General features: G+C 44.9%; 1 protein-coding gene across 1 annotated transcript; it reads left to right on the plus strand.

The window, feature by feature from the left end:
- Positions 1-20,079: 20,079 nt before the first annotated feature.
- On the plus strand, positions 20,080-56,534 carry snphb (syntaphilin b; the record flags this gene model as incomplete). Its single annotated transcript, XM_084436065.1, has 11 exons — positions 20,080-20,293; positions 20,853-21,118; positions 21,304-21,459; positions 24,533-24,794; positions 39,504-39,561; positions 39,882-40,034; positions 44,902-45,018; positions 46,626-46,730; positions 53,900-54,049; positions 54,842-55,852; positions 56,072-56,534. 11 exons carry the CDS (start codon positions 20,080-20,082, stop codon positions 56,532-56,534), a joined length of 2,955 nt encoding a protein of 984 aa, XP_084292191.1.
- Positions 56,535-72,089: the final 15,555 nt, after the last annotated feature.

Genomic DNA, 72,089 nt, shown 5'->3' on the forward strand with positions numbered 1-72,089 from the left:
CTCACACACATACACCCTCTGACTGTCTCTCTCCCTCTCTCACACACACCCTCTGTCTTTCTCCCTTTCTTTCTCACAAACTCTCTCTCTCTCTCTGTCTTCCCACACAATGTGGTTGTCTCTCCTGCAGCCATGAGTCAAATGAGCACGTTTACATGACCGCAATAATCCAATAACTGGGAATAATCAGGTAATGGTAATAATCTGATTTGACGTGTTTACATGCACTTCACTTATGCCATAATCGGAAAAATCTGGTTTATATGATTCAGTTAATTAGTTGGATTTCTCTCCAAGTGCATGATGTAAAACTCAAACTTCCTGTTATTTTTACTTCCTGTCTTGTTTTCAGCATGACCTTCTTAAGAATGCATCCATTCCTATAATTTCTCCCATCTAGGAGATGAAGGATGTTCATGTCCTTCATTTCTGTGAGCATGAAGTTGGTGTCATCAAATGAGTCCTACCGCTGCCACGTTTGCTGTTGTCATTGACCACATCCGCCCGCGTTCTGTCTCCATCCGTTTACGCATGCGCAGAGGGAAAATAACAAAAATAAACCGGATTAACAGTATATGCTACATGTGCCGAATAAAACTGACTATTGGGCAAAGAGCTAGGTGTGTTTATCCGATTTTTCATTATCTGGTAATGGCTTTTATCCGATAAAGCATATTGCATTATGCAGTTTGCATGACCACTTGAATACTCTGGTAGCTCCCGAAATCAGATAATGGTGGGTTTATTAGTGTGCATGTAAACCGTGAGAGTCTCTCCTGGACAGCTGATCATATTACCTTGCTGCTGCTCTCTCTACTGCAGGCTAGGGGGGGTTGGGGGGTATTCAACAGGAGGGGAGGGGGTATTCAGCAGGAGGGGAGGGGGCATTCAACAGGAGGGGAGGGGGTAATCAAGAAAAATGTAGGAGAGGGCTACGGCATTCAGGTACAGGTAATACCTTGTAAAAGTAGTTGAAGGTGCTCATTGGACTTGCTGGGGGGAAGAATACAGTAACAGTTTGAAATAAAATCCAAGGCAACTCTTTGTTCCGAATAAAAAGCCTTTAATACAGGGCTAGTTCATGATTGAACAGGGAACCAACATGTTTCGACGCTAGGTCTTCATCAGGGTATGTACAAAGAGAGGAAACGGAACTCTGACTTGAACGCTTTCATGATTATCTGACATGAAAGAGCTGGTAGAAGCTCAGTCAAACACAGCAATGTAAACATGATCAAATTGACCTGAAAGGGTCAGCAATAACAAGCCAATATACACACAGGCTATCAAAATGTGACCGCCGCTGGTAATTTGGTCCTCAACTAGGCATTTTCATTTTTCAGTTTTTTACAGATTATGAAAGTGCAGATTGTAAGCTTTCAAATGAGGTCTCATACATTGAAATCTGAACATATTTGAAGAAGATATGCTTATTTGAATGCTAGTACTGCCAAATCAACTTAGCTGAGAAATCGCCCTCCAAAGTTCTCCAACATTTTCACACCTCTGACTGCCAGGTAATGGGCGTGAACAATAGCCTGGTAACCCCTCCCCCAGCCACTCCCCCACTGGACGATCTGTCATTATCTGTCAGAGTGGCTGTCAACTTGGGGTATTACCTGAGAGTGGCTGCCAAGTGAGGTGCTCTCTCACTGATGACCCCACACTCTTTGAGTCAGTATTAATCTTGTGTTGTGAATGCAGTTAAGAACAATATAAGATGAAGTTCAAATGTAACGTTCTTTATTGTCACATACATGATATAAAGTACAAGCATAAGTAGTTAAGTGTACAAAAAAAGGCAACAGTCTAAGTGTTAAAGTGTACAGTCAGTTGTCTGTTTTATAGACAAGGTGCATAGTGTTCATTGTGATCAAGTGTACAACAAAGTAATAACAGTCCCCAGCTCAAAACTCAAGGTAATAACAACAGTACTCAGCTCAGTATTCAATATTCTAACAATGCAGTCTGTGCAAGTGTGGGCAAGTCTGTGCAAGAGAACAAGCAACGCTTCAGTATACAAACAGAAAAAGGCTGTGGCCTTTCTCCTGCAGTGCTGTCCGTCCTGATGATCTGCAGTGAATCTACAAGCGGACAGTCTTGTTCTGAGCTGCTGTGGAGTTTGGCGGGGGACATGTGACGTCTCGTCCCTCATCAGAACAGAACTCTCTGATCTTGTCAAAGAGATACGTCTGTCTGGCCATGTCCAGTCCGGGTGGGGCTTGCACAAGAAGACCTTCTCTGGGGGGCAGGACATCAGGCTTGCGCAGCAGCTGAAACTCGACTGCCAGTGCATCACGGGGTTCTCTGGCCACAACCATGCCAGGTCTCTCAGCATCAAAACTGCAATAGAATAGAAGGAAGAAAGTACATTAAACTATTGCCCACAGTACTGGCACTCCATATAGATAAAATAGTACCAGAATGTGTTGATTAAATAGACTAGCTGGCTAGTTTAGGAACAAAGGGCTAGCTCATCTAACTAGCATGTTAGCTAACGTTAGCTAGCTAGCCTTTGTTAGTTAGTGCTAGTGCCTTTGTTATGCTAGCTAGACTTAGTCACTTGTTTAGAAAGGAGCTTCTGCTAAACGACTAACGTTAATGAATGTAAACAGCACAGATAGTATAAAGATCAGCTTACCCCAAAGCAAAGCAGAATGCTTGGCGGTGGTGTGAATCTGGTACGTCGTTCGCATGGTAGCAACAAGTTGATACAGTCATCTCTGTATCACAGGTCATAAAGAATAAAACTCCGTGTACGAACGAGTCCTGCTCTGCTGGAGTTTTAGCTGCTCTTAAAACTCTTTCCATGTCCTGGATGCCATCCCCGTCTTCTCTTTAGCAAAAGCTGTAGCATCCATGGTTTAACTTGGGACTGAATGTAAACAAAGCCGGCGTGTTTGGGAAGGGTGGGGGCGGAGAACCCGGAAGCAATAGCCAATGAAACCAAATCATGCTAATCGATCTGCCCGCCCCCAAGCCCGGCTCGAAATCAGCTAAAAACGAGCTTAGTTTGCAGACTAATTATACGTATTTCGTGAACCTAAAACTGTTGTCTGTTATAGTAAGTGGGTTCTTCACAACTTCAACTTTGGTAATACACAAAAAAACGAAAAACGAAAAAAAACGTTTTTTGATTTATTTTGCCCTCTAGCGCATTTCGGGGTTTGCCGAGTTGCGGACCAAATCACCAGCCACTGTCACAAATGATTAACTCCATACATAATCCAATGAACAACAATAATACATAATAAACTCCATATATAAAAAAAAGACCCAATCATATAGGCTATATTAAAGAACTCAAAAAGATATTAAGGTACACTTCCGAACAGTTTTATAAGAAGGCTACCATATCTATGGCATCATTCAAACCAGGGAAGACTGTGGCATTGAGTTTGAAAATCCACCTGCTTTCTTTCTGATGTAACATTTTTTGTCTATCTACTTTTTGGCTGCTTGCAGGTACACAGTCCCTTCCCATGGACCCTCTCTCTCTCCCTCCCCCCTCTCTCTCTCCCCCTCTCTCTTTTTCTCCCTCTCTCTCTCTCCCTCTCTCTCTCTCCCTCCCTCTCTCTCTCTCCCCCTCTCTTTCTCTCCCCCTCTCTCTCTCCCTCTCCCTCTCTCTCTCCATCTCCCTCTCTCTCTTTCTCTCTCCCTCCCTCTCTCTCTATCTCTCTCCCTCTCTCTCTGTCTCTGATGAGGAGGTGAGGCCTTGAGGCCTGATGTCCTGTATGTCAACATTGTTTCTTTACAGCCTCAGAGAGAGTGGGGGGGGGGGGGGTAGAGAGGGAGAGAGATAGGGAGGGGTAGAGAGGGAGAGAGACTTTTGTTTCCAAAACCAGGCATGTTTACCCCATTGTCCTTTTGTCACAAGTTAAACATCCAAAGTCATACAAGTAACCTTGAACCTCAAAATAAAAACCACATCAGAACCGAGAACCAAAGAGTTCTCCCTCACGGAACAGATGACCTCCTGCACCCCCCAGATGCGCACAAACCCCTGTATGTTCCCCATCAGCTTGTAAAAGGCAAACTCCACCCTAAGTCTACAGTAGCTGCCAGCAGCCCCTTCAGCATCATTACCACATCCTCTGAGCCCCCACCCCTCACACTAAAAACGCTCCCCCAAACCCCAAATCTGCAGCTGACTAAACAAACTAAGCAGTCGGAAACACTGAACAAAAAGATGCTGCAATGTTTCAGGCTGCGAACAAAAAGGACAGCCGTCCCCTGCGCCAGGATTGAGGTGCACCAGATATCTGTTCGTAGCTATGGTCCCATGTACAATCCTCCACTGGAGGTCACCCGTCCGTTTGTCAACGGGGAGTTTGTACAGGGACCGCCAACAGCCCCTCGGAGATGATCCCGTGTCAAAAAACTCAGTCCACCTCGACACCTTCAACCCTGCCAGAGAGCGTAAGTTTGAAACCTTCAGCCTTTTCCCCCACCTTCTCAAATTCCCCTAACTCTGGGATCTTTAGAGACAGCAGGGCGTTGTCCTCTTCCTGCCACTGTCCCACAGCAGGAGAGACAGCCAGAGAAGGAAAAACACTCATATTCATCATCCCATTGGTCAGATATATGGTCCTCAGCAAACGCCCTGAGGGCTTCTGGCAGGGAAGCACAGACCTCCTCCACCAGCCTGAGCAGCAGTCTGTAGGACCTGATATTCAGCCAATCAGCGAGCTGTTGGACAGTCGTCTTCATTAGATGACCCAGCTTGACGCACCCAGCCTCTCTCAGTCTGAATCTCAGGCTGACAGAAGAAAGAACCTGAGATACTGTATAAGCTGTAAAGTTGCCTGATGAAGACCTGAGCGGTTGAAACGTTGTGTTTGTAGCCAATAAAAGAGTACTGGGAGCATTAATCCAGTGTGCAGATCTTTTCAACCTTCAAGATACTGGATAAGCAAACAGTTCCCGAACAGGGGCTCCTCAAAGAGCCACATCCCAGGAGTCAGCACAGCTCCGCGACAAAACCCAAAAACCTGCCAGGACTGCAACACCGACTGGTAGAAGGGAGTGAGACCAGTTAAATCCACAGACTGGGGTTGGAGAGAGAGAGAGGGGGGGGGGGGGGGGGGGAGAGAGAGAGAGAAAGACACCCACACACAACCACAGGACTACCATCAGCCCAGCCTAACCGAACCCAGCCTACCAGAGAACATCCTACCAGAGCCCAACCTACCACAGAGCAGCCTACCAGAGAGCAGCCTACCAGAGCGCAGCCTACCAGAGGACAGCTTACCAGGACCCAGCCTACCAGAGAGCAGCCTACCAGGACCCAGCCTACCAGAGAGCAGCCCACCAGGACCCAGCCTACCAGAGAGCAGCCTACCAAGACCCAGCCTACCAGAGAGCAGCCTACCAGAGAGCAGCCTACTAGAGTGAGGCCTACCAGAGCCCAACCTACCAGAGAGCAGCCTACCAGAGAGCAGCCTACTAGAGTGAGGCCTACCAGAGCCCAACCTACCAAAGAGCAGCCTACCAGATGGCAACCTACAAGAGACCAACCCAACAGAGCCCCACCCACTATAAATCAGGCAGGCAGTGATGCCAGGTCTCAAGAGCACATACCTGTAGGAGCAATATACTCTGCAGAAGCACAGCCTGGTATGCCGCCCCCTAGAATGCAGCCTACCTATGCACAGGTGACAGCCAACCAGTCAGACATCGGAGAGGTGAAGCAACTACTACAAGTCATTTTTAGGATTCTTGGTTCCCCAAAAAAAGGAAAGAAAAATAGGCTATTGCCTGCCTCTTAGTTCCCAATTATATTCTGTTCTTTCTATATTGAGGCAACATTTTAGATTACATTCTGTTTTATTTGCCATTATATGATCTTTATTTGTCATTCACTTTTGATGAAATCGATATCCATTAGCTCATGGAACATTCAGGGTCTGAGTTCTTCTGTTTTTGGGCTGAAGAGACCCAGAATTCATATCTAGCATTAAAAATCAAGATATTGTCATACTACTAGAAACATATGGAGGACCAAACCTGTCAAAATTAAAAAAATAAATGACTCAACAAATGACCGATAAATAAATGAATGAATAAATATGCACAAAAATAAATAAATGAATGAATAAATGCATGCAGTAATGTGTAAATAAATACATTACATTTGATATAAATGTATAACATTATATATTTATTTATTGTTTGATTCATTATTTCTTGCATTTATTTCCATATTCATTTATTTATTTCCACATTCTTTTCGACATTTATTTATTCTTTGTTTGCTCGCTCCTTATATGCTAATTAGGGGGGCGTGGTTTTCATATCCAGGCATTAGTAGCCAAGCCCAGGCATGGTAGATTAAGTCAGTCCTACCCGACCAGATAGTTAAGATCCTTGCCTAACCTGGGCCCTGTACTACGAAACAGGATTACGGGGTTAGCGTGATAACTTCAGTTTAAAGCCTGGTTTATCCGTACTACGAAGGTGGTTCACTTTTCACCATGCTATATCGCCGTAGTAACGTATGCTGCCAAGCTAACCTGCTCCGTGGCAGGTTAAATTCCAGATTATGGATCAAAACGTATGAAGCACTGCCCACTGACCGATCAATTCACTTGGAAAAAGGCATATGGACGTTAAGATTCTATATGGAACTTCAGTGTGCGAATTAAACATTAATCTGCAGTGCGCGAACAGCGAGAGGTTCTTAAGAAGACTTTTTACAAACCGACAAAACCCTCTTTGGCTTTCCCCGATATCATGAAGGCTACTTTTTCCCCGTAGGCTTAGGGCCTACTTCTCCACCTCGAGCTTCACTTTTTACATTTTAATAGCCTGTTTTATCTCTAGTTCCTCTTGTATAGAGACTTCACATTGTCTATTCCAACCTGTAACTATTAAAAACTATAGCCTACATTTGCTTTATTAAAGCATCCCCTGCCAGTCTAGGGGTTGCAGCTGAAAGAATAAGATATATTGATATAGGCTACAATTGCATTACATGCCTTAATAGGCATATCCCAATGATCTAGCCTACTCGTGTTCATGTGGAGGATAATGATAAAACGTAGGCAGTATTTTTCCAGCTTTCCTTCCTGCCTTTGGCAGTAGTGACTGTTGCGCCTATAGTTCATATTTCTATAGTATTATTGCTCCTCTTGTGTAAAATGCGGTGGACGGAACTTGGTTATGCGTATTGTTTGCCTTGTCCATGGCTGTGTCTGAATACCCATACTAAGGTATGCGATTGGTCATTTCGAGCAAATACCTCCCCTTTTACCGTGAACGCGCTCATAGCTAGATTGGACCAGCTGGGTTGACTTAACGAGTTGATAGCCACCGTCGTAGTACCATTTATCCGTGATTGCGGCGGTCCGGTTTACTCGAGCGAGCTAGCGAAAAGTTATCCTGGATATGTTGAACAAGCTTCTGGGCCCTGTACTACGAAACAGGATTATGGGGTTAGCGTGATAACTTCAGGTACAAGCCTGGTTTATCCGTACTACGAAGGTGGTTCACTTTTCACCGTGCTATATGGCCGTGGTAACTTATGCTGCCAAGCTACCCTGCTCCGGGGCAGGTTAAGTTCAAGATTATGGATCAAAACGTATGAAGCACTGCCCACTAGCCCAATGATCTAGCCTACTCGTGTTCATGTCGAGGATAATGATAAAACGTAGGCAGTATTTTTTCCAGCTTTCCTTCCTGCCTTTGGCAGTAACGACTGTGTTGCGCCTGTAGTTAGGGCCTGAGCACTGGCGGTGCGAGGCCCTATTGAAATTGTAAGGATTATTATTATTAGGTGGGCTATCTTGCAGAAGCTAGCCCAACTTGTGATATTCCCACTATTTCTTTCTTTCTTTATTCTAGTTCTCCCCAGTTTTTGTCTCCTTAACTACTTCTTCATACTGTACTTTGTGTTAGAAACTTCATTCAAACTTTAAAATGTTCAAGGTGTTTAACTCTTTAACGGATCCTTTCAGATTCCCATTGAAAGTTCTTGAAACTGCTTTTGGAATGTTCAGTAACTTTATGTTTTTAGAGTGGTGGCAGCAGTTGCTTTGAAAATATTCACACATTTTGTAAACTGCTGCTACAGTTTTGACAGCCCACACCCATATTATATATCAAAATGTTCACAAAACTGTGCTGATTCGTACAATGTAAGTATCTAAGCTGTGTGACTTACAGTTTTCACTGTATGACGATTTGTTCGGCAACTGTGCTCTCCATTGAAACGTATGGCACCGCACTCTAACTTTTGAGCTGTTCATTTTGCATTTTTACCCTTTTTCTAACTTGTCGCTATGTCTACAGTTTTAACAGCTCATACACATATTATATATCGAAATGTTCACACAACTGTGCTGATTCATACAATGTAAGTATCTAAGCTGTGTGACTTATAGTTTCCGCTGTGTGATGATTTGTTCGGCAACTGCGCTCCCCATTGAAACGTATGGCGACAAACTCTACCTTTTGAGCTGCTAATATTGCATTTCTACTCTTTTTCTAACTTGTCGCTATACCTACAGTTTTAACAGCTCATACACATATTATATATCGAAATGTTCACACAACTGTGCTGATTCATACAATGTAAGTATCTAAGCTGTGTGATTTATAGTTTTCGCTGTGTGACGATTTGTTCGGCAACTGCACTCCCCATTGAAACGTATGGCGAGTGAGTCAGTGAATTCTGTGTGTTCTGTGCTTTGGTGCTGTAGAGCTGCTGCTGCGCTGTGGTTGCTATGGTGACAGTTCACAGGAGAGAGCTGGAAGGTATCTTAAAGGTCAGTGCATGGAGATTGCCCCTGAGTGGGCTAGAGACACACGGTCTTCGCTGGTGAAGGCAGGTGGGTGGCCCAGATTGGGGTACACTGTCCACGACCTGCTATGACATGAGAGGGCGGAGTCTCGCCGTCACGCCACTAACCACGCCACGGACCCCTTAAATTAGTCTCTGAGTGAGCTAGAGACACATGGTCTTCACCGGTGGGGGCTGGTGGGTAGCCCGGAGAGGAGTACACCATCCCCGACTGGCTATGACCTAAGCGGGCAGAGTCTCATCACCACTCCACTATCCATGCCACAGAACCCACAACTATGCCCCTGAGTGGGCTAGAGACACACGGTCTTTGCCGGTGGGTGCATGGAGATTGCCCGGAGGTCATTGCACTGCCCCCGACCAGCTCTGACCTGAGAGGGTAGAGTCTCACCACCACACTACTATCCATGCCACGGGCCCCACAACTCAGCCCGAGTGGGCTAGAGACACACGGTCTTCACCGGTGGGGGCGGGTAGGTGGCCCAGAGAGGGGTACACTGTACCCAACTGGCTCTTACCTGAGGGGGCGGAATCTCGGCACCATGCCACTGTCCACGCCACGGACCCCACAATTCAGCCCCTGAGTGGGCTAGAGACACACGGTCTTTGCCGGTGGGTGCATGGAGATTGCCCGGTCCGTAGTAGTATTAGCAGTAACTGTTACATACAGCTGCAGCAGCTAGCCCACCTCACATTTTCTCCAGGAAATGTACTTTCTAGTTATTAGGGCCCAAGCACTGGCGGTGCGAGGCCCTATTGAAATTGTAAGGATTATTACCTTCTTCTTCTTCTTCTCCCCAAACAAATGCCTTTTTGGCGGCCTAAACATCAATGAAAATGGATGAAACTTTGCAGATACGTCTCGGTGAAAAATTTTATATTTCATGGGTGACGGAAATGGGCGTGGCAAAACGGCTCAAGAGCACCCCCTTGAAAATGTCAAATGGCGAGCCCCACCTTTCAGTTTGATGTAGGCGAACGAAATTCAGTGGGCATAAGTAGTTCATCGAGACACACTAAAATGTCTCTTGGAGCTATACCCGACATCCAACAAGAAGTCAGCCATTTTGCTCTTAATGTGCAGTTTTTCCATGCCTCGTACTTTAACGAACTCCTCCTACAGATTTCATCCGATAAACTTCATATTCGGTCAGCTTCATTTTAAGACATTTGTGATCAAAAGTTATCAAAAAATTTAGTTATCACCAAACACCCTTGCCATGGCGCCCCGCCAAATTCTGACATTTCGCCATAAAACAGGAAGTCCTCATAACTCCTCCATACATACATTATGCAATTTGTCCAATATTTCTCACGCTTCATGAAGGTTCTGTCCTGAACACATCTATGTGTCAGCATTGCGCCATACTTATAGCGCCACCTATTGGTGAAACAGGAAGTCCTCAAAACTCCTACATACATTATCCAATTAACCCCAAATTGCTCACGCTTGATGAAGGTCGCGTCCTGAACACATCTGTAGGTCAGTATTGAGTCATACTTATAGCATACGTATATACTTATAGGTCAAGCAGGAAGTCATCATAACTCCTACATACATTGTCCGATTTCCAAAACATTTCTCACGCTTCATCAGGGTACCGTCCTGAAGACATCTATGCGTCGGTATTGAGTCACGCTACTGGTGACAGGAAGTTTCTCTCAGTACTGGACACCGAAATATCACACCCTTTAACGGCTCCGCACCCCAACACGTGTGGGGTGCGAGGGTCTGCTCACTGCTGCTCGCAGCCCTAGTTCTTTCATTGTAATTAGGTAATCAAGGGGGTTCTGATTATTTTTGATTGTTGATTCAAGGATTGCCACTTTTTCTCTAATTATTTTTTGTTCATGATTTAGGTTGTTAGGTGAAATTTGTTTATATAATTTTTTTAAATTATCTTTCCAAATGTTACCATTTTGTAGGGCCAGGTTGTGTTTTTTGTTATTTAAGTTGTTCCATCTCTCCCAAAATTGATTTTGATCAACGGATTCCTCAATGTCTCTTAGCTTGTGGTTATGATATTGGTTTTTCTTATGTCTTGTTATCTGTTTGTATCTGTCAATGTTTCAATATAATTTTGGCACAGGTCTGTGTTCTTTGGCTGACGGTGTTTTAGGTTGGACAGCTGTCTTAATGTTTTTCTGAAATTTTTGCAGTCCTTGTCATACCATTCTTCCTTTTTCAGTCTCTGTTTAGGTGCAGAGCTGCAAAGACCTGCCTTAGTCGCTGATTTATAATATATTTGATTTATTTTTGCAACAGCCATGTTTAATTGATTTGGTTGAAATTGTGCAGAGGGAAATGTATTGAGGTAATTATATCTTTAAATCGAATTTCACCATCAGGAGTCCATTTATATTGATGATTTATTTTATGTAGTTTACAAGGCTTAGATTCTGTTATTTTCTTATGTACAGCTGATTGTATATATACATTTATCTGACAGTGATCTGATAGTGGGGTCTGTGGTCTGACAGTGAATGCACTGATGAGGGAGGGGTCCATGTCAGTGATGGCGTAGTCGACTACACTAGTCCCAAGAGCTGAACAGTATGTGAACCTCCCAAAATAGTCCCCTTTCATCCTGCCATTAAGCATCAATAGACCTAAAGAGCGACAGAGATGCACCGGGTCTTTCCCCATTTTGTTCACAACATGATCTTGATTGTGTCTGTGTCCAGTGGCGTCTGGTGGGTCCCAGAACCGGGTAAGCCAGGACCAACGAAGCACGCACGCACAGCGCGCACATTTTTTTTGGGGGTGCGCTTTCAAAGCATGCCCTGATGGGCGGTTTCACAGCACTAGAAGGGCACTGAGCAGTGGCATTTTTATATGTAAAAAGCATACAGGAAAACTACAGTAGCCTAGGCTACTGATGTTTTTTAACACGTCAACAAAGGCCTATAATTTGAGAGCGAGCGAATAAGAGGACAATATTTAGGCTGAAACAAACAAGCTTTTAAGGACACACTAAATAAACTACAGAGCCATTATATTACAACAAGCACCACGAAGAGGAATGACAGGACGATAAAATACACCGCCTTAGGGCACAGCACTCAATAGCGTACGCCCCTACTTCACTAATCAGTGTTTAGGCTACTACTAGCCTTCTAGGCGTATTACCCCACCGCTCCAGAAAGCAAAGTTCACGCTCTGGAGTGCTGATTAAATCTAGGCAAAGCAAAACACACAGCCATAACAACTGTAATTAATCACAAAAGACCTACCTTATATCGTAACCCAAACTCATTTAATCCACTTCAATTTGGAATCAACTTTCAACAAATACTCAAGATCTCAGTTTTCCATGTTCATTGATGCTAGCTAGATAGCCAAAGTGGGTAATGTGAATGACAGGTGACTTGTATGACAGGGCAGTCATGACAAGTTTTGATTGGATAAACCGTCCCAATGTTAAAAGTCAATGGGAATTTCCAATGTAAGCACTTTGAGAACTGGCTTACCCTACGCTCACTTTTAAGTATTTTGACAAAGACAGATTAGGTTACATTTCGACTGATGACGACATTTTTTGCGGTTTTGTATGTGTGGGCTAATTTGATTGGTTGATTTTTCATTCGGTCTTGATTTCCATAAGCCAGAATCATTTTACCTGGCCTACAGTACAATGTTAAGTGAATGACGAACTAGTAAAACAGCTGTTAACGGACCGTAACATGGACTGTATTTTCATGAGAATTGTAGGGGGAGACGGAGCACTACCAAAACGCTAAACACTGATGAAAATGAAGCGATATGGCAGAATACAAGACGTATTTAAGTCAAAAACAGTCAGAAAGTCGATTTTCGTGCCTTCTTTCACTGAAAGGAGGCGCAAAAAACAAGTTTTATTTGGATTTGTATGGGTAAGCCAGGTTTACCCTGGCTTATAGGAGCAATCGCCACTGTCTGTGTCTAGTGGTGGGAGTGAGGTCTGGGAAGGACTGTCCGAAGATTTTACTGTTGCCAGCAGGATCTGTGTCAGGCTCACATCCTTTTCTTGTATTTAAATCTCCCACCAGTAGGGCACTACCCTGGGCCTGGCAATGTTGTATGTCTTTATGGAGATTTTCAAAAAGCCCCCCCCCCCCCCCCTCCGAATCTCTAAATGCCTATTTGGAACACTGGATGAATCAAACTCAAACACAAAACAAACGTAATTGCTATCTGGCCCTAAACCATTAATATAAATTGGCAGAATATCTCTTTACTGTCAGAGATACAAAACAGAGACAAGTCCTGACCAAATATAGACTGAGTGACCTAGCTATAGAGAAAGGAAGACACAAGAAGTCATGGCTACCACCAAATGAAAGTCAGTGATCACTGCATGACAGGTGAGATAGAGACAGAGATGCACTTCCTCTTAAAATGTGAAAAAAAATAAAAATATGAGAACAGAATACTTTAATAAATTGAATTTGTTGGTGCCACACTTAAAGAAGTAGTTAAAGGAAAAATCATGTTTAGCCCTGTTTTAAGGTTACTTATGATCATATACAATGGTTCAGATCAAAAAGTTGACAAAACTAGCACTTTTGAGAAAGTCTGATAATTGCTCTACCACCGTTTTGATCATACAATGGATGTGGGTGGGCACCTTGAAAAATCATTCAAAAAAACATGATAAACTCTCAATTTCAAAGACAAGAAACTCACGAGGTGTTAGTTGGCGTTCTGACATATAATTTGCCATAAAGTAAGATTCTAGTTCATATGGAAAGGCTTTTAAAAATATTTAACATAGAACTATTTAGTCGCAGCACATACGTGTGTAAACTTCCGCAAACTAGGTAGCCTAGCAACATAAACAATAACAATAGCTACCGTAAGTAGTTCCGCTTCCTGAATCCCCTCTGCGGATTGATCTACACATCTTCAACGGTCTCGTCAATACAAGTCAATGGATTTCATAACATGATCAATAAAACCCTACAGGATTCATACTTTGCGGCAAATTTGATGTCAGAACACCAACGGACACCAATTACCCCCTTGATGAGCTTCTTGTCTTTGAAATCGAGAGTTTAACATGTTTTTGAATGATTTTTCAAGGTGCCCACCCACATCCATTGTATGACCTAAACGGTGGTAGAGCAATTATTAACTTTCTCAAAAGTGCTAATTTTGTCAACTTCTTGATCTGAACCATTGTATATGATCATAAGTGACCTTAAAACAGGGCTAAACATGCATTTTCCCTTTACTACTCCTTGATGAAAATGAGAAACTACAAATCGTATTAGGAGAGGGACCCGCGGGGTAACACTTTATAATAACGATGTGTTATAACACATTTATAAGCTAATAGTAGATAGTAAACTAATCATGAATTAAGCATTTGTATATTGTGTTTGTAAATGATTAATACATAGTTTGTAACTTAAGTTATACAACATTTGTAAGCTATTAGTAGATAATTTACTCATAATGAAACAACCCTTAGTAGATAGTAAACTAATCATGAATTAAGCATTTGTATATATTTGAAAATGATTAATCAATAGTTTGTAACTTAAGTTATAGATCATTTATAAGCTATTAGTAGATAATTTGCTCATCATGAACAAACCATGAATATACATTTGTTAATGATTATCCAATAATTTATAACTCATTAGTACATCATTTGAAAATGTACTACTTCATCGCTCATATGATCAGTAGATCATTTTTTACACAAGATCAACCTTATTTGTAAATTCTTAGTGAAATATTCAAAGATGTTATCTAATGTGTAGTAACATTTGTAGATGCGTAAAAAAAAATCACGATACCTTCATTTGTTTTTTCATGTTTAACAAATGTTTTATAAAATATTATTAAAAGATCTATAGATCATTGTCAGTTGTTATTGTGGGCCCTAATCTAAAGTGAAGACTATGTTAGAAGACTATGAACAATGTGTTCTTGTTGCCTCCATTTATATTTTATATATTTCTGAAAAAAAGGATATTAGCAGGTCTTTGAATTTACAAAATTAAATCAGTATATGCAACACAATTAATTTATATTCCCTCTGTGAACATAATTTTATCAAGTAGACTTTAACTGTTTATGGAGAGTGTTGAATGTACGGTTTTTCTCACGTTGATTGAAATGGATTGGATCAAGTTTGGTCACCACCGGAAGTGGCGTCACCCCCAAGAAGGAGAAGATTGTCGTTGTCCGCGAAAACAGCCTTTCAGCCCAGAGTCTTTCCTCGGTCAGCCACGATTTGCCTGTCTCCAAATTAGCTAATGAAAAAGTAAGTTCATCAAATTGGTTTGTGTTTGTGTTAATGTAGGTGACATTCCCACTAATTTGTGGTAACAACTACAACAATTATGTAGTATTGGCTGTCCATGTATCCGTTTTGCTTTTCAACACAATCGCTAGCCACAGCTAGCTAGTAATGCTGTTGAATGTGCTATAATGTTAGGCTAATTCTCTGGATAAAAGCACGGCATCTGATGAGAGACAGCAATAAGCTAACGTTAACGTTATCTAACGTTACATACTGCTGGGTTGCAGCCAGTAATGTTAAAACCTAACCTTATGCTAGTGGTAACAAATGTATGCATTACTAGCTAGCTCACAATCTTCTTGCTGTATATTATTAGCTAGCTAGCTACCATGTCCATGATGAGCTTCTATAAAGCTAGCGAATGTACACGTTGTAGCAAGCTAGTTAGGAACACAATTCGATGTAATCCAATGTTAATCTTTGCCATCCAGCACAAATATAACCAATGGAACTCTAATATAGTGCAGTTAAAGTATAGTGTAGGGTGAAATTGTGGCATGTCAATATTTTTGCCACACTGTTTAGCTAACCAAAGATGGCTGTCACACCCTGATATGGCCATGAGGCCAAAACATGTTGGTGATTTTGTTCAACATGAACTAGTCAAATTTATTGAACATGAACTAGCCAAGTTAGTTCAACACGAATTAGTCAAGCAAGTTCAACATGAATTAGTCAAGTAAGTTGAATTTGAATTAGTCATGTTTATTTAACATTAACCAAGTGCCTTGGTCCTCCCAGTTTTTATGTCCCTCAAATTCCCACTCACTAACTACCCATAGATACGCTGCAGCGCTCCTTTTCTCGTTTATGGCTGTCAAACCGTTAGAACTGAATGTCAATTGTGGTCACTACAGCATCTAGCAGGTGATTGATAGACATTTGCTGCATGATTCTGCGGCTTGTCTACTAATGAACCAGAGCCCTCTTCATCTTTAGACACAAAATAGTTTCCTCACTTGCTCCAGCACGCATGCGCACAGCGTGCTGGAGCAACGATTGCGCGCTGTGCGCATGTGTGCTGGAGAAAGTGGGGAAGCTATTTCGTTTCGAAAGACGTTTCTAAAGATCATATTACAGAGGCATGTGAACAACCTCAACAGGGCTACGCTCTATGTAAGCACAACTAGCGATTCATAAAGACAGATTGATGAAAACAACCGTTTCGCAGCAGAAAATAGATTTTTAGAAACTGCATTCTCGGTGCCCCCACCACCGCCATTACATGGATATACTGGCTCGCGCTGGATTTTAAATTTCTTCTACATGCCTCCGAACTACACCAAAGTGATCTTGGTGAGTCAAACGTCTTATAATATGTCGTAAATAAGGTCCAGGTTGTCAAAAACGAGCATTGTCCTTTAAGATGGCTGCAGCCAGGGGTGAAAATTAACTTTTTGGCTCACGTTGAGTCACCTGCCAAGGGGACTGTAGATGAAAAAATCTACCGGCCAAATATATATATTTTTCAGATAGCCTTCCGAAATCTAGTCGCCAACTGGAAATTTTACCTGCATTTGGCTGGTGGCAGGTGTTAATTTTCAGCCCTGGCCGCAGCTCAACGCCATCACAACGCCACATAAACAGGAAGTCAGGTCTAATTGCTTAACCCATCATCCGATTTACATTAATACGCACACTTCTCGAGCCTTACTGAGTGCAATTTAAGATGGCCCCCACTCATCGCCAATGCACCACCACGCAAACAGGAAGTGAGGTCTATTCGCTTAACCCAACAACCGATTGACATTAAACTTTATATGCATGCTTCTCCAGACTTACGGAGCACAATTTAAGATGGCCGCCACTCAACCCCACCAAAAATCGACGATGCAGAGTTGCTAATGCTGCTGGAAAAACGTATGCTATTTAAGACGACGCAGAGGTGCTGTTGCTGCAAATGAAAATGCAGCTTTAAGAGTTGGGCCACATCCACCAAACCAGTACTCTGGTTTTGCACTAGTTGCTTTTGTTATATTTATTGTCATTTAATTGGGTTGCGATGATGCACTGAGTAGCCTACACCTCACTAATTCTATTAATTTTCTTTCACAGGCCTAAATATTTCCATCCTGTGTTGCGCACACTACATAAGTGGTAAGTCATATCCATCTTTTGTGTTGCTGTTAAAGCTGTGAAAATGTGTTCTTGAGGTATATTTCCAATGGTAGAGCAGCAAACCTTAAATCTGAATTGCAGATCGGAGCTGTAATGATGTGACTAATGGGGATCGTTGTGTGTTATAGGGTTTGGTGATGGGATTCCCGTGTGGGAATTTGGAGGTGTAAGGGCTGCTCTGAAACAGTGTCAAGTAGGTCCCAGCTTTTGCACCACTACAAGTTGAGGCATCCACATTTTGGACGCAGTTCTCACTTTCCATGTACATACATCGACTACATACTGCCTCCTGACTGAGGCAAATAGTCAGGAGGGTCAGGAGTGTGTACAGCAGTCAGATGCAGATGCTGCCATTTCTTCAACTAGTCATTCTCCGTCTGAGGACTTGAAAAAAGTCATAGAGCAAAGATTTGCAGCTGGTTTGCTGAAGTTGGAGCATTTGGTCCATGTACCAAGCACAGCTGTTGATGTGTTTTTAGAGGAGCTCCATCACTTGATTAGTGCTGCACCTGTTCCATTATCCTCAGACATTGTGAGTGACATCTTTCGTCAGAGAAACATCCCTGTTGATAAACTTGAAATTAGAGAAACGGTCAATGCTATTTTCTCTAGTAATCCTGTGAAAATATCTATACAAAAAGGTGGCCCGCTAAGTACAGCATATCTGCGTAAGCAGTATTACAAGGAGAACTTCAGTATTGTAGAGCCAGTTGAATACATTCTTGATGCCAAAAACAAACGCAGTTTCCAGTATGTCCCAATATTGATCATTGGTCATTACAGCAGCTGCTGAATAGAAGGGATATCATTGATAAAGTTGTTGAGGGCCATCAAAGCCAGGAGGGCACAAACCCTGGTGTGTACAAATCCTCAAGAGATGGTTCCCTTTTGAAAGAAAATAGTTTCCTGACTGGAGAAAAGCCAAGGATCATTCTACATCTATATGTAGATGACTTTGAAACTTGTAACCCCCTTGGTACCTCGCGAAAGAAGCATAAGCTTTGTGCTGTTTATTGGGTGTTGGCTAACCTACCCTACCTACGTCTCATTCCTCTCTCTCATCCATCTACCTGTCCATTTTCTGTAAAATGGATGATGTGAAAACCTATGGTTTTGATAAAGTCTTTGAACCTCTTCTACAGGACCTGAAAACTCTTGAGGAGCTGGGGGTTTATGTTCCGCTGTTGGGTGAGTCAGTTAAAAGTACAGTCCTCAGTGTAGTGGCTGACAATCTGGGAGCTCATGGTGTTGCGGGATTTGTAGAGAGTTTTTCTGGGGAATACTTTTGCAGATTATGTACCGGAAAGGGCAGTGATATTCAGCAACATTCTGTTGCATCTGGTGCTTTCAGTCTGAGAACCAAGGAGCTTCATCAGTCCCATGTCAAAGAAGCCCAAGATACAGGTACAGTTTGTTGTGGGGTGAAGAAGGACTGTGTCTTCACAAAAAATCTTTCTCATTTCCATGTTATCTTTGGCTATCCACCTGATCTGGCCCATGATGTATTTGAGGGTATAATCCCTGTAGAGATAGCTCATTGTTTAAGAGTGCTTATATCCCGTAAGCTTTTCACATTAGCCGACCTGAATAGTGCCATTGAGAAGTTTCCCTACAAGTGGGTTGACAGGACAAACAAGCCTCATGTAGTGTCACAGACTTACTCCAGCAGAAAGACAGTGGGGGGAAATGCTCATGAGAATTGGAGCTTACTCCGGTTCTTACCTTTTTTGGTTGGATAACTTGTACCTGACGATGAGCCTGCGTGGCTGGTTCTCATGGATATGAAGGACATCACAGAGCTTGTAGTTGCCCCTGTACATAGTGATGACTCGCTGGCTTTTTTAGAAAGTAAAATCACAGAGCCCAGGCAGAGATACACAGAGTTGTTCCCTGACATTAAGCTGCTACGAAAACACCATTATTTGGAGCACTACCCCCAGATGATCAAGCGGTTTGGTCCACTTGTCGGGCAGTGGACTATGCGCTTTGAGGCGAAGCACAGCTTTTTTAAGCAGGTTATAAGACACACAAGCTGCTTCAAGAATGTGCCCCTCTCTTTAGCCTCCAAGCATCAGATGATGATCGGTTACCATCTGAGCTCTCCATGTCTAAGCAAGCCTTACCTAGAGGTCTCTTCTGTATCCACTCTACCAGTAGACTAACTTAAAGAAGAAATAGCACATGCCATCAGGGTAAAGTTTGCTGGCACACCAGAGGTTCACCTTGCACAGTGTGTGACAACCAAGGGCATCACCTATAGGAAGGGAATGATACTGGCCCACAGAGCAGCATGTGGATTGGCTGAATTTAGTGAAATCGATCAAATCTGAATTGTACATGAGAGTGTATTCTACATTGTCAAAGAGCTCTGTGGCTGGTATAGAGAGCATTATAGAGCCTTCGAACTCAGCCGCGCACCCACAAGAACATTCACTCTTGTGGCACTCAGTGAACTCCTTGATGCTTATCCACTGGTTGACTATAGGATTGGATCAGCCCGCATGGTGACTCTGAAAAGGCATATTGAAATACAAGGTGCATCAGGTATAACAATTTGTCCCAGGGGTGGGGTTTATTAATTTCTGTCTACGTGGGGGCGGCTGTAGCTCAGATAGAGCGGGTCGTCCAATGATCAAAGGGGCGGCGGTTCGAACCCAGGCTCTGACTGTCCACATGTCAGTGTTTGCTAGCATAGGTGCATCTGTATTAACATCAGACATCATAACCAGTCAAAAACTCCTTGCGTCAGCTTTAAAGGATGGAAATCTGAAATGTATGATTGATTGATACTTTATTAATCCCTAGGGGGGGGAATGGATGTGTAATGTCGATTTTTTTTGTGTGTCTGCAGAGTAAACAGCTTTGAAGATGGGGACCCCTATGATCCTTAAGATCATCTTGACTGATGGCAGCGCTCAGAGGTTGACTCTCTCCCATGGACTCCCTGCATCCCTTGATGACCTTATAGTTGAAGTGAAGAACCAGTGTGGGCTACAGGACACTTTTAAACTTCAATTTAAGGATTCTGTGTTAGGAGATGAGTTCCTTAACCTCACCTCACTTTCTGAAGTGGAAGACAAAGGTACTCTTAAAGTAATTGATATGTCGAGACCCACCACCATGCCTCATGACGATGAGGAGACAATTATTCTCTATTCAGTCCTACCATCCGAAGTGTCCGGTTCTTCCGATGTACATGAGTCTTCCTTCCTGTCAGATGGATCTGTGGATACAGATATACTGTCATCGAGCGAGTCTACGAGCTCAAGGTCCTGTTGGCCTGCCGTTTTTCATGTTCCCAAGTTCTCTTACGATGCTGAATTAAAACTTCAGCAGGCAGGTTTAGCTTATATTCAAAATAGCACTGCACATATTCCAGATCCCAAGTTGAAGTCTGCCATCCTTGATGGTTTAGTGCAGGAAATAGTACAGTATAAAGTATATGTCAGTGATAAGGAAATGGAACAGCCCAGCGCAGAGTCTTGTTAAGAAACATCCGTGTTTAACTGAGAAGGGATCCTGCACTGGATACGGTGGCTGGAAGTCGAGTTTAAAATATAAACTATCCAACTACCGCACACAACTGAGAAAGCTGGGTTGCCCGGCGGTGACCGTGAACTCACTAAAAAACAAACCTGCAGGGAAGCACAGTGCAGCCTTTGGAGACAAAAAAGCAAAGAGAGCAGAGGTGAACTATTGCCCGACCTACCCATCAGAAGAAACCGAGGAGAGTCTGGAGGCCATGCAGAAAGCTCTACTCCTGGATGTAAAGAAGAAGAACAACAAAGATGATGTGAAGCTCAAAATGGAAAAGACCTTTGCACACAGAAGACATGAGGTTGTTCGTGATGCACCACTGGTGGTGGATTTCAGGGCAAGGTGGCCTGCTCTGTTTGATGTCAGTGAGGTAAGGCTCATCTCATGCTGTTTTTTTGTCTTGGATTTGCTGTTGATAAAAGTAATGCCTACACTGGTGTCTGATTTGTATACAATTGGTGTGTGCTTTCTCCCCCCTAGACTGCCCATGTCTGATGTTTTCTATCTGATGTTACCATCAGACCTGATTCCTTTGGTGCTTTTACCTGTTTTCAGATCAATGCTGAATTCAAGAGAATCACCACCATCCCACTACAGTCCAAGTTCCTGTCTAAGCTGGATGTCCACTCTGACAACCTGAGCGGGCTGTTCCAAAAGAAAGGAGGGCAGCTAGGGGAAAAGCTCAAAAGAAACATGGCACCAATGGCTGACGTAAGTGGTCCATCTTTGTTTCTTTCCTGTCGAATCCCCTACATGATTTGGAGCTCATAGCAAGGCCTATACCATCTTATGAATCATTAGGGGCCAGGCAGCGTAGCTGCCGGAACCCTATTGTATTTGCCTATATTATTATTATTATTATTCTCCATCTTCCACTGAAGTCTAACTTCCCATGGACAAAAAATCGCCAAAATTTGCACAAAGCTCCAGTCCTATACCCAAAGTCCTCAACCTGCATTGAAGGTCAATAAACCTGAAGGTGGCGCTACAGCAACAGTCTAAAGTTTAAAACTTTAAAAAAATCATAACAAATCAGCCATAGGTGCTATCACTGTAAAACCACCATGTGAATGTAGTCCCAAGTGAGACAAAACCTTCATACGCTTTGACCTTGCAGGAATTTTGAAGTCCATCACTCTGATTTCTTCATAAACTGTAAAACCTATCAAACCTATCTCCTCCCACATTTTTTGTTCAATTGACACCAAAATCGATCTACTGTATCTTCAGACTGTCCTTACCAAACGATCCTCACAGATTTTTGAAATATGAAAAATAGAGCCCACAGTACTTCAAAAAGTTTTACTGTTAACAGTTCTGTATAGTTCCTATTAATTCTCGCCAAATCAATGTCTGATCATCCTCATAAAGAGTGACAACATTGGCCACATATCCAAGATGTAGTATGATTTTTTTCAGAATTTTATCTCAAAAATTGAATTTTTAAAAATATGTTTAATTCTGTCCTCTGAAACCAACACTTCATACAGAGTAAACTACATTACCCACAATCCAACGCAAGCTCCACGAATCTGAGACATCGCTGTTGGCAACCCTACCCAACCCCCGCCGAGGATTACAATGACTAAATTGATTGATTGGCAACTGACTGAGTACACAGCTGCTGAAGTTAATGTTCAATTATGAAAAAAAAAAGCTAACAAAACCTCTAACCCACATTTTTCAATCAATTAATACTAAAGTTGCTACACTGGATCTTCAAACTGTCATTCACAAACTCATTGACCAGATTATTGAATTATCAAAATTGAGCTTACAATGCATTAAAATGTTTTACTTATTATTATTATTCTCCATCTTCCACTGAAGTCTAACTTCCTGTGGACAAAAAATCACAAAAATGTGCACATAGCTCCAGTACTAAACCCAAAGTCCTCAACCTGCATTGTAGGTCAATAAAGCTGAAGGTGGCGCTACAGCAAAAGTCTAAAGTTTAAAACTTTAAAAAATCATAACAAATCAGCCATAGGTGCCATCACAGTAAAACCACCACGTGAATGTAGGCCCAAGTGAGACAAAACTTTCATACACTCTGACCTTGCAGGAATCTTGATTATTATTATTATTCTCCCATCTTCCACTGAAGTCTAACTTCCCGTGGACAAAAAATCACCAAGATTTGCACATAGCTCCAGTAGTATACCCAAAGTCCTCAACCTGCATTGTAGGTCAATAAACCTGAAGGTGGCGCTACAGCAACAGTCTAAAGTTTAAAACTTAAAAAAATCATAACAAATCAGCCATAGGTGCTATCACTGTAAAACCACCACGTGAATGTAGGCCCAAGTGAGACAAAACTTTCATATGCTTTGACCTTGCAGGAATTTTGAAGTCCATCACTCTGATTTCTTCATAAACTGTAAAACCTATCAAACCTATCTCCTCCCACATTTTTAGTTCAATTGACACCAAAATTGATCTACTGTATCTTCAGACTGTCCTCACCAAACGATCCTCACAGATTTTTGAAATATGAAAAATTGAGCCCACAGCACATCAAAAAGTTTTACTGTTAACAGTTCTGTATATAGTTCCTATTAATTCTCGCCAAATCAATGTCTGATTGTCCTCATAAAAAGTGACAACATTAGCCACATATCCAAGATGTAGTATGATTTTTTTTGAGAATTTTATCTCAAAAATTGATTTTTTAAAAATATGTTTAATTCTGTCCTCTGAAACCAACACTTCATACAGAGAAAACTACGTTACCCATAATCCAACACAAGCTCCACGAATCGGAGACATCGCTGTTGGCAACCCTACCCAACCCCCGCCGAGGATTACAATGACTAAATCGATTGATTGGCAACTGACTGAGTACACAGCTGCTGAAGTTAATGTTCAATTATGAAGAAAAGCAAACAAAACCTGTAAAAATTAATAAACATATCTCATCCCACATTTTTCAATCAATTAACACCAAACTTGCTACACTGGATCTTCAGACTGTAATTCACAAACTCATTGACCAGATTGTTGAATTATCAAAATCGAGCTTACAACGCATCAAAATGTTTTACAAATGTTTTACGATACGAATGTACAAAATGAACATTGGAATGTCAACTTTCTTGTTGTCCTATTCTCTCGCTTATTGCTCCTAAACTTGTCGGAAATTGCCTGGCCCCGCCTCATCGCTGCGAAGCAGCTTTAATTGGTGTTATTTTCTCAGAGAAATGCGTACCAATCTGACCATGGCCATCAGAAGTTGACTATAAAATAAAGCATAAAGCTAAAACAAAAGGGAATTAAGATGCTTATAAAAAAAAGAAGTCCTTTCAGAGTGATGGTGTCGATGTCAGACGAGAGTGTATCCTGAAGGGACTGTGCATCTACATGGGTGAAGATCCAGAAAACCTTGTGCAGGAATATGTGGAATGTACATAAATCGGTGCTCACATTTTTCCTCTTATCCTTCTCTCTTCTCTTGTTCTACTTGGGTGACTTGAATTGATTTGAACTGTCAGCTTACCTGCTCTATACTGTCACTCTGCCTGCCCAGTTTCATATTCATTATTTTTTTATAGATCTTGGACCCACCCCTACCCTACCCTCTTTGTAGGTCTTATTTACCTACTTTTATTTGCTTAGCTGTGGTCTCTAGGCCACCGATGTCACTCACATAGTCATTTACAGGACGTCTGTAAGTAATTAATTTATAGGACGTGGGGATGCTATGCAAGTGCCTTATAGAGGGCACCAAAGCATTGTGGTCTAATGTGCTTGGCACTTGTTTGTCTGTACCTTTGTCTTTGTACAGGGCATGGATGAAAACGCCATCAACGAGGCCATTGAAGACACCACTCTAGGGGTTTACATTGTGAAAGGACATGCTTCAAGTGAAGGACCAGAGGACATCGGAATTGTCCTTGAAGGCAGCAAGGTGTTGCAAGATCTGAACAATGTAGCATTAGCTACTGCTCTGCTCTTTGGGCTGATGTATGCCCTGAACCTCAGTTATCCTGCTGACCTCCGCTACACCTTTGAGGTAATCCAGAAGATTTTCATGGAACTGGATGGAGGTAAACTTTCAAACAAAGCACTTGCTCTAAAAAATAGGCTCTTTCAGTGAGTGCCTGCACACAACCTCAACGCACAACTTGGTTTCTCTCGGTCTCAGCTGGTCTGGTAGTTTCTAGGGCCATGTACCTAACTAATCGCTTTGTCCAAATATATATATATATATTTTTTTTTTTTAACTTGTCGTGCCGTTATGTTTATCGATTCATTAAGGTTAATTAAGCCTTGTGTAGTGTTCCATTGACACCTTACTTTCATTGACACTGGTACATTTTGACACAAGTACAACAAATGTAGGCCTACATTTCAACATTATAGTGCCGTTGCAGGTTAACAGCCCTTTGGTAGATGCGTGTCCAGGAACTATCTGTGTTACAAAAGATTGATCAGTGACTGGGAGCCGCTATGGGGCTCAACACACTGCGCACAGGAAAACACAATACACTCAATTTACAACATTAAAAACAACATTTATACAGTAGCAGTTTTGTTTGCTCCTGTTAATGCAGTTAATGTACTGTTTTGGGTACCAGTTCCTCATTTATTAGGCCATTTGCACTTTATTTATTTATATTTTTTTACGATTGTGACCCGAGTTAAAATGTAGTGCCTTGTTTCAAATTCTTTACATTCTTGATGTCAAAAACAAAGGCAGTTTCCAGTATGAAGTATTGAAGTCTTTACAGCAGCTGCTGAGTTGAATGGATAGCATTGATGAAGTTGTTTAGGGCCATCAAAAGCCAGGAGGGCATATTCTGGTGTGTCATATCAGTACAATTCCTCAAGATGGTTCTCTTTTGAAAAAAATGTTTCCTGAATGGAGAAAAGCCAAGGATCATCCTACATTTTTATGTTAATGACGTTGAAACCTGTTTATTTCCTATTTTGTATTTGTCAATTTGCGCCTTTTTGCTTTATTATGACTATGGCACTACACATTTTAACCCAGATCACCCGTACCTTGAAAGTAGGCTATTTTATTTTGTACATGTATATGAGGGGAACTTTGAAATGAAGCGCTTGCTCTAAAAAAAAGACTCTTTCAGTGAGTCAGTGCCTGCACCCCCCCCCCTCTCTCTCTCTCTCTCTCCCCCTCTCCCTCTTTCTCATCTCTCTCTCCCCCCCTCTCCCTCTCTCTCCCTCCCTCTCTCTCTCTCTCTCTCTCTCTCTCTCTCCCCCTCTCCCCCCCTTCCTCTCTCTCTCTCCCCCCTCTCCTTCTCCCCCCCATCTCTCTCTCCCCCCCCCTCTCCCTCTCCCCCCCCTCTCTCTCCCCCCCCCCCTCTCCCTCTCCCCCCCCTCACTCTCTCTCTATCCCCCCTCTCCCTCCCTCTCTCTCCCTCCCTCTCCCTCTCTCTCTCTCTCTCTCTCTCTCATATACAAATTATTAGGCTGGTAAAATGTGTAGTGCCTTACTTAGCACTTTTTTCTTATTATTGTGACCTGGGTTAAAAGTAATGTTACTGTACTACCGTTATTGTACTACCGTTTTTCCCCTTACTGCATTGGTGTGATGGAACTACCAGAGATCACTGTTTTATGAGTTAATGTAAATGGCTGTCAAAATAAATATATATATTTTTTCAGAACTTCGGATCCTCCTTTTTTCAATTGATCTATGGTTTTGCATTTGTTCACATTAAATACATTTCTATAGAATTTTTATTTGAACAAATCAAGTTGGATTTACAGACCTAACTTGGGTACCAGAGACATAATTAAATTGATTTAAAGTAACTTGATACATTTGAATAACATTACTATTAAATCAAGTTAAAGTTACAGTTGGAAATTAGGTACACTGGACAAGAGGAAATTATTTAATATTACACAATAAATTGATATAACAGTAACTGATTAATAATGTGTAGAGTCAACATAATTCTTTTAAGCAGTCTTAATGTGAATGAGATATTTTGGTTTCACAAATAATGATTAATTCATAATTACGCAATGTATTTATGTTACAGTAACTGACTAATAATGTGTAGAGTGAACGTGATTCTTTTAAGCAGTCTTAATGTGAATGAGATGTTTTGGTTTCACACATTCAGATCATGTGGGACCGATGTCCACATTAAAATCAAGTAAATCCAATGCACTTTTTTTTCAGTGCAGTTGAGAAACCATGTCAGTGTGAGAAATGTCTGATTTTTTTTTTTAACATTATTGGGTCTTGTTAATAAAATGTATACATCATACAGTACTCCCTATTCTCTCACTGATGTCAGAAAGAAGGATGGATACCAAAACTGTCTACGACATTTATAACGTGAGGAAAAAGTTAACAAATAGTTAGCAAACATTATTAGACATTTGTTTATAATGAATAATCTTCACTTTAGATTAGGGCACACAATAGCATCTGCAAATGATTTATAGATTTTTAATGGATGTCTAACAAATCATTTGTTAAACATGATAAGGGAAGTCTAGGAATTTTGTGTCTATTTATAAAAGTCGGATCGTTCATAACAGGTTGAGAAAAAAGTATACAAATAGTTTATAAACATTAACAAACATTTGTAAATAATGAATAGTCTTCACTTTAGATTGGGGCACACAATTGCATCTGCAAATGATTTATAGATTTTTACTAAATGTCTAGCAAATCATTTGTTAAACATGATAAGAGAAGTCTAGTAAGTGCTTTGTGTCTTCATAAAAGCCAGATCGCTCATAACAGGTGAGTAAAAAGTCCACAAATAATTTATAAACATTAACTGACATTTCTGAATTATGAATAGTCTTCACTTTAGATTAGGGCCCACAATAACATCTGACAATGATCTATAGATCTTTTAAGAATGTTTTATAAAGCATTTGTTAAACATGAAAAAAAAAAGATGTTATTGTGAGTTTTTTTTACGCATCTACAAATGTTACTACACATTAGATAACATCTTTGAATATTTCACTAATAATTTACAAATAAGGTTGATCTTGTGTAAAAAAAAAAAAAAGATCTACTGATCATATGAACGATGAAGTAGTACATTTTTCTTATTATATACTAATCAGTTATAAACTATGGATAATCATTAACAAATATATATTCATGGTTTGTTCATGATGAGCAAATTATCTACTAATAGCTTACAAATGATTTATAACTTAGGTTTCCAACAAATAATCATATTAGTTATTAGTTGCAGCTGACATTCATCCATCTTTCTTTCTTTCCTTCCTTCCTTATATTGAAAGAAATATTCAGAATGACACTCTTTTTCAGGCTGCAAACTCATATTAATATATTTACCTGGACGTCACTGCACTGCCCGCGACCTGCTCTGACCCGGGGGGGCGGAGTCTCGCCATCACGCCACTACCACGCCACGGACCTCACAACACAGCCTCTGAGGTGGCTAGAGACACACAATCTTCACTGGTGAAGGCAGGTGGGTAGCCCGGCATGGCCTTCACTGTCCACGACCGGCTCTGACCCAAGGGGGCGGAGTCTCACCCCCATGCCTCTATCCATGCCACGGCCCCACAACTCAGCCCCTGAGTGGGCTAGAGACACATGGTCTTCACCGGTGCGGACGGGTAGGTGGCCCGGAGAGGGGTACACTGTCCTCGACCAGCTCTGACCTGAGGGGGCGGAGTCTCACCACCACGCCACTATCTACGCCACGGGCCCCACAACTCAGCCCCTGATTGGGCTAGAGACACATGGTCTTCACCGGTGCGGGCGGGTAGGTGGTCCGGAGAGGGGTACACTGTCCTCGACCAGCTCTGACCTGAGGGGGCGGAGTCTCACCACCACGCCACTATCTACGCCACGGGCCCCACAACTCAGCCCCTGATTGGGCTAGAGACACATGCTCTTCACCGGTGCGGGCGGGTAGGTGGTCCGGAGAGGGGTACACTGTCCTCGACCAGCTCTGACCTGAGGGGGCGGAGTCTCACCACCATGCCACTGTCCACGCCTGTCTTCGCCGGTGGGTGCATGGAGATTGCCTGGTCCATAGTAGTTCTAGCAGTAGCTGTTACATACAGCTGCAGCAGCTAGCCCACCTCACATTTTCTCCAGGAAATGTACTTTCTAGTTATTATTATTATTCTAGTTCTCCGCACTTTTTTGAACCTTGCTAGAAACTTAATTCAAACTTTAAAATGTTCATGATGTTTAGCTGTTTCAGGGGTCCATTCAGATTTTTTATATTTTTTATAGTTTTTTAGTAATTTGACTTTTAAAACTATTTTTTGTCCCAATGAAACAGCTTGAAACTGCTTTCGGAATGTTCAGAAACTTTATGTTTTTAGAGTGATGGCAGCAGTTGCTTTGAAAATATTCACACATTTTGTAAACTGCTGGCACTCCTACAGTTTTGAAAGCTCACACACATATTATACAACAAAATGTTCACACAACTGTGCTGATTCGTACAATGTAAGTATCTAAGCCGTGTGACTTATAGTCAGTGCCGGCTCCAGCTTTTTGGGGGCCCCAAGCACAGAATGAAGTTGGGGGCCCCAAGGACCTATTTGATATTCATTTAAAATCGAATAGGCTACTTAAATCCGTTTTCTAAAGAGCTATACAGTAATATTGCGAGAGATCATGTTAGGTTATGTACATGCCTTCAAAACCTTTGCCTTCTGCTTTTCTTTGTGGCAAAGTCATCAATAATGTCATCATAGGAGAGATGCTGGCCCAGCTCCCGATTGATGCTCAGGATGGAAAGTCCACTCAAACGGTCCTGTGCCATTGTTGACCGCAGGTAGGTCTTGATTAGCTTTAGCTTTGAAAAACTCCATTCGGCTGATGCCAATCCTGAGAGCAACCCAGAGGTTAGGATACACTTCTTTCAGCTGCTTGTTAAAGAAGTTGTTTTCCAGGTTCTTCAGTGCATCACTTACTGACTTGTCAGGGGCTTCGTAAGAAAAATGCCTCTGTGTTTCTGAGCCTTTTCTGTTTAAGAAGAGGCTCTACATTCATCTGCTCACCCATCTCCTTGGCAGTTCTCAAAGCCCCTGCAAACCCTGTATCTCTGTAGGCTGTAAGAGATGTTTTGGCCTTTGAAATGAGGTCCACTGCAATATCCAGTTGCATTGAAGTGGACTGCAGGAGCTTGTTTATCTGGTAATGTTGGTGAGAATGTCACACCAGACCACGGTGCAGATCAGAAAGCGGTAGGATCCAACTTCCTCAGCTAGGGCTTGTGCCTCCACCTTGGCAACTGGATCCCTGCAGCTTTCCCTCACTTCCAGTAAGGCCTCCCGGATCTCAGCAGCCTGGTGTCTCACAGCCATAACACTTTGGAGTCTGCTTTCCTATCTACTCTCACTCCATGATTTAAGAGAGATTGATGTGTGTTTTGAGAACTGTCCATCGTTGAGTGGATGACGAAAAGTAAGTGAAAAGCTTTTGGACATGTCCAAAATAGCCAACTGCATCCGTGGATGATTTTGCTGCATCGGCGATGACTAGGTTCAGTGTGTGCTCCACACGGGACAAACACAGCATGGGGGTTCTTCTCCAGTAGTCTTGCCTGCACACCTTATTTTCTCCCTTCATGTTGGCCCCATTGTCATATGACTGCCCTCGACAGTCATCAAAAGGAATGGTTAGCCCCTCCAGTCTGTCCAAAATGACATTTGACAAATTGAGCCCTGTCGTTTCCTCCACAACCACAAAGCCTAGGAAGTGTTCCTTGACCTCTGGTTTCTGCTCAAATGTCACAATATGGATTATTATGGACATCTGTTCCTGGTGGCTGATATCAGGGGTGCAATCCAGAATGATTGAATAGTACTTTGCCTCTTTAATAAGTGATACAATGGTCTGCAGCAATTTGTCACTTGTCAGTTTGATCAGCTCATTTTGTATATTTTTACCCAGATAGTGAGCATGAGTCTTGCCATCTTTAATCTGGGCTAAATGGTTCTCCATTACTGGGTCGAATTTGACAAGAAGCTCAACTTATTTCAAAAAGTTGCCGTTGTCTGGTTTGTATATGGTGTCGGTTGAGCCCCTGAGACCGAGGTTGCGTAGAGCAAGAGACTGAATGATGGCTATCAGTCGTGTGAGAATGTCCCACCAACGCTTTTTCTCAGCCTCCATGATGGACATCTCAATGTGATCAATAGTCTTGCCTTGTTTCAAGCGCATTTCGAGTTCTTTCCACATGATCATACACTTTCTGTGGTCTGCACTACCATCGTGTGTTCTGAGATCTGCATTTATGTTTGACCAGTCAGAATGTCCACCTTTAGTCAATCTGTAGTCCTTCTGACAAAATAATTTGCAACAAAAGCAATACACTGCATTGCCTTTAATGGAGTACATAAGCCAGCTTCTACGTATGTTTTCTCCATTCTCCAGCTTCCTGTACGTTAAACTGTCATGGAAACCTCTCCCGTCTGGATTTTTGGGGAAGGAAAACTTTGAAATGGTCCACTGTTAACTAAATCTGTTCTCATAGAATCTGTTAAAACAGGTGGCCAATCAACAGGATCAAGAGGTTTCCCATATGAGAGAATAGGGATGTGTCTTGATTGTGGCTGGTGTGATGGCACCCTCTCATCTGGGTCTTCACTAGCTGAGTGTGTTTGGTGTGATGTCCCCACACCTGGATCCTCCTCACTGTCTGAGGATGCTTGGCATGGCACCCTCTCACCTGGACCCTCCTCACTGTCTGTGGGTAATTGGTTTGAAGCCTCTTCGGCTGGATCTTCACTGGCTGAAGAAGGCCCTGGTGTTTTGGTAATATATTTTAGCATTGCACCTGTGGAATGACACACACAAAGAGTAAAATGAGTACATTTCTATAAATATTAAATAGACATTATAGACAGCTTACTTTACAGACTAAGGGTCATATTTACATTATATGTTTTAGATATGCAAACCAATACCACAACCTGTAACTGGTGCAATGCAATCACCTTGACCAATCAGAGGTTTTGCACTTGCTAAAGGCTTCAGGGGCCTAAAGATTTAAGAGAGTATAATTTTTATTTTATTTTTATGTATTCATCTATTCAGGCTTGGAGTGAATGTGACCTATCTGACTTTTCCACAGGGTGGCGCCATTGGCCTACTACTAACGTTGGCTATGGGCTATGGCATTTCTAGTAGCCAGGCAAATAGAACGTGCGTTCAAACGCACTTATTCGCAGAGATATTCATGACAGTGGCTATGGATTTTCCGCACACTGCCTTGCTGCAGGGTGGACAGAATTCCATCTTCTAACATTTCCCCCTCCTCCTCCTCCCTCTGCGCAGAGAATCGTTTTGCCATCTTTTGAAGATAGTCTAACCTAAAGCGGGAATATGGGAGCAAACAGATTGTCGATAATGTATATGTTACCCCTACTTAAAGGATTAACATGGTAATTCAATATAACACTTTCCAGATATCTTTAGGCAACAACAAAACAAATGTGTTTAACTATTTCAGAATTCATCCATAAAAATTATTTTAAAATATGTTTTTATAGGTCTGAATCTGCCACTCAAAAAGTTCACTCACTCAAAACTGGGCGTGATTCATTACAACTGATTGACAGTTCTCTGAGCAAATGACCAACTGGAATCATTATGATTGACAGACGTGTGCCCCGTTACCATAGCTACCACCGCTCCGAGCTAGACAACACGAGCTAGATCGCACAACAGCCAGATCAATAGCCATTTTTCTAGCTGCTAACCAGGGGCATTTACAAAGTCCTTAATATTATATTAACCCCCAAACATTATAAAGATACACGCTACCTAACAGGCCGTATCCTCGAATTTGCATTAGGCCTATTTGGGAAAAGTACGATAAAAGTATAACGACGACACGTCTCCCCCACGACACAGAGGAAAAAGCACCCTGCAGCCGGCCACGCAAGCTTGGAGGCTTGGGCTATTAGACTAACGTTATAGCTTTCAGCCAGCTACGAACAGTACCTATTTAGTCAAATAATTGCAATTGTGGGTCTTGCCAGAAGACAGATCATTTGCGCTGTGAAAACGACATAACATCCGCATTGTTCACCAGTCTAACGTTATTTATCTTAGTAGGTGTCCAACAAAGCCAGTTGAACACTGAAACGTTACTGTTCTGGGTTCAACATCTGTCAGTTGTGGTGATGTAAGGAATCGAGCGGAATACCACTGCAATAACTGATTATTGGTCAGATCAATTAAATCATTATAGCTCATTTCACATACAAAGGCAACACAATACATTTTGCAGAAAGGGGCTGGGGATGTAGCCTACATATAGGCTAGCCTACTGATCCTACTAATATGTTGCAGACTGCATGCGTAGCGCAGCGATTCAACATAATCGATGAGTTTGGAGACAGAGGGCTAGGGACTAACCAGTCATGCAGTCAATAGATCTCGTTTTGAATGTTATTGTAATGCCCTCTGGTTATAATAGAATATCGCTACTGGAGCTGTTTAATCCCAAAATGCGCAATGCTTCCTGAAGTTGGGTCGGATCGAGGTGCTGGGATGATCAACATTATGTGGAGCAGATGCCACAGTGATGATAAGCCTTACACAACTTTCAGAATGTTTTGCAGAATTACAATTATTTGGAGTTGTAAATTATGAAAGGAACATAACTTGACTTAATATCTTCACCTCCACCCACCCTGAAATGTAGTCATAATTTTAGCACAGTAGCCTCTATATGCGCATCACAACGCTGCAATACAAGACCTTAGGACAAACGATTCAGTACACAGCAGGTGTGTTTGATCAAGTTAAGATCTCAATGTGAGAATAAATAAATGACAAAAACCCGCACGGGTAGGACTACGTCTTTATTTTCCGAGGTAATTGTTGCGCATACAACATGACATTAAATTAAGACATAGGCTACTTTCTCATAAAACAGGGCGGTGTTGTAACATTTATAATATCATTAGGTGACATTGGCTGCAACCTGCCCTCCAGGACCTGCACACCTCCAGAGCCCTGAAGCGCGGGACCTGGACCTCCCGAGTCCCAGTATTGGAAATGTAGTGATCTGGCTACAAGAAAAGGGGGCAAATTATAAAAGCGATTAGTAATAGCATCGTTATTTTGCATATGCAAAACAGCATAAATTACAACAATAGGCTATTTATCAGTAAGTCTACATTATATCGAATTAAGTTTGAGCGAGAGATAATCGGGAGATTCTTGTGGAGACAAACTGACTTATATCCAACTTTGACTTCGTAACGTTGCCTATTGTATTGGCCTATACAACAAAGCACGCTCACAACAGTTATGGTAGGCTATCGCTTCGGAAACCTTACAGCACAGTTTGCACCTGGTGCAAGTAGATTTTATGCCAGGGAAGAGTACAGTATGGTGCGCTGTTTCTGCCAGGGAAGAGTACAGTATGGTGTGCTGTGTTTCTGCCATTGCACTGGAGGGCTAACGTTACCAAAAGCAAATGCATTGAGAGCTAACGTTAGCATGCTAGGATAATTAACACAGCTAGCTGACATTCCAAACATTAGGCTAGCTAACGTCAACATGCTGGATAAAGACAAATAGCTAGCTGGATCAGACAGCTTTTTAAAAACTGTTGCCAATTACAGCTAACGTTATGGTTCGTTTATCTAACATTAGCTAGGTTGGCTACTCAGACACGGAGATCATGGTGAAAACTTCCCAATATGTATGACAACCACAAATACAATTAGGCCTATAAAACGTACAAATTATATAAAATTAAGAGACTACAACTATTCAATTATTCTCAAGATGAGAAAGGGTTCAGAGCTGCCTTACCATGTTGGATAGATGGTGAAAAGGCGCAAAGACAGCAGGTGCGGGAGGCAGACAGATTTCTGTTGGAGGCGGTGCAGGGGAGTGGAGGCGGGATTTTCAAACTTTAGGGTGACGTCAACAAAGGTAAAAACGTCACGAATTCGGAGTATTTTTACCCCGAGTCAATTTGGACTGAAAAAGTTACGCTTCCAGTTTCTCAAAAACGACAAAACGGATATATTTAATGTTTTTATTGTGTTTCTTCAATGTCCTATTGTGCAAATAGCACGTTCAAACTGAAAATTACCATGTTAATCCTTTAAGGGTGCGTGTGTGGACGCACGCGCGTGCACACATATACACACACACACACACAGCAAGCCTAAGAATGAAAGTGAAAGTTACGTAGGCCTGCTAGAAAAGTATTGCAGAAGCAAGCTGTGGAATGCAGCCGCTTCCCGCAGGCAATCAGACCGTTTCTCTCCATCTATGAGCGCCGCGGTCTAGCTGGCTAGGCTAATGACGTTAGCTGCTACAGCTGGCTGGGTAACGTTAGCTGCTGCAGCAGGGCTACCAAAACATACCATTTTGCATGGAATGTAACATGTCAACAAAGCTAATAATAGCGAACAGCCTCAACGTACGAGTGAACGGAATATGAATAATAAAACCAGTTTGACGTTTGTTTGCCTAGTGCTAATTGTAATTGTTAATGTAGCTACTGAGTTCCTTGCTTCTGAGTTAGCTAGCTCGCTTGCAAGCTCGAGTCAATATGTTCAACAACATGAACATTCAGTATTATCAGGCAAATAAATATTCCTATAAACATACCTTTGTCTTTGTCTCGCCTTTCGGCTTCATTTTTCCTTTTTTTTCTCGCTTCTCTGCTCCCGATTGCCATGTTCTTTTGGACAACATTGCTGCTGTTCTGATGTTGGCCGTTTCAGATAACAGGTACACCAAAGCGGCAACGGGGGGGGGGTGGTGGCAGCGGGTCTCGGAGGCCCCCTAGCGGTGGGAGGCCCCACGCGCAGCGCGTTATGCGCGTTATGGGACGGCCGGGCCTGCTTATAGTTTTCGCTGTATGACAATTTGTTCGGCAACTGCGCTCTCCATTGAAACGTATGGGCCCACACTCTACCTTTTGAGCTGCTAATTTTGCATTTTTACCCTTTTTCTAACTCGTCGCCATGCCTACAGTTTTTAAGCTACACGGACATACCATAGCCTAAAATGTTCAGCATTTTCTCAGGATTCCTACGGTGTCAATATCTAGGCTTTGACCTTTATACTTTTTGAGATAGAGCTGTCTGAAGCCAACATGCCTTTGCATTGAAGTGAATGAGAGGATGCTCACAGTGTCAGTTGGGATTTGAATTTGGGGACACGTGCAGGCTCTCTGTACAGGCAACCTTTTATGACTACTGTGGTAGCATTCCTTCCTTCCTTCCTTCCTTCCTTCCATCTTTCCTTCCTTCCTTTCCTTCCTTCCTTCCTTCCTTCCATCCTTCCTTCTTTTCCTTCCTTCCTTCCTTCCATCCTTCCTTCCTTCCTTCCATCCATCCTTCCTTCTTTCCATCCTTCCTTCCATCCATCCTTCCTTTCTTCCTTCCATCCATCCTTCCATCCTTGCTTCCTTCCTTCTTTCTTTCCTTCCTTCCTTCCTTCCTTCCTTCCTTCCTTCTTTCCTTCCATCCTTCCTTCCTTCTATCCTTCCTTCTTTCCTTCCTTCCATCCTTCCATCCTTCCTTTCTTTCTTTCATCCATCCATCCATCCATCCATCCTTTCTTTCTTTCATTCATTCATTCATCCATCCATCCTTTCTTTCATCCATCCATCCATCCATCCATCCTTTCTTTCATCCTTCCTTCCATCCTTCCTTCTTTCTTTCATCCATCCATCCATCCTTCTTTCCTTCTTTCTTTCTTTCATCCATCCATCCTTTCTTTCTCTTTCATCCATCCTTCTTTCTTTCATCCATCCATCCCTTTCTTTTTTTTATCCATCCATCCCTTCTTTCATTCATCCATCCATCCATCCCTTTCTTTCTTTATTTCTTTCTTTCTTCCATCTTTCTTTATTTCTTTCTTCCATCTTTCTTTCATCCATCCATCCATCTTCCTTTCTTTCATCCATCCATCCTTCTTTCTTTCTCTTTCTTTCTTTCATCCATCCTTCTTTCTTTCTTTCTTTCTTTCTTTCTTTCATCCATCCATCCTCCTTTCTTTCTTTCTTTCTTTCTTTCATCCATCCATCCATCCTCCTTTCTTTCTTTCTTTCTTTCTTTCTTTCTTTCTTTCTTTCTTTCTTTCTTTCTTTCTTTCTTTCTTTCTTCCATCCATCCATCCTTCTTTCTTTCTTTCTTTCTTTCTTCTCACTTCATAATAGAAATAGCAATAGTGTTTTAGTTAGTAGTTATGATATTATTGGCAGTAGTTGTTACAACCATCTTCAGCTACTAGCCCACCTCACATTTTCTCCAGGAAATGTACTTTCTAATTGATTAGTATAATTTCAATAAACATTAACTTTTGACCACGTCCAAGCGCCATCACATTGACTTAAGTCACTTGATTGAGTCAAGGACAACGCCTACCGAATGAGATTGATGAATAAATTAGACTATTGATAAAGGTTATCTGTTTCTCTGTACATAACAGAGTGGTGCCCCATACGAGTTTGATTTAACCCCTCAAATCCATTTTCCTTCATATTTGTGATAACCGCGGTATAATCAACATTATACTGGTCATAGTCATAACTCTAACCCTAGAACACGCTACATGTCTGACTGGCTAGTCTACTGTAGCTGTCAGGCCTGGCTGGCTGGTGGGTTGGCTGTCTGTCTAGCTGTCTGTCTGGGTGTAGCGCTGGTTCATCACAGTCCTGCTCCACTATCTGCTGCTGAAGCACAAACACATCAGTGGTTGCTCCGCCCAGACCAATGAGAGATGATTGGTCGCTCCGCCCAGACCAATGAGAGATGATTGGTCGCTCCGCCCAGACCAATGAGAGATGATTGGTCGCTCCACCCAGACCAATGAGAGATGATTGGTCGCCCGGCCTTGCCGTCTCAGATCAGATCTGTGTTGGTCAGCACGATCTAGAGCCTATTGTGTGTGTGTGTGTCTGTGTGTTTGTAGTGAACACTGACAGTTAATGTGTTTGTTTTCAGGCTCGGTGTTGCTGAGGGGCTGAAACTGCAGAGAGAGACGGAGAAACGGAGAAGAGGAAGGAAAGATGTCGTCCCCTGCCCCGGCCAATCGGAGGTCTGCGTCGGGCTCACGCAGGTAACTAATCAGAGCCTCGCATTTTTCCTCTGTCATTCCTTTCTTCCTCCCTCTCTCTCCTCTGCCTCTGTCACCCTTTCATCCTCAACTTTGAGAGTTCTCTCTTTCATTCCCTTCCTCCTCTCCTCCTCCTCTTCTGCTCTTCTCTTTCTCTACTTCACTCGTCTTCCTCCACCCCTCCTTTCGGCATCTACCTGTTCTCCTCCTGTCTTCCTCCTCTAGTGAACATTTCGATTCCACCATCCAGCTGCCCATACAGCATCACATCTCCATCCCTACGCCTCTCTCTCCTCCTGCAGTGTTCAGGGTCTACTCCTCTCTCTTCCTCCTCTATGCAGTGTTCAGGGTCTACTCCTCTCTCTTCCTCCTCTATTCAGTGTTCAGGGTCTACTCCTCTCTCTTCCTCCTGCAGTGTTCAGGGTCTACTCCTCTCTCTTCCTCCTCCTGCAGTGCTCAGGGTCTACTCTTCTCCCTTTCTCCTCCTGCAGTATTCAGGGTCTACTCCTCTCTCTTCCTCCTGCAGTGTTCAGGGTCTTCTCCTCTCTCTTCCTCTTCCTGCAGTGCTCAGGGTCTACTCTTCTCTCTTCCTCCTCCTGCAGTGTTCAGGGTCTACTCATCTCTCTTCCTCCTCCTGCAGTGCTCAGGGTCTACTCTTCTCTCTTCCTCCTCCTGCAGTGTTCAGGGTCTACTCATCTCTCTTCCTCCTCCTGCAGTGTTCAAGGTCTACTCCTCTCTCTTCCTCCTCCTGCAGTGTTCAGGGTCTACTCCTCTTCCTCCTCCTGCAGGGTTCAGGGTCTACTCTCTCTTCCTCCTCCTGCACTGTTCAGGGTCTACTCCTCTTCCTCCTCCTGCAGTGTTCAGGGTCTACTCTCTCTTCCCCCTCCTGCACTGTTAAGGGTCTACTCCTCTTCCTCCTCCTGCAGTGTTCAGGGTCTACTCTCTCTTCCTCCTCCTGCACTGTTCAGGGTCTACTCCTCTTCCTCCTCCTGCAGTGCTCAGGGTCTACTCTTCTCTCTTCCTCCTCCAGTGTTCAGGGTCTACTCCTCTCTCTTCCTCCTGCAGTGTTCAGGGTCTACCCCTCTCTCTTCCTCCTCCTGCAGTGTTCAAGGTCTACTCCTCTCTCTTCCTCCTCCTGCAGTGTTCAGGGTCTACTCCTCTTCCTCCTCCTGCAGGGTTCAGGGTCTACTCTCTCTTCCTCCTCCTGCAGTGTTCAGGGTCTACTATCTCTTCCCCCTCCTGCATTGTTCAGGGTCTACTCCTCTTCCTCCTCCTACAGTGTTCAGGGTCTACTCTCTCTTCCTCCTCCTGCACTGTTCAGGGTCTACTCCTCTTCCTCCTCTTGCAGTGCTCAGGGTCTACTCTTCTCTCTTCCTCCTCCTGCAGTGCTCAGGGTCTACTCTTCTCTCTTCCTCCTCCAGTGTTCAGGGTCTACTCCTCTCTCTTCCTCCTGCAGTATTCAGGGTCTACCCCTCTCTCTTCCTCCTCCTGCAGTGTTCAAGGTCTACTCCTCTTCCTCCTCCTGCAGGGTTCAGGGTCTACTCTCTCTTCCTCCTCCTGCACTGTTCAGGGTCTACTCTCTCTTCCTCCTCCTGCAGTGTTCAGGGTCTACAGTGTGTGTGTGTGTGTGTGTGTGTGTGTGTGTGTGTCCCTCCCTCTCTGTCTCTCTATCTCTGCAGTGACATTTGTTTCAGTGTTGTAGAGCCTTCTTCTCCCCCAGTGGTGAAGGACTGGTTCATGTTAGCTGTGATGAATGTGGACCACAAGGACCTGCTGGTGTGACCTCACATGACCTACTGGGACCTGGATGGGCTCTGCATTGATCACCTGTGTTAATCACCTGTTAATCACACATTATAGGTCCTGGTCAACAGCACTTTCAATGCATGTCTATGAAGTATATTGTCATTTTTAACTGATAATTTATAATTCATAAGTGATAATGAATGTAGAACATCCATTTAGGAAAGCCAGATTTATTAGGTTATGATGGTTTTAGTCTCAGGGTAGCATGACCTCTGTTGGAGTTGGAGCCAAGATGGCGTCGGTCCGACGCTGAAGCTCTCTCTGGTCCTCTGTCTCACCTCTCTCCCCCCAGGTTTAACCCTCTGAGGGCCCTGCAACCCAAACGCCGCCTACAGCAAATGCTGTCATCCAGGCTGCCGGTAACCACGGTGCCGGTAACCACGGCGTCAGTAAAGGCGCCTGTAACCACGCCGCCCGTGACAGTTCCGGTGCCCGCGCCCCCTGCGTGAGACCCACTTTAGTTACTGTGCCCCCCCACCCTACCCCCCGCCCAGAGAGCATGCTGGGTAGTTGTTGTAGTAGTTCTGTATCTGTATCAGTGGAGGCTCGTCCATTGAGGCAGGGGAGGACAGTCCTCCTCAGTTTTTGGAGAGAAGAGAGGGATTAAAATATAAATATATTAATTTTTTTATTCATAATTAATATTATCTCAGTTTTGTTCATAAAGCAGGTTTTCCCTATGGATAAAAACCCATTATTGAAATTCTAAAGCTCCAACAGTGACATCTATAACATGCAGCTGGAGGACCCATAGATATCTATGTAAGGGAGGCTATAGCTTCCCTTAGGGCAGGTTCGTTTCTCTTAAATCAATGTAATGCCTTTTTTCTTGCTAATTTGTGATTGGCCAAAACGCTGAAAAATTACCGCAAGGGAGGACAGTACTCCGGCCCTGTCTGAACAGGATTCAGATATTGACATTGTGTTAGTCCAATCACATTCCAGATTTACCACAGTGAAGGCCGATTGAGTCGGCGTTGATGTCTGTGTTTCTCTTCCCTGTGCCATTGGATACTTTTTATGTGTTCATAGCTCCATAATATAATACATCCAAAAGTATTATGGGACATATTATACATCAAACTGTTCGTCTATTTGTCTTGATTCTAGCCATCTAAATATCCAAGCTGACATAAATACTTTTTAAGCTAGAGCCGTCTGAACATGACTGTTCCACTGGCTGGCTATAGCCGGTAACGTTAGCTACGAGGTGCCCGTCAGGCTACGGCATAGGCAGGCGCGCAGATTGGCTGGAGGCGCAAACTGTCAGCAACTCGTCCAAAACATTTCTAGAGACTGGGTCGCAACACCGGATTGGAGAAATCCACAGCCTGGCTCCTGCTTGCGTGATAATTGATCGCTTTGCCGTGCTTATTCCTCATCCAGTGATGGATGGGTGGATGGAAAACTTTCAACTGAATGTTCATATTGTTCTGATAATTGTAGCATAGCAACATAAGAGTGGCAGCTTTGACAGTAACCCAAATGAGCTAATCCCATAGCTGTACCATTGCTAGCTAGCCATGAGCGAACTGTTGGATACTGCATTTGCTGTGCAACGTATTCCATTGTCCAGTTGTCAAATCAATTTGCCAACCAACTGTTTGAGAGCCAGCACACCTCAGTGTCCCCTAATAAAAAACATTTTTAATATATCACCTAACCTCTCCAGCACCTCACCACTATCAATTCTTTTCTCTCTTTAGAGAAGAGTACAATCCATTACAACAACTATTGCTTACAATGTTTTATTGTTGTTTTGTAATATTTTATCATGAATATGATAAATAAATGCTGCATGTAGTTAAAGAAAGTGTTATTCAGTTTTTCAGATGCTAAAATTGACTGTAAATCCACTATCCAGCTGATATTTCAAATAATAACTGACTGAGGGAAAGTGCACCCCGGCGCCTATGGGCATTTCGCCTCTCTTCCTCCTGTCCTCCTCAGTTTTTTGAGTCACCAGCCGCCACTGATCTGTATAGTGCACTGGAGCCACAAACACATACACACCTATTTATCTAGAGCTGTGGTTCCTCCAGCTCCTCCCCCCTGCTGTGCCTCATACGGTTGTTCTCCTCTGGGTTATCATCTAGCCAGCTCATCAACGACTGGCGTGTACAGACTGACGTGACAGACTGACGTTAACAGACTGACGTGAACAGACTGATGTGAACAGACTGATGTGAACTGACTGATGTGAACAGTATGGTGTGAACTGACTGATGTGAACAGACTGGTGTGTACAGACTGGCGTGAACTGACTGATGTGAACAGACTGACGCGTACAGACTGATCACACTGATGTGAACAGACTGACGTGTACAGTTTGATCACACTGATGTGAACAGTCTGACGTGAACAGACTGACAGGTACAGACTGACGTGAACAGACTGACAGGTACAGACTGACGTGAATAGACTGCCGGGTACAGACTGATGTGTACAGGCGCTGAGTGTATGAGTTGGAGCTGGAGCTACAGTAGTACCAAACAAACCGAGTCTCCCCTCCTCCTCCTCCTATTAAAGCTACAGTAGACTGTATCTTGTTTTATATGAGCGTATCTCATCTTAAGCCGGAGCTGTTACCCAGCAACCCTGTGTGACGCAGCAGGGAGGTGGTAGAGGCGCTCATGGGGCTGTGGTTCTGTGTGGACATGTCAGGCTCCATGCACTGAAGAGCTAGTAGCCTAGTCCCTGCCCACAGTCCCAGCCCCACCCTGGCTTGGCTGGTTCTGTAGCTGGTTCTGCCTGGTCCCCTGCCCACAGTCCCAGCCCCGCCCTGGCTTGGCTGGTTCTGTAGCTGGTTCTGCCTGGTCCCTGCCCACAGTCCCAGCCCCGCCCTGGCTTGGCTGGTTCTGTAGCTGGTTCTGCCTGGTCCCCTGCCCACAGTCCCAGCCCCGCCCTGGCTTGGCTGGTTCTGTAGCTGGTTCTGCCTGGTCCCCTGCCCTCAGTCCCGGCCCGGCCCTGGCTTGGCTGGTTCTGTAGCTGGTTCTGCCTGGTCCCCTGCCCACAGTCCCGGCCTGGCCCTGGCTTGGCTGGTTCTGTAGCTGGTTCTGCCTGGTCCCAGCCCACAGTCCCGGCCCAGCCCTGGCTTGGCTGGTTCTGTAGCTGGCTCTGCAGCAGAGAACTGCTGGGACACTGACATGGCTCTCACGTTTGAAACCCCAGCTGATCCAATAACTCACTGGGGGCTGTTGGAGTACGGGCTGCTCTAGGCCTTAGTAGAGCTGTAGAGAAGAGCAATGTTTCTGTTCCAACCAGACCTCTACTGATGTACACAGTGGTCATAGTACACTATATCCTGATCTTTATCCAATCACACTTAGTCCTCACTGCTCGACCCCACCCCTTGTGTGATGTCACCACTCACCACCACCAGGCTCCTCCCACTCACAGAGCTCAGGTCCATCCCAGAGATTTAGATGGATGGATGGATGGATGGATGGATGGATGGATGGATGGATGGATGGATGGGTAAAGGATGGATGGAGGGAGGGAGGGAGGGATTGGATGAACTCAGATTGTGCCAAACCTTATTTTAACACCTGACACATTTCTTTCTAGGCTTGCTTCTGCTGCTGCTCCCCTCCCTCCGCTTCACCCCCCAGCCCCCCACCTCCAGCTGTGTCTGATCAGGGGCTGGTTGTGATTGGCTCTGCCTGACCCCCACACCCCCCACCCCACCCCTAGTGATTGGGTAACACTGTACCTCCTAGTCTATAGTCTAGTCAATGACCAGGCAGTAGTTTTTGTCTCATCTGTTTTTCGATTAAATACGTTCTCTTCAGTAGGGTTACATATTCATGGAGTTGCCCATCACAGTAGCTGCATTCCACACCCCCTCCCTCCCCCTCCACCCCCCCTCCTTCTCCCCCCGTCCTGGAGAAGGGCCTGAGTATGACTGGATTTGGTTTGAAACACAACTGACAATGTTTTGGGTGAATATCTGTTCTGCTACATGTCATCTCTGTTGTGTAATAATGCTGACTGTCCTGTCGGGGGCGGTGTCTCTGTCGTGCTGCCAGAGAGCGGCTGGTTCTGTCCTGCCTGCGGGGTTCCTGACAGGCTGCCAGACCCAGTAGCACAGAACCAGACCCAGGCGGGAGAGTGGGGTCTGGACTGGGTTCTGGTTCCGCTGCCCAGAAGCAAACACATTGAGCGCAGCAGACAGGGTTATTTTCAGCTCTCATTTCCCTGTAGAATTCAGTAGTTAGGGGAAAAATCACCTCTCACACAGAGACAGACAGAGAGAGAGAGAGAGAGAGAGAGAGATAGAGAGAGAGAGAGAGAGAGAGAGGAAGAGAGAGATAGAGAGACAGAGAGAGAGGAAAGGAGGGAGAGAGGGGAAGACCGAGAAGGAAGAGGCAGATGTTTTAGGGCTGGAGGCTATACAGACGTCAGTGTTAAGGCTGTATAGATGTCAGTGTTAAGGCTGTATAGATGTCAGTGTTAAGGCTGTATAGATGTCAGTGTTAAGGCTGTATAGATGTCAGTGTTAAGGCAGTATAGATGTCAGTGTTAAGACTGTATAGATGTCAGTGTTAGGTCTGTATAGATGTCAGTGTTAAGGCTGTATAGATGTCAGTGTTAAGGCTGTATAGATGTCAGTGTTAAGGCTGTATACGTAGATGTCAGTGTTAGGGCTGTATAGATGTCAGTGTTAAGGCTGTATAGATGTCAGTGTTAAGGCTGTATAGATGTCAGTGTTAGGGCTGTATAGATGTCAGTGTTAAGGCTGTATATATGTCAGTGTTAAGGCTGTATAGATGTCTGTGTTAGGACTGTATAGATGTCAGTGTTAAGGCTGTATAGATGTCAGTGTTAGGGCTGTATAGATGTCAGTGTTAAGGCTGTATAGATGTCAGTGTTACTGTAGATGTTAGTGTTAAGGCCCCATCCTCCGGGGTTTGAAGCTAATGAGCCGTTCTAAAGCTGTGGTAATAGTTTTCTCCTCTCAACGTCAGCATCTCTCTCTGTCTCTGCTGCGCTTTGAGACAGTTTATCTCTGCAGTGGCTGAACAGCCACTTTTCTCCTCCAAGGCAATGACTCAGCAGGATTTAGGCACAGCAGAGGCTGAGCTTAAACACAGAGGAACCAGGGACAGAGGCTGAGCTTAAACACAGAGGAACCAGGGACAGAGGCTGAGCTTAAGAAGCCAGGGAAAGTGGCTGAGCTGAGGCTGGGATGTGATGGGGATGGGGAGGAGGGAGGGGGAAGCTCATCACCCTGAGTCAGGCTAGCAGCACTACTGGCAATTCCCGCTTCCTGCCCCGCCCCACATAACCTCCTGTTGTCTCTGATTGGTCAGGTTTGACTATTGCAGGTTCATAGAGCTAGACTACGTTCCCATGGAAACAGGCTATATGGTGTCAATGCGCCCGACTAAAGGATATGCCACGCCCAAGTCTCCAGAGCAATGCTGCCGGTCAGCAAACTCCGCCCTCTCCCCTCACCCCTCTGCCTGCTCCCTCCCTCCTCCCTGTCTCTCCTACTGTCTGTCCTCTCCCACCTCCTCCTCCTCTCTCAAAGTGTAAACGTTATGTCCATGTTTATTTCGTCCCCAGCCTGCCATGGATACGGTCTTACTGCCAGCCGACTGCTGATATGCTGTTAAGGATCTGAATCTGAACTCTTCATGAGTGCTCATCTCCGCTGTGGAGCAGATCTAACATATACTAGCTCTCGATATTCCACTGCTCATCTAGAGATACTAGCTCTAGATATTTCACTGCTCATCTAGTGATACTAGCTCTAGATATTTCACTCCTCATCTAGATGTACTTGCTCTAGACATTTCACTGCTCATCTAGAGATACCAGGTCTAGATATTTCACTGCTCTTCTAGAGGTAATAGATCTAGATATTTCACTGCTCATCTAGAGATACCAGGTCTAGATATTTCACTGCTCGTCTAGAGATACTAGGTCTAGATATTTCACTCCTCATTGTACTGGCATAGTGTGGCATGTGACAAATAAAATGTTGAACTTGAACTTGAAGGTAGTGCTCCCTGGTACAAGGTCCTTGGCATGTAGACTTAATCCAGGTGCTGTCCCACCCTTCCTGTCCTCATCACACCCAGGCTGACTGCTAGCTTCTCCCCTGTCTGACATCATCACACCCAGGCTGACTGCTAGCTCCACCCCTGTCTGACATCATCACACCCAGGCTGACTGCTAGCTCCTCCCCTGTGTGACATCATCACACCCAGGCTGACTGCTAGCTCCTCCCCTGTCTGACATCATCACATCCAGGCTAGCTCCTCCCCTGTCTGACATCATCACACGCAGGCTTGCTGCTCCCCTGTCTGACATCATCACACGCAGGCTGGCTGCTTCCTGCTAGGACGTGTGGGTGAGTGTGTGTGTGGGCTAGCCTGTCACATCACCTGTCCATGCTCTGAGTGTGTGTGGGCTAGCCTGTCACATCACCTGTCCACGCTCTGAGTGTGTGACGGGGCTAGCCTGTCACCCCACCTGTCCACGCTCTGAGTGTGTGTGTGAGCTAGCCTGTCACCCCACCTGTCCACGCTCTGAGTGTGTGTGTGAGCTAGCCTGTCACACCACCTGTCCACGCTCTGTGTGTGTGTGTGGGCTAGCCTGTCACACCACCTGTTTGCTCTGAGTTTGTCTCCTCCATAGAAAGACCGCTGTGGTTCTATGGTGTCCTCCCTCCTCCAGGCTGTTCTGTGTGCTGTGTTGTACTGTATGCTGCCATCTCTCCTATTGTGTTGGTTTGTTGTGTTGTATTGTGTTGTGTCATGATGTATTGTGTGGTGTTGTATTGTGTCATGTGGTATTGTGTGATGTAATTGTTGTATTGCTTTGTGTTGTGTGGTGTTGTGTCAGGAAGTGTTGTCTAGTTTTGCGTGTCTGTATTTTGCATGTTTTTAGACAGTTTTGGGGCATGCTCCTAGTTCTAGATCCTAGTTTCAGATCCTAGGTCCTAGATGTGTCTGTCCAGATGTGAGTTCATACTGCCCTAGGGAGGTAAAGTAACCGTAGTAACCATGCTTCTCTCACTCTGGGACAGACGGACGCCGGCGCCGTCCAGCTGTAGAGATCCCCATGGCAACACCTCCCGCAGCAGCAGCAGCAACTCCAGTTCCTGTAAGGGCAGCGACTGCAGCCCCACCAAGTAAGACTCACGACATGGCCGCCCGGCATGCTCACCATGCAGCCCCACCAAGTAAGACTCACGACATGGCCGCCCGACATGCTCACCATGCAGCCCCACCAAGTAAGACTCACGACATGGCCGCCCGACATGCTCACCATGCAGCCCCACCAAGTAAGACTCACGACATGGCCGCCCGACATGCTCACCATGCAGCCCCACCAAGTAAGACTCACAACATGGCCGCCCGACATGCTCACCATGCAGCCCCACCAAGTAAGACTCACAACATGGCCGCCCGACATACACACCATCCACACATACTCGACCTGCACTCCTGTCTGCCATAGAGAGATAAGATAAGATAGATAAGATAGATAAGTACGTAAATAATCCCCACTGGGGAAATTTTGTCACTGAGGTAGTCAAACAACTCCACAGTGGCAAAGATGATGATAGGTCATTTGTGATGAGATCCGCCCAGAAATGCTGAAGGCGCTGGGTGTTGAGGGGCTGTCTTAGTTGACACGCACCGGGTCAGTGCTAAAGGAGTGGCAGACTGGGGTGGTGGTCCCAATATTCAAAAAAAGGGTGTGTGCCAATTATAGAGGCATCACATTACTCAGCCTCCCAGGGAAGGTGTACTCTAAGGTGCTGAAAAGGAGGGTCCGGCCAATAGTCGAACCCCAGAAGAGGAACAATGCAGATTTCGTCCTGGTCGTGGAACCACCGACCAGCTCTTCACTCTCGCAAGGATCTTGGAGGGGAGTTTGCCCAACCTGTCTACATGTGCTTTGTGGATTTGGAGAAGGCTTACGACCGGGTCCCTCGAGAGGTCTTGTGGAGGGTTATGCGGGAGTATGGGTGAGGGGTCCCTACTTAAGGCCATCCAATCCCTGTACACCCAGAGCGAGAGCTGTGTCCGTGTCCTCGGCAGTAAGTCGTTTTCCTTTCCGGTGGGGGTTGGCCTCCACCAGGGCTGCACTTTGTCACCAATCCTGTTTGTGATTTTCATAGACAGGATATCGAGGCGTAGCCGTGGGGAGGTGGGTTTGCAGTTCGGTGAGCTTGGGATCACGTCGCTGCTGTTTGCAGATGATGTGGTCCTGATGGCATCATCGGCCTGCGACCTCCAGCACTCTCTGGATAGGTTCGCAACTGAGTGTGAAGCGGCTGGGATGAGAATCAGCACCTCTAAATCTGAGGCCATGGTTCTCAGCAGGAAACCGGTGGTCTGTCCGCTCCGAGTAGGAAATGAGTCCTTACCCCCAAGTGAAGGAGTTCAAGTATCTGGAGGTCTTTAATAAATAGAGAAGAAAGAACGCTGCTTAGGCTACAATGAAATAAGTATTAAAAAGGAGAGGTGCTTATTGCCGTGGGGTGAACTTGGTCAAAAATAGGATAGAGTAAAACTCTATAACAGAGGCAAGGCACTCAAGTCTCCATAAAGTTAAAAAGCCTTTATTAAGAGCGGCTAGTAACCCAACGCGTGTCGGCGTAATGCCTTCATCAGGCATTACTGCGTTGGGTTACTAGCCGCTCTTAATAAAGGCGTTTTAACTTTATGGAGACTTGAGTGCCTTGCCTCTGTTATAGAGTTTTACTCTATCTGGAGGTCTTGTTCATAGTGAGGGAACCATGGAGAGGGAGTTTGGCTGGTGCGGTTCTGCAGTCGCTTTACCGCACTGTTGTGACGAAAAGAGAGCTGAGCCAAAAGGCAAAGCTCTCGATCTACCGGTCTATCTTCGTCCCCACCCTCACCTATGGTCATGAAGGATGGGTCATGATCTAAAGAACGAGATCACGGATACAAATGGCCGAAATATGTTTTCTCCGGAGGGTGGCTGGGAGATTGGGCGATAAGTTCAGTCATCCGGGAGAGACTCGGAGTAGAGCTGCTCAGTGACGTCTGGTGGGTCCCAGAACCGGGTAAGCCAGGACAAACTAACGATTTTTTGGGGGGTGCGCTTTCAAAGCATGCCCTGATGGGAGGTTTCACAGCACCAGAAGGGCGCTGAGCAGTGGCATTTTTATATGTAAAAAAAAACATACAGGAAAACTACAGTAGCCTAGGCTACTGATGTGTTTTAACACGTCAACAAAGGCCAATAATTTGAGAGCAAGCGAATAAGAGGACACTATTTAGGCCGAAACAACCAAGCTTTTAGGGACACACTAAATAAGCTACAGAGCCATTATATGACAACAATAGCCAAGCACCACGAAGAGGAATGACAGGACGATAAAATACACCCCCTTAGGGCACAGCACTGAATAGTCTATGCCCCTACTTCACTAATCAGTGTTTAGGCTACTACTAGCCTACTAGGCTACTAGCCCGCTATTAGCCCACCGCTCCAGGAAGCAAAGTTCACGCTCTCGAGTGCACGATTAAATCTAGACAAAGCAAAACGCACAGCCAGAAACAACTGGTAATTAATCACAAAAGACCAACCTTATATCGTAACCCAAACTCGTTTAATCCACTTCATTTTGGAATCAACTTTCAACAAATACTCAAGATCTCCGTTTTCCATGTTCATTGATGCTAGCTAGATAGCTAAAGTGGGTAATGTGATTGACAGGTGACGTGAATGACGGGACAGTCATGACAAGTTTTGATTGGATAAACCCTACGCCCACTTTTAAGCATTTTAACAAATGACAGATTAGGTTACATTTCGACTGATGACGACATTTTTCGCGGTTTTGTATGTGTGGGCTAATTTGATTGGTTGATTTTTCATTCGGTCTTGATTTCCGTAAGACAGAATAATTTTACCTGTCCTACAATGTTAAGTGAATGACGAGCTAGTAAAACAGCTGTCAACGGACCGTAATGTGGACTGTATTTTCATGAGGACTGTAGGGGGAGACGGAGCACTACCAAAACGTTAAACACGGATGAAAATGAAGCGATATGGCAGAATACAAGACACATTTAAGTCAAAAACAGTCTGAAAGTTGATTTTTCGTGCCTTCTTTCACTGAAAGCAGGCGCAAAAAACAAGTTTTATTTGGATTTGTATGGGTAAGCGAGGCTTATCCTGGCTTATAGGAGCAATCGCTACTGGAGCCGCTGCTCCTTTGCGTCAAAAGGAGCCAGTTGAGGTGGTTCGGGCATCTAGTGAGGATGCCTCCTGGGCGCCTCCCTAGTGAGGTGTTCCAGGCGTGTCTGGCTGGGAGGAGGCCGCGGGGTAGACCCAGGACCAGGTGGCTGGACTACATCTCCGCACTGGCCTGTGAGCGGCTAAAGATTCTCCAGGCAGAGCTGGTTGATGCTGCTAGGGAAAGGGATGTCTGGGGCCCCCTGCTGGAACTGCTGCCTCCGCGACCCGACCCTGGATAAGCAGATGAAGATGGATGGAAGCAGCAGATGAAGATGGATGGAAGCAGATGAAGATGGATGGATGGATGGATGGATGGATGGATGGATGGATGGATGGATGGATGGATGGATGGATGGATGGATGGATGGATGGATGGATGGATGGATGGATGGATGGATGGATGGATGGATGGATGGATGGATGGATGGATGGATGGATGGATGGATGGATGGATGGATGGATGGATGGATGGATGGATGGATGGATGGATGGATGGATGGATGGATGGATGGATGGATGGATGGATGGATGGATGGATGGATGGATGGATGGATGGATGGATGGATGGATGGATGGATGGATGGATGGATGGATGGATGGATGGATGGATGGATGGATGGATGGATGGATGGATGGATGGATGGATGGATGGATGGATGGATGGATGGATGGATGGATGGATGGATGGATGGATGGATGGATGGATGGATGGATGGATGGATGGATGGATGGATGGATGGATGGATGGATGGATGGATGGATGGATGGATGGATGGATGGATGGATGGATGGATGGATGGATGGATGGATGGATGGATGGATGGATGGATGGATGGATGGATGGATGGATGGATGGATGGATGGATGGATGGATGGATGGATGGATGGATGGATGGATGGATGGATGGATGGATGGATGGATGGATGGATGGATGGATGGATGGATGGATGGATGGATGGATGGATGGATGGATGGATGGATGGATGGATGGATGGATGGATGGATGGATGGATGGATGGATGGATGGATGGATGGATGGATGGATGGATGGATGGATGGATGGATGGATGGATGGATGGATGGATGGATGGATGGATGGATGGATGGATGGATGGATGGATGGATGGATGGATGGAGCCTTAGCATCTTAGCCGCAGAGGCCTGTGTACCTATCTATCCAGTGTACCTATCTATCCAGGTGACAGTTTATAGTTTTTCAGAGTGTGGTACCTCTCATTACAAGGCACAGCACACAGAGCCACCCCACACTGGCCCTGCTGTCCCCTCTCAACATAGGCCTACTCATCATTGTTTACAAAATGCAGAAATGACAGGGTGATTTCAAATCTGTTTCTAGACATCACTTTGCCAAATCCTGGTCTAAAAGTTGGACAAAATTGTGCCCAGTAATCCTCAATCTCTGATTTCTCTACCAGCCCCATGGACAAATATCATATCCAAAACCTGCTCACAATTGAACCTCCTGGCAGCCATTTGGCATTTTTCCAACTCAATAATCTACTCAGACAATTCTGACTCGCTCTCTCAATAACTCTGCTCCGCTCTGTTCAACCCACAACTGAATGAAGAGTCATCGTGTCTATTTATAGTAAACGTGAGAGAGGACAAAAACATTTCTATAAATAATATACTGTGCTTACTGTAACTGTACAAAATCATTGTTGTGATTGGTCATAAGTTGTGCATGCGCGATTCATTTGCAGGCTGCTCTTCCTCAGAGCGGCCACGGTGTCTGAGCTGGAAATATGACCCTACTATCTAGTCAGACTGGCCGAGTGTCATGGAGAGGATGAGACTTACCCTAAGCTCTGGTGAAATCGGTTGTAACGTGAACCACGGAATGCGCAGGGCTGTGTCATCTCAATCATTCCCAAATGACCAGGAAAATGTGTTTACTTTTACAGGTAAAAAAAACACTTATCTCTAGGTCAAACTATTTTAGAAATATGCCGTCCTAAAGAACATATGGTATTTAGGAGCTCTGGCGCGCCCCATGTATATAAGTGGGAACTCGTAACAAGATTTTCTCAAATATATTGCATTGGAAGATGGTGTCATACTGAATCAAGAGCAAAGTTATACATGTCTGTCATCTAGTGGGGGCGGGAAAATCAAGGTTTCAGCGTGTAAATATCACAGAATCACTGTTTTACTCAGTAACGCAGCTTGTCGCACAGCTGCGACTTTGGCGCCAAGAGGGTTAACTCATGAGCTCACAACAACTAGCAGCAGCAGCTTCCATAACATTAATGGTAACGGTCAGTGGCTAAAGCAGTTACACTGATGATTCCTGTAACGTTAGCTATTTTGCTGCAATTGGTTCAACTTTTATTTCTGGACAAAGGTAAGGGATAAAAAGATGAACGTGTGGAGGTTTGGGGTATAGTCCCATGAAGTCATCCCCACCGGGGCCTTGAACCCCCGTCTCCTGAGTGAGAGTCCTATGCTCTCACCACTACTCTACTTGTGCAGCGGACATTGGCAGGTTGGTTTTGGTGTCCTTCTTCCAGTCCCTAGTGTGGGTTGGGGTTAGAATAAGGGTTGGGGTTAGAATAAGGGTTGTTTGGGACAGGATCTGACCTATAAGGCAAGGGGTAAAGGTTGTAGTGAAAGGATGAACATGTGGACGTTTGGGCTATAGTCCCATAAAGTCATCCCCACTGGGGCCTTGAACCCCTGTCTCCCGGGTGGGAGTCCTATGCTCTCACCACTACTCTACTTGTGCAGTGGAGATTGGCAGGTTGATTTTGGTGTCCGTCTTCATTTTGTGTGCTGGGACTACTGCCTCTTGTGGTGCCAACAGAGAAATGCAGGTCAACATTGACCGGAGGGAGGGAGGGAGTTATAACTGGACAAACGCTATTCTAGGTGTGCTGGCTTACAGCCATGCACAAAAAAACACTGCCTCTTGTCTAGGTGCACTGGCTTACAGCCATGCACAAAAAAACATGACACCACTGCTTGTGGTAGCAACATAGAACTTCAGGTCAACAACACGACGGAGGAAGGGAGGGAGGGAGGGAGGGAGTGACAACCAGACATTTGCTATCTTTGGTGCGCTGGCTTACAGCCACGTACAAAAACGAAACATTTACCTGGTAAATACATGCAAAGTATAGCCTAATATATAATGGGTAAATTACTGAGACACCTATACTGTAGGTATAATTTCAAAACAGGAGTATTTCAAATGTTCAATTACTGCACATAAATTCAATAACTGACATAGCACCACCAGGTAAGCGCATTTTTACACAGCTTCTATAACATCCAGTGACAAAACCCTCATCCACACCAAGGCTTGAACTCGCAACCTTCAGCATGGGAGGTAGACACACTATCCACTAGGCCACCAAGGATCTGGAAAATCTGAGGTGTCATAGTGTGATGTTCTTGGACCACTGCCTCTTGTGGTAGCAACATAGAACTGCAGGTCAACAACACAACGGAGGGAGGGAGGGAGGGAGTGACAACCGGACATTTGCCATCTTTGGTGCGCTGGCTTACAGCTATACAAAAAAAGAATACAGTATACCTAGATATAGGATATACACATACTGTACATACATACATACATACAGTCTGTATAGATATATGTATAATAATACCGGCTGATGGAGAATAATGGCTCCAGGTGGAGAAGAAACTGGGTAGCGTTCACATAGCCACATTAAATAACTTTTGAGTTAATTTGTGTATCAATCGTGCAGAAATAAGACATTTTAACCTGTTTCAAACTGTTTGTATGTGACTGTTGTGTTGGTGTTGTGTGTGTGGACCCCAGGAAGACTAGCTTTTTCTGTGAAGTTAATAAAAGATAAAAGATACACAAATCATTAGGCTGGTGTTGGCACTGCTGCGTCCACCTTTACCCAGTAGAACAGTAGTTCAAATGTGCGTCTTATGAAGACCATTGGGTTAAAACAGTGTTGCTCCTCTCTCTTTCTCCCTCTTTCTTTCTCTCTCCCTCTCTCTCTCCCCCTCTTTCTCTCTCCCTCCCTCTCTCTCTCTCTCTCCCCCTCTCTCTTTCTCTCTCTCTCTCTGTCTCTCCCCCCCAGGCGCCCTATCAAGTACACGTCGTGTACAGACAACCATGGGATCCGGCCCCCTCCCCCGGAGCAGTACCTGACGCCCCTGCAGCAGAAGGAGGTCTGTATCAGACACCTGCGGGCCCACCTTAAAGAGACCGTTGACCGGCTGCAGGACAGGTGAGGAGGACGCTACCCTTCCACACGGGAACCCAAATCTGATCTGACAAGGGGGGATGGGTGACAGCATGTGGTCTCACACCTGTCCAGTCCATGTCAGATCAGTGATGGGAGGAAGGAAGGAGGGGAAAGCGAGGCCTTGATTAAGCGCTGTTTGCATGCGCATTGTTTTTTAATTTCACCTTTTTTATTTTTTATTTGATCATGTTTGTTGTTGTAGTCAGTGGCATCATTTGCATATGAATGTGTTCATAACACTTTCCTCTGTTGACATCAAGCAGTCCTCTAGAGACTGATGTTAATGTGTAATAATTATGCTTGGCTGAATATATTCCAAACAAACCATTAATATCAATCAATAACAGCTGTTCTCTCCTTCCTTTTCACATTGGTGATAATTAGCATTTCCTTTTTCTCTATCCCTCTCTCTCTCTCTGCATCTCTCTTCTTCTCTCCCCCCCCTCTCTCTCCCTCTCTCTCTCTCTCCCTCCCTCTCTCTTCCTCTCTCTCTATCCCTCCCTCTCTCTCTCCCTCTCTCTATCCCTTTCTCTCTCTCTCCTTCCCTCTCTCTCTCCCTCCCTCTCTCAACCTCCCTCTCTCTCTCTCCCTCCCTCTCTCTCTGCCTCCCTCTCCTTTTCTTTCCCTCTCTCTCTCCCTCTGTCTCTCCCTCCCTCTCCATCCCTCCCTCTCTCTCTCTCTCCCTCCCTCTCTCCCTCCCTCTCTCTCTCCTGCCCTCTTTCTCTCCCTCTCTCTCTCTCCCTCTCTCTCTCTCCCTCCCTCTCTCCCTCCCAGGGACTCAGAGATAGATGAGTTGCGGGGTCAGCTGTCCCGGATGCAGGAGGACTGGGTGGAGGAGGAGTGTCACCGTGTGGAGGCGCAGCTGGCCCTGAAGGAGGCGCGGAGGGAGATCCAGCAGCTGCAGCAGGCCGTGGACAGCGTGCGCTCCTCCCTGGGCGACTGCTCCGGCCACAGCGCCGGCGTCCAGAAGTACTTCCAGGACATCAACACCCAAAACCACAAGCTGGAGAGCCTGCTGCACAGCATGGAGCTGGCCCAGGCCGGGCACCCCAGGCTGGGGGAGTCCGGGGGAGGAGGCGGGGGGAGTAGGTCCGGGGGCCCGGGGGTGTCTAGGCCGGGGACGGGGGGAGGAGGAGGAGGAGGCGGCTGCAGGTCTTGCGGCTCAGGCTCCGGATCCCCTGCCCGCTCTGTGACCCGCAGCTCTACTTACACCAAGCTGAGTGACCCGGCGGACCGCAACGGCAGCTGCGCGGGGGATTTCCCCAGCCCGCCGGGCCAGGGCGAGGGGGACAGCGGCTTCCTCTGCTGCGGCGAGGGCGGCGCCCCCTGCGGGGCAGACCTGCTGCTGGAGGCCGCCTTCCTGTCGGAGGAGACCGCCACCCTGCTCAACTCCTACGCCCAGCACATGCCCCAACACCTGCCTCTGGCCCCCCAGCACCTGCCCCACTCCGCCACGTACGAGAAGCTGTTGCCCGTGCGCTGCGGGGCGGGGTCCAGCGTGAGCCACCCCTGCATGTCTCACCACCACCTGTACCTCCACCACCTGCAGGAGCAGGCCATCCAGACGGAGGGCTTCCCCGGCCCCGCCCAGGCCTGCTGCCCCTCCTCCTGCTCCGACCTGGACACCATCGCGGAGACGCGCACCTTCCGCTCACAGGCCTGCAGCCCCGCCTCCGCCTGGCCGTCCGACGAGGAGGAGGAGGAGCTGGAGTCCATTGTCGGCACCACGACCCTCGACGACACGATGGCCGCCTCTTCCGTCTCCTGCTGCGTGGACGTGCCCCCGTGGGGGGGGGCAGACCGGAGGGGGGTGGCGGGGGAAGGGGGCGGGCCGGGGGCGGGGCGGCTGCCGGACGGGGGTGAGGGGTTGGCAGGGGGGCGGGGGGGACTGAAGCGGGAGGAGGAGGAGGAGGGAAGGCCAGGGGAGGAAGCAGTAGTGAGGCTGGTTGAGGAAGGTGAGAAGGGGAGGCAGGTGGCGGCTGGTTCTCCTGGAGGGGGTGGAAGGCCGCACCAGGACCAGGACCAGGAGCAGGAGCAGCCTCTCACCTCCCAGCCCCACGGCTTCTCCTCCCGGCTCCCAGGCTCCACCCACCCCTGCGAGCTCGCCGGGGTTACCGTGGTGGAGGTCGACGACGACGACCAAGATGATGAAGATGGCAGTCCGGCGCCGGAGGAGGACGGGGGGGCGGCGGCGGGGTTTGGTTCTGGTTCGGCTGACTCCGGCGCGGTCCAGAAGAGCTACTGGAGCCGTCACTTCCTGGTGGACCTGCTGGCGGTGGCGGTGCCGGTGGTGCCCACGGTGGCGTGGCTGTGCCGAGGGCCGCGGGGCGGCGGCGGCCTGCCCGTCTACCACCTGGGCTCGCTGCTGCGGGGCTGCTGCACCGTGGCACTCCACTCCCTCCGCAGGGGCGGCGGCCTCCGACACTACCCGGCCGGGGGCGGGGACCTGGGGGGCACGCAGATCTGAGGGACCAGACCCCCCCACACTACCCGGCCAGGGCCGGGTTCCAAACACACACCTCTACAGTCCTGGAGCTTGGTGTCCCTCCACCCTGACCCTCGCTGGTTCCCCTCCTCCTGGGTGTGGAGGCGTGTCAGCGTAGGAAGGGGAGGTCTGGTCCCAGCAGCAGCCCTCGGTCGGGCGAAGGGAGAGTGGAAAGTCTGCAGACTGAGGAGAGACTGGGTCCTCACTGGAGCCCTGCTGAACTGTCTGACTGATTGACTGTTTCTTCCTCTCCCCTCCTCTCCTCTACCGCCATCTGCTGGGCGGAACAGGGACACCAGGAGGACTGACCGTGTCCTGGAACAAGATGGGACTGAACTGATACTGAATGACCTGAGTGTGTGTGTTCTCTGCGTGGTCTCTATCTGGGTACATGTGTAGCCAGAGCACCTGGGTGTCTTCAGGCTGCCTAGTCCGTGTTAGTGTAGGTGACCTCACCCCGACCCTGCCTGCTCCTTCATCACTGACTGATGCTGGCTGCCAGCATGGCACTCTTTGCCAGCGTGGCCCTCTCCTGGGCCCCCAGCCTCACCCTCCTCTCCTGGGCCCCCAGCCTCACCCTCCTCTCCTGGGCCCCTAGCCTCACCCTCCTCTCCTGGGCCCCCAGCCTCACCCTCCTCTCCTGGGCCCCCAGTCTCACCCTCCTCTCCTAGGCCCCCAGCCTCACCCTCCTCTCCTGGGCCCCCCAGCCTCACCCTCCTCTCCTGCAGCCGGTTGCACTAGTCGTTACTAAGTGGTGACTAGGCCTAGTCATAGCCTAAGTGTTGACTAACTCTAGATTTAGTCACTACTAAATTTAAATGGGTTGCACCACTCACGACTAGTTCCTAGTAACAACTAAATATTTACACCACCCTGGGAGGTGGTGTAAGTGATGACTAGTGCGAGGAAGTAGCTAATACTAGCGTCTTCAACTCTGCTATTAGGATGGAGGTTGGCTGAAACGTGTAGATAAATCTGTCGGTGGAAAAAATATTTATTTTAGCAGATGTCTTAGTTACATCAAGATTAAGCTAACTATTGGCACCGGTGTGCTTATTGGTGTCATATTATTCCGTTTGAGTAATTTACGATCGAGCTAGCTAACCTCCTTTAGCTCAATTGGCTCAGTTGCTGGTTAGCGATAAGAGGGGGAGTCCCAGCCCAGTTGATAACCCTCTGTTGCGGGTTGGGGGATGCCACGGTCGGCTGGGATCCTGCCTCTCATAGCTAACCAGCAACTGGTCAGTAGACTGTACCAGGCAGCCTAAGTTATGTCTGAATCAAATAACATTATCAAACAATCTTGGGAAGTAGCTGGCTAGGATAATTTAAGCATAACAATCCAACGACTAACTCCCCCAAAAGAACCTCTCCACTGCACAAGCTTCTCACCAACCCCAATAATAATAAGCACTACCGAGTGCAACGTCAGCCCTGCTAACGGAGATAATGAATTTGGAGGAGAGTGTTGCAGCTGGTGCTAAACAAGGCAAAAGAAGAACATTTTGTGGATTATTATCACAGCCATTCCACAGTTTGGATTATACAGAAAGGTGAGGATCGAGCCTGTTGGATGACCAACTCAAATGCCTGGCTAGCTCAATATGGTTGTAAGTTTAATATGAATCGTATGCAAGCCGGAGCCCGTCACTTTCACTGGATGACTCGAGAAGCATGCTACATTTATCTATCATACTAAACATGTTTTCGTGGAGTAGTATGTACTAAATAGCATGTAGTAGGCAAGTTGCAGTATGTACTATATAGTATGTAGTATGGACATTCGGACACGGCCCTTTGGGCCATCAACTTCCTTGTTTACATTTTTACTTGCTTGCCGATTGGCTATTTGGATCCTGCCGTCACAGTCATACAACGACAATTTTTTAGTAACTAGTTAGTAGTTACTAGTTAAGACAACGCCTAAATTGCCGCGGTGCAACCAAAATTGGACACTAACTAGTATGCGACTAACTCGTAGCAACTAAGAGTTTAGTCAGGTTTTAGGTGCGACTAAATGCTTGGGTTTAGTCACAAGATAAGACAAACTTGTGGGCCCCCAGCCTCACCCTCCTCTCCTGGGCCCCCAGCCTGACCCTCCTCTCCTGGGCCCCCAGCCTCACCCTCCTCTCCTGGGCCCCCAGGCTGCTGCTGCTCCTGCTGCTACCTAACCACAACGGTCAGAGGTCAACACACATCTCACAGAAGTCCACTAACAGTAAGTCCACTAACAGTAATAGTAATAATTGTAAGTCCTCTGTCCTTCAGTTTCAAGTAGGTAACTTAGGATTTTAGCATTTTCATTAACCTTTATAGGTGCCAAAAAAACGCATTTTGCGAGAGGTGGCCCGGCAAGACAACACACACAAAATCACAAACAAATACCTGTACAATTCTAATTGTGTAATGGAGTTTCAGCTGACTTCCAGAGTTTGTGAGATTGAGATTGTGATTTGAACTGGTCTCTGTGCTGTATATTTCTGCTAGATAGTCCCTAGATGTTGTTGCGAGGGTGTTCACCTCGCTGGACTGACAGGTCAGGGTGTTCACCTCGCTGGACTGACAGGTCAAGGTGTTCACCTCGCTGGACTGACAGGTCAGGGTGTTCACCTCGCTGGACTGACAGTTCAGGGTGTTCAGCTGGCTGGACTGACAGGTCAGGGTGTTCACCTCGCTGGACTGACAGGGTGTTACGTGATGGAATCACGGTGGGATTGGGAGTTCTACATGGTTTTGTGTGTTTATTTGGGGTTATTAGAAGATAAAGTCTGTATTGTCATGAAGAAGTGAGAGGACTGGACTCAGAGGTTCTTCTCAGCCAGAGAGATCTGGTGATCGTCTTGAAGACATGGAGGCAACCAGCCAGAGCAGGTCTTCACAAGTTTGTTTCAGAGAAGAAACATGCAGATTAAATATGATTTCCTTTTGTTATACGTTTGCACTATAATTCACTTTATGTATTTAAGCAATTACTTGAAGTCAACATTGTGTGAATCCAAAGTGTCACATCCTCATGTTTGTGTCTGTTGGTTCTTTTTGCGTGTCTTGTCATTTAAGAATGATAATCCTGTTTTATTTGGGATGTTTGATTTCAAAGCAAAATGCAGTGAAATCATCATTTACTAGGAATGGTAAATAATGCTGGCTGTGGACACTTAGGTCCTGTGAGGTCGTCCCTGCCTGCCTCATAAGACTCCTTTCAACACTCTTAACAGTTGCCTTGTTCTCTGCCCATGTTTGTGGTGTTGTGTTCGCTGAGGGAGGGACCTGTGCTTTGGAGTCGACTTTATGGGCTTACAGGTCACAGATATCACACTGTATGTAGGGTATCAGCTCATATATCACACTGTGTGTAGGGTATCAGCTCATACATCACACTGTATGTATGAGCTGTATCAGCTCATATATCACACTGTATGTATGAGCTGTATCAGCTCATATATCATACAAGGAATACAGATTATGCCAAGCACCTGACTGAAACATCCAGAGAGTGTTTATCCTGTGAGGTTGAATCCATGTCAGAGGATCTGCCCCCGAGCAAACAGTCACCAGGCCATCAGTCACCAGGCCATAAGGCCATCAGTCACCAGGCCATCAGTCAACAGGCCATCAGGCTCCGGATCCGTCCTCCTCCTGTTGTTGTTGTTGTTGCTGCTGTTATTGTTGTTCTCGGACGCTTTTCCTTTCTGATGTTTGACAATCCCTCTCCTCCTACTCTTCCTGTATTTCTGCTTGTTTGACCCGTTTTCTCTGAGAATATCAGCTTTTCTTAGAAACAGAGAAGCTACTAAATGAAGACAGAAGCAGGTTGGTGGATGGATGGATGGATGGATGGATGGATGGATGGATGGATGGATGAGTGGGTGGGTGGATGGATGGATGGATGGATGGATGGATGGATGGATGGATGGATGGATGGATGGATGGGTGGATGGATAGGTGGGTGGGTGGATGGATGGATGGATGGCCCACCTTCCTCACTGTTGTCATCTGTTAGTATCCACCCCCCACCCCTCCTGTCATCTAGACCAGTGCTGCTCTGTGGCCTGTAGACCGTGTGACGTGCCCAGACCACCTGCCTCGCCGCAGTGTCCTCCTCCTAGCGCGACTAGCCCCTCCCCCCCGGGGAGCGCTGCCAGGTGGGGGAGGAGCCTCTCTGGAAACATCGTTGAGCTCTGCCTAGTGAAGGCGTTTCAGAAGACAGCTGCAGACAGTTGGTGTTTTTATAACAAGCCATATTCCTGTGAAGGAACGTGTTTGAAAATGTTAGAGGCCGCTCTCTCCTCTAACTAATAGCACTGTGTATATATATAATGATGTTATTATGAAGCGTAAAAAAGGAAGCTGAGTGAATGATAATCATACCGTGGTGACTGCAGTGTCTCTGATAATCATATTGATATGCTTTGCAGTGTGGATGTGTCTGTTGTGCACAGTGACCAGAGTGAGGTTGTCCCTTGGCACAGATCTAAGTTCAGTTTGCAATGCTCCTATCCTGACTGTAACCCACAGAGAGAGCAACCTCCACACTGATCTGAGATCAGAGCTTAGAGGCAACCTCACTCCACCTGCCTTATGGGTTAGTCACCATGTTATCCTGCTGTTCTACTGTCAGTGGTCTCTCTCTCTCTCTCTCTCTCTCTCTCTCTCTCTCCCTCCTCCTTTTCAGTCATATTCTCTATGCACAACACTGTGGTTTTGTCGTGTATTACATGTACACTCTGCCTCCTGGTTGATTGATTGATTTATTGATTGATTGATGATCCAGAATTCCAGTCAAACCTATATCAGTGTACATAGTAGAGGGTCAGTCAGCACTTACAGTAACTTTGTTTAAATACTTACAGTGGGGCAAAAAAGGTTTTAGTCAGTGAGTTAGTAGGTTCTCCCACTTAAAAAGATGAGAGGCCTGTAATTTTCATCATAGGTATACCTCAACTATGAGAGACAAAATGAGAAAAGAAAATCCAGAAAATCACATTGTCTGATTTTTAAAGAATTTATTTGAAAATTATGGTGGAAAATAAGTATTTGGTCACCTACAAAAAGCAAGATTTCTGGCTCTCACAGACCTGTAACTTCTTCTTTAAGAGGCTCCTCTGTCCTCCACTCGTTACCTGTATTAATGGCACCTGTTTGAACTCGTTATCAGTATAAAAGACACCTGTCCACAACCTCAAACAGTCACACTCCAAACTCCACTATGGCCAAGACCAAAGAGCTGTCAAAGGACACCAGAAACAAAATTGTAGACCTGCACCAGGCTGGGAAGACTGAATCTGCAATAGGTAAGCAGCTTGGTGTGAAGAAATGAACTGTGGGAGCAATTATTAGAAAATGGAAGACATCCAAGACCACTGGTAATCTCCCTCGATCTGGGGCTCCACGCAAGATCTCACCCCGTGGGGTCAAAATGATCACAAGAACGGTGAGCAAAAATCCCAGAACCACACGGGGGGACCTAGTGAATGACCTGCAGAGAGCTGGGACTAAAGTAACAAAGGCTACCATCAGTAACACACTACGCCGCCAGGGACTCAAATCCTGCAGTGCCAGACGTGTCCCCCTGCTTAAAGGACAATGCTCGTTTTTGACAACCTGGACCTTATTTACGACATATTATAAGACGTTTGACTCACCGAGATCACTTTGGTGTAGTTCGGAGGCCTGTAGAAGAAATGTAAAATCCAGCGCGAGCCAGTATATCCATATAATGGCGGTGATCGGGGCAACGAGAATGCAGCTTCTAAAAAATCTATTTTCTGCCGCGAAACGGTTGTTTTTATCAATCTGTCTGGATGAATCGCTAGTTGTGCTTACATAGAGCATAACTGTTGTGGTTTTCACATGCCATGATCTTTAGAAACGTCTTTCGAAACGAAATAGCTTCCTCACTTGCTCCAGCACTAATGCGCACAGCGTGCAATCGTTGCTCCAGCACGCTGTGCGCATGCGTGCTGGAGCAAGTGAGGAAGCTATTTCGTGTCTAACAACGTTTCTAAAGATCATATTACAGAGGCATGAGAAATATCACAACAGGCCTATGCTCTCTATGTAAGCACAACTAGCGATTCATCCAGACAGATTGATGAAAACAACCGTTTCGGCAGAAAATAGATTTTTAGAAGCTGCATTCTCGTTGCCCCGATCACTGCCATTACATGGATATACTGGCTCGCGCTGGATTTTACATTTCTTCTACAGGCCTCCGAACTACACCATAGTGATCTCGGTGAGTCAAACGTCTTATAATATGTCGTAAATAAGGTCCAGGTTGTCAAAAACGAGCATTGTCCTTTAAGCCAGTACATGTCCAGGCCCGTATGAGGTTTGCTAGAGAGCATTTGGATGATCCAGAAGAGGATTGGGAGAATGTCATATGGTCAGATGAAACCAAAATAGAACTTTTTGGTAGAAACTCAACTTCTCGTGTTTGGAGGAGAAAGAATGCCGAGTTGCATCCAAGGAACACCATACCTACTGTGAAGCATGGGGGTGGAAACATCATGCTTTGGGGCTGTTTTTCTGCAAAGGGACCAGGACGACTGATCCGTGTAAAGGAAAGAATGAATGGGGCCATGTATCGTGAGATTTTGAGTGAAAACCTCCTTCCATCATCAAGGGCATTGAAGATGAAACGTGGCTGGGTCTTTCAGCATGACAATGATCCCAAACACACCGCCCGGGCAACGAAGAAGTGGCTTCGTAAGAAGCATTTCAAGGTCCTGGAGTGGCCTAGCCAGTCTCCAGATCTCAACCCCATAGAACATCTTTGGAGGGAGTTGAAAGTCCGTGTTGCCCAGCGGCAGCCCCGAAACATCACTGCTCTAGAGGAGATCTGCATGGAGGAATGGGCCAACATACCAGCAACAGTGTGTGGAAACCTTGTGAAGACTTACAGGAAACGTTTGACCTCTGTCATTGCCAACAAAGGGTATATAACAAAACAAGTATTGAGATGAACTTTTGTTATTGACCAAATACTTATTTTCCACCATAATTTGCAAATAAATTCTTTAAAAAATAACGAGTTCAAACAGGTGCCATTAATACAGGTAACGAGTGGAGGACAGAGGAGCCTCTTAAAGAAGAGGTTACAGGTCTGTGAGAGCCAGAAATCTTGCTTGTTTGTAGGTGACCAAATACTTATTTTCCACCATAATTTTCAAATAAATTCTTTAAAAATCAGACAATGTGATTTTCTGGATTTTCTTTTCTCATTTTGTCTCTCATAGTTGAGGTATACCTATGATGAAAATTACAGGCCTCTCATCTTTTTAAGTGGGAGAACTTGCACAATTGGTGGCTGACTAAATACTTTTTTTGCCCCACTGTAATTGAACTTTAAAAAACGGGCCTATATGTGTTAATCCCCCTTCAAATCTGTCACAGTTTGAGGAGAGAGGGCGATGTTACCTCATACATGGTGTTTGTTGTCTGATCTCTGAGCGGGGCTTGAACCATAAATTACTGTAAAATGCAACAAGAAACTGTATGTTTGGTTTTGGAATTATATAATCTGGGATTAGGGTTATATAATCTGTACGTATCTCATACACAATGCCAACTATGTGGGGGAAATGATCATGTTTTTGTGAGTATTTGAATGTGTAGTGTTTCATTTCGTTATTTGTGATGAGATCTACATATAACTCACAGGCTCCTGTAGTATCCATACTTATGGGACATTCCCCCCTTTTTCAATATCTTGTATAGGGATGAAGCAGACATGAATAGCTGTAGTTAGCTAGATCTATTATCTTAACGTAAATAAACTATTTTAATGGCATTAGTAGTGTACAGTACAGACACCACAGAGCATCACTTCCACCATACTGTATGAAGAGAAACCAAAACCCATGATAATAAAGAGCATGGAGGGAAAATAGCACGTCTCTCTTGTCTCTCTTTCTTGTCTCCTTCTCTTATCCAAGTTCTCTAACATCTCTCCTACCTGGCTGTTTGATAGCCCAGCCCAGTCCAGTCCAGTCCAGCGTTGGGGCAGATGAAGCAGAAGTCAAAGTCAATTGTATTTCTATAGAACATGTTCATACAAGAAAAATGTAGCACGCAGTGTTTTACAGATTAAGAAAAGATAAATAAGAACATAGTTTATTAATGGTATACGGAATGTGTTCATGGGCGGAGGTCTGTGCTCTCTGATCACCATTTCTAGTTTATAGTTGTTGAACTTTGGGTCTTTAATACAGTATTGTAATTTCGTTTTGCCATTATTTTTCTTGGATTAATGTATCCTTTCCTATTGTCAATTATGATATGTTAATGCCCTTTCATATAAGGGGTCTATCAGCAGCAATGATAATTGAATGTGGAGCAGACTGGCTGTAGCCAAGTCAGGGGCAGGAGTTGGACTGGGACCAGGATTAGTGCAGGAGTTGGACTGGGACCAGGATTAGAGCGGGAGTTGGACTGGTACCAGGATTAGAGCGGGAGTTGGACTGGGACCAGGATTAGAGCGGGAGTTGGACTGGTACCAGGATTAGAGCGGGAGTTGGACTGGGACCAGGATTAGAGTGGGAGTTGGACTGGGATCAGGATTAAAGCGGGAGTTGGACTGGGACCAGGATTAGAGTAGGAGTTGGACTGGGAGTGGGGTTGGGTAGAGCAGGTTGGACTGGGAGTGGGGCTAGGACCAGCAGGTTGGACTGGGAGTGGGGTTGGGTAGAGCAGGTTGGACTGGGAGTGGGGCTAGGTAGAGCAGGTTGGACTGGGGGTGGGATTAGGTAGAGCAGGGTTTTTTTTTCAGGACAGCAGCGTTATCAGGATCTGCAGGAGGAGGCAGAGTTGGAGCAGATGCAGCAGATGAAGCAGAAGTCAATCTTATTTCTATAGCACATGTTCATACAAGCAAATATAGCACACAGAGCTTTACAGAGTAAAAAAGTAAATAAAAACAGTGTATTAGTAAATGGTATAAAAAATAAGAAAATAAAACAGGATGGATAATATATGATAAAAGATAATAGAAAATAAGAAACAGTAACAAAAACAATCAGAAATATAGCTGCAAGCAGCAATAACGGGGCCAAGCGCAACAAGCGCATCAAAGGCAACAAGAGAAACACGCCATAGCCACATTGGAGCTATGCATGCGAGTGTCTATGTCGCATGAGCAGGTGAATCAGGTTAAATTCATGCAACAGCATCATCATCATACAACTGCAATCATATTCAATTCATCTGATGGCATCAAGTGGGAGTCAGGTCCTTTTTAGCATCTCATTACATTAACTCTATTTTGGTACTTTAGGACCTATTTCTCTGCATATCTACATGCCACATGATCATTCTCCAGGCCTTCGATCTGCCTGGAAGATCCACCTTTACCATCAAGTCTCAGTGTGGGGATTTCTTGACAATTCAGCTATCTATGAAGAACACACAACTCTTGTATCTCTCTACACCTCACAGTTTCCAGAAGAATGCCCCCCCCACTACACTTGGTGTGTGTAGGCTATGTAGTCTGTGGGCTACTGCGCTCTCCCAGGATGAAATGTTTAGGCTAAAGGCTACAACCCTCTCCCTGGTTGAAGTGTGTAAGCTATAGACTACTCCCCTCTCCCAAGGCTAATGGTTAATATCCTCTCCCTGGATGAAGTGGGTAGAATGTAGGCTACTACCCTCTACATGGGTGAAAGTGTGTAGGCTAATAGGTTACTACCCCTTTTCCTGGGTGGAAGTATGTAGGCTATAGCTCAAATCAAGCTGTATTTGTGTTGCGCATTTCATAAACAGATACAACACAATGTGCTTTACAGAGAGCAATGGGAAGGTGGGCATAGGTCCCACCCCTACATATTCCAGAGGGAAGCAGATAAACAGTTTCACCTGGGGACCAGAAAAGTGATCTGTAAAAAGTCTTCCCTGACCTCTCTCAACGAGACAATCGAGCAAGCTCCTGGAAAATGTGTCTATTGGCTAAGAACATATACAAAGCAGTTAACATGGGCTCAATAATTTATGAGGGAGATTTGACTAACAGTAGAGTGCACAAATAGTTATAGAGAAGTTGCCTACATGGTAGGCCATTATGTGTTTCCTATCCCTGTAGTCTCTAATATGAAATTTACTTGTAAATTTTGAGCCAAAGTTAAAAAGGGTTGGGGTTGGCTAAATAGGGACAGCTGACGACACAGAGTGGGAAGGAGCTAGTCACAAGGAGGCAGGAGGCCTTTCCTAGCTGAAGCGTGTAGTCTATAGACTACTCCCTTCTCCTTAGGGTAAATGTTACTACCCTCTCCATGGGAGAAGTGGGTAGAAAGTAGGCTACTACCCTCTCCCTGGATAGAAGTGTATAGGGTAATAGGCTACTACGCCTTTTCCTGTGAGGAAGTATGTAGGCTATAGATGATAATAGTTGTTGTGGAGGGTTGCAATTGTATCAGTTAACTAAGATTTGCACTTAAGGTGTTGAAATAGACCTAGCCTACTAGGTTATTAATGACATTTGTGTAATGTTTAAGAAGTCTCAGAGTTAACATATGGTAATTTGCATCCAGTTTACCTGAATGATTACTCTCAAACAAAGATGGAGTTTCAATTATAGTGATCTCCATTATTTCAGAATGAAATATGCTGTTTTTTATTATAAGAAGAGGCAACACACATTGGGTTTAACTGTAGCAATGACATGCAATGAAAGTGAAAGGGGGTGCTTCTGTAAAAGAACGCTTATATCAACATCAAAATGGAATCTGATGATTTTGTGTCCAATGAAAAAGTTGTAGAGCATGCCATCAGCTACCCACACAAGCAATATCAACCACATCTGGCCACAATGGGCGCTACAGCAATCGATTGCATTTCAGCCATTTTTAAGCATTTTGGCCTGTTAATAGCGCCACCCTTTGGCAAATATGCTTCATATTTCTGCAATTACCTTTAGATATGCTCTGGTACCACTCTACCAGGTTTCGGAAAAATCGGCTTGGCGGTTAGGCCTAAACAGGAAATGAGCTCTCTAGCGCCTCCCTTTAGTTTGATTGGGTGAATAATGCAGGGCAACCCTCTGGATCTATATAGGGGCCTGCCTACAAAGTTTTGTGGTGTTCTGTCCAATCCTTCAGAAATTATATCCCTTTATGTGAAAAGCCACACCCTCTGCGATTCTCTTTGGATCATAGTGGCTGTTCAATTCAAATTTTCCAACTTCAGCCAAGATGGAATTTTAGATATTCATTGTTCGATTATATCTACCGCGATTCATTTAAAACTACCTAGGAGGAGATAGATTTTAAGTGTTTTACAACAAATTAAAAATGGCGGAAATATGCATAACCCGAAGTTATGGGTTCTTGAGGCAGATTTGTTCAGCATGATTAGACTCAAAAGTCTGCAAAGTGTCATGCCTCTAGCTCAAATGGGGAATGAGTTATGGCTGTTCAAAGTTTGCATTTTAGCCCCTTTTAAGCATTTTGGGGTGTTATAGCGCCACCCTGTGGCCTACAAGGTTCAACTTTCTCCTCTAATCATGAGACATGTCCTTGTACCTGCAGTTTGGTCAAAGTCTCTAGGAAGAGATAGATTTTAAGCATTTAAAAAAAAAAAAAAATGGCGGAAAATCTATACAACCGGAAGTTATGGGTCCTTGAGGCAAATCTGTTCGTCATGAGGAGAGACATATGTGTGCAAAGTTTCATGTCTGTAGGTCAAATGGGGCCTGAGATATGCCTGTTCAAAGTTCGCAACTTCAGTCGGCTGCTCTAGCGCCCCCTTTTGGCCAATCAATGTGAGACTTGCTCCATGGCTTCGGGCCATAAGTCTCTACCATCTTGCAAAGTTTCCAATCGGCTATAGGGCCTGCCATAGTCTCCCATGGTGGAAAAAGAATAATAATAACACTACCAATTACAATAGGGTCTTCGCCCCTTCGGGGCTTGGCCCCTAATAATACCATTAATTACAATAGGGGCTTCGCCCCTTCAGGTCTTGGCCCCTAATAACACTAACAATTACAATAGGGGCTTCGCACCTTCGGTGCTTGGCCCCTAATTTAAAAAAAAAAATAATAATAATTATAGCATAGGTAAAGTTACAACGATCTCGCTTAAAAGTTCCCAAAGTTTCAGCCATTCTGAGGTTTTCTGGCAGGGTATCCCAGAGGCTGGGGGTGTAAAAACTGAAGGCTGCCTCCCCATGTCTCTTGGTCCTGGCTCCAGGAACCGATCACAGTTCAGTGCCATTGGATCTCAGGGACCTACTAGGTGTATGTTGTAAAAAGCATGCCTGCCATGTATTCAGGTGCATGTCTATGGAGTGCTTTGTAAATTCATAAAATAATCTTAAAATATATTGTAGAACGGACCAGTAACCAGAGTATTGATTGTAAGACTGGTGTGATGTGTGCCCTCCAGGAGAGGCCACAGGAGCAGCAGATGCAACTATTAAAGGCTGTTATACATTGTTGGGGCACAAATATTATTATTATTATCATAATAATAATAATAATAATAAATATAGCTGCAAGCAGCAATAACGGGGCCAAGCACAACGAATGCATCAAAGCCAACGAGCAAAACACGCCATAGCTACATTGGAGCTATGCATGTGAGCATCTATGTCGCCTGACCAGGTGAATCAGGTCAAATTCATGCAACAGTATCATCATCACCATGATCATCATCATCATCATCATCATCATCATCATACAACTGCATTCACATTCAATTCATCTGACAGCGTCAAGTGAGAGTCAGGTCCTTTTTAGAATCTCATTACATTCATTCTATTTTGGTACATATGTTTTAGAACCTATTTCTCTGCATGTCTACATGCCACATGATCATTCGCCAGGCCTTCCATCTGCCTGGAAGACCCACCTTTACCATCAAGTCTCAGTGTGGGGATTTCTTGATAATTCAGCTACCTATGAAGAACACTCACAACTTTTGTTTCTCTCTACACCTCACAGTTTCCAGAAGAATGCCCCCCCTACACTTGGTGTAAGTAGTCTATGTAGTCTGTGGGCTACTGTCCTCTCCCAGGATGAAGTGTTTAGATTAAAGGCTAAAACCCTCTCCCTGGTTGAAGTGTGAAGCTATATACTGCAAAAGGTACACTATCCAAACTTGATACTCTTTACCACTATACCATCCAGTTTGTCACCCATGCCACATACAATACACACCACTGCACTCGTTACTCTTTGGACAACTAACCTTCCCATCAAACCTGTCATAACATTCCCTAGTTTAATGTCATTTGCACCCTTCTCCAACTATTACCTCTCTACCTATGTCACATTTTACACTAAATGCCTCTCACACACTGACTCCTACAAAAGCCAGTTCATTTACAATGGCTCTACACAATATCCAGTCTTAAAGCAGACTTTAAAGATGTACACACACATCAATTCTTTATGAACGCTGATTGCATTTGTGTAACAGAAACATGGCTAACATCTGCCATAGCCACATTTGAGCTATGCATGTGACTATTTCTCTGCATGTCAACATCCCACCTGGTCATTGTCCAGGCCTTACATCTGCCTGGGAGACCCACCTTTACCATCAAGTATCACTGCAAGGATAGCTTGACAATTCAGCAATCTGTGAACAACACTCACAATTCTTGTTTCTCTCTTAACCTCACAGTTTTCAGAAGAATGCCCCTCTCCTACCCATACATTTGGTGTAAGTAGGCTATGTAATTTAAGGTCTACATTTCCATCCAATTGACCTGAATGACTACTGTCAAACTAACGTGGAGTCCATATGCATTCAATTGTAGTGATCTTGATTATTTCAGTTAAACAAGCACATTCTTTATATAAGAAGAGACGACACATTGGTTTAATTCTAGCAATGAAAATACAATGAAAGTGCAATGGGGGTCCCTTTGCACAACAATTCTTATATAAACATCAAAATGTAATCTGACAGTGTTGTGCCCAATTAGTAAGTTGTAGAGCATGCCATCCGCTACCCATACAAGCATTATGAACCCCATTTAGCCACGGGGGGCGCTACAGCAATCAATTGCGTTTAAGCAACTTTTAAGAATTTTGGCTCGTTATAGCGCCACCCTTTGGCCTAACTGCTTCATATTTCTTCAGTGACCTCAAGATATGCTCTGGTACTACTATATCTGTTTTCGGAAATACCATCCAAGCGGTTAGGCCTAAACAGGAAATGAGCTCTCTAGCGCCCCCATTCAGTTTAATTTGGCCAGTAATGGAGGCTTTGCCTCGGGCTGACATTGTTGATATGACCACAACATTTTGTGATGTTCCATGCATTCCTTCAGAAGTTATATGCCTTTTTGTGAAAAGCCACACCCTCTGCAATATTCAATTGCTCACAGTGGCTACTTTCATCAAGTTTTGTAAATAATGCCAAGATGAAACTTAAGATATTCATTGCTAGATTCTATAAACTGTGCTTCATGTAGATTGACAAAACTTCCTAGGAAGAGATAGATTTCAAGTGTTTTTCCAAAAATGCTTATTTGTTGCTAATTAACCTAATCTGAAGTCATGGCTCCTTGAGGCAAATTTGTTCAACCTGATGAGACATATATGCCTCCAAAGCTTCCAAGAATCTAGCTCCAACGGGGCATGAGATATGACCGTTCAAAGTTTGCATTTTAGCCCCTTTTATGTATTTTGGCTTGTTATAGCACCACCATGTGGCCAATCAGGCTCTTCTTTCTCCAGTCACCATTAGACATATTGTGGTACCACTGTACTGTTTTTCGGAAAACTCTGCATGGCGGTTAGGCCTAAAATGAAAATGAGCTCTCTAGCGCCCCCATTTGGTTTTATTGGGCCAATAATGCAGTGGCCACCTCAGGTTATATCTGCAGAGATGTCTACAAAGTGGCATGGTGTTCTGCACAACCCTTAAGAAATGATACCCCTTTATGGGAAAAGCCACGCCCTCTGCAAATTTCATTGGCTCATAGTTGCTGTTATATTTAACTTTTTAAACTTTTGCCGAGATGGAATTTTAGATATCGGTCCCTAGATTGTGTGTACCGGATTTCATGCAGATTGGTCAAAGTCTCTAGGAGGAGATAGATTATAAGCGTTTTTCACAAAATTCAAAATGGCGGAAAATCTATATAACCGGAAGTTATGGGTTCTTGAGGCAAAATTGTTCATCATAAGGAGAGACATATGTGTGCAAAGTGTCATGTCTGTAGGTCAAACGGGGCCTGAGATATGCCTGTTCAAAGTTCGCAACTTCTGTCGGCTGCTATAGCGCCCCCTTTTGGCCAATCGATGTGAGACTTGCTCCATGGCTTCAGGGCCTAAGCCTCTACGACTCTGCCGATTATTATAAAAAGCGACCAGTCGGTTATAGGGCCTGCCATAGACTTCCATGGCAGATCAATAATAATAATAATACCATCAATTACAATAGGGCTTCGCCCCTTCGGGGCTTGGCCCCTAAATATAGCTGCAAGCAGCAATAACGGGGCCAAGCACAATGAACGTATCAAAGCCAACGAGGAAAACACGCCATAGCTACATTGGAGCTATGCATGTGAGCATCTATGTCGCCTGACCAG

The sequence above is a fragment of the Borostomias antarcticus genome (genome assembly GCF_949987555.1).
Source record: "Borostomias antarcticus genome assembly, chromosome: 3".
Classification (NCBI taxonomy): domain Eukaryota; kingdom Metazoa; phylum Chordata; class Actinopteri; order Stomiiformes; family Stomiidae; genus Borostomias; species Borostomias antarcticus.